Source organism: Akebia trifoliata, chromosome 2, assembly GCF_017979445.1.
Source record: "Akebia trifoliata isolate Shusen 1 chromosome 2, ASM1797944v1, whole genome shotgun sequence".
NCBI lineage: Eukaryota > Viridiplantae > Streptophyta > Magnoliopsida > Ranunculales > Lardizabalaceae > Akebia > Akebia trifoliata.
The window spans coordinates 12,886,182-12,958,270 of NC_141376.1; the positions used below are offsets into that span (position 1 = coordinate 12,886,182).

At 32.4% G+C, this 72,089-nt stretch overlaps 2 protein-coding genes and 1 long non-coding RNA gene across 10 annotated transcripts in view; 2 read left to right on the forward strand and 1 right to left on the reverse strand.

Annotated features, from left to right (window-relative positions):
* The window catches only part of LOC147409634 (dynamin-related protein 3B-like), a 6,036-nt gene extending 3,907 nt beyond the window's left edge, over window positions 1-2,129 (forward strand). The window contains exons 4-7 of one of the 5 annotated variants that reach the window (XM_086430990.1): window positions 55-123; window positions 215-273; window positions 558-675; window positions 1,359-2,129. In XM_086430990.1, the coding sequence (XP_086287116.1) occupies window positions 55-123; window positions 215-273; window positions 558-675; window positions 1,359-1,382 (270 nt within the window). In that variant the 3' untranslated portion in view covers window positions 1,383-2,129. Of the gene's footprint in view, window positions 1-54; window positions 124-214; window positions 274-557; window positions 1,338-1,358 lie in introns of those variants that run through there. The other 4 variants (XM_086431011.1, XM_086430985.1, XM_086430997.1 and 1 more) reach the window with 4 other exon arrangements.
* A 33,806-nt stretch (window positions 2,130-35,935) lies between these two features.
* On the forward strand, window positions 35,936-37,502 carry LOC147409635 (putative serine/threonine-protein kinase At1g54610). Of its 2 annotated transcripts, XM_086431015.1 has the most exons (4): window positions 35,936-36,230; window positions 36,321-36,421; window positions 36,667-36,787; window positions 37,169-37,502. In XM_086431015.1, exons 2-4 carry the CDS (start codon window positions 36,387-36,389, stop codon window positions 37,445-37,447), a joined length of 435 nt encoding a protein of 144 aa, XP_086287141.1. In that variant the 5' UTR covers window positions 35,936-36,230; window positions 36,321-36,386; the 3' UTR covers window positions 37,448-37,502. The 2 variants fall into 2 exon arrangements, with proteins under 2 accessions (XP_086287141.1, XP_086287138.1); XM_086431012.1 differs by having other exon boundaries at window positions 35,936-36,421.
* A 2,462-nt stretch (window positions 37,503-39,964) lies between these two features.
* LOC147409636 (uncharacterized) lies at window positions 39,965-43,597 on the reverse strand. Of its 3 annotated transcripts, none has more exons than XR_015174946.1 (6): window positions 43,459-43,597; window positions 42,659-42,902; window positions 42,471-42,570; window positions 42,308-42,364; window positions 41,017-41,475; window positions 39,965-40,728 (listed from the first exon to the last, which is right to left on the reverse strand). It is a non-coding gene; the product is annotated as an uncharacterized LOC147409636 (long non-coding RNA). The 3 variants fall into 3 exon arrangements; XR_015174947.1 differs by lacking the exon at window positions 43,459-43,597 and having other exon boundaries at window positions 41,017-41,122; window positions 41,327-41,475; window positions 42,659-43,405; XR_015174943.1 differs by lacking the exon at window positions 43,459-43,597 and having other exon boundaries at window positions 42,659-43,405.
* Window positions 43,598-72,089: the final 28,492 nt, after the last annotated feature.

The following is a 72,089-nucleotide window of genomic DNA, read 5'->3' on the forward strand; positions in this document are numbered from 1 at the left end:
ATGAATATAAATTGGACTAATTAAGTTTTGTTTACTGTAAAATTGTTATGATAGGACATTAATCAAAACAGGAGCACTGCAGAAGCACTTGCATATGAGGAGAACTTCTTTCGCACTCGTCCGGTAACTACTGCTCTTCCTATAATGATTCTTATGACCTTAATACTTCATATATTATTTTTTGTACTTTTTGAATGTCATTTATCTATCACAGGTATATCCTAGTCTTTCTGAACGATGTGGCATTCCTCAACTAGCAAAGAAGTTGAATGTGTTTAGTTTACTTGCCCGTTATTTTGATACTTTATAGTTGTGCTTCTTGAAATACTCAAAATTTCTATCTTATTTTATATAATCATTGTCAATTGTCAACAATGTTTTTGTCATTATATACTGATCCAGAGTAAGATATATTTTAGAAGTATCTAAATGAGAAATAAAAAGAAGGAACAAAACAATGCCTCTAGAATATTCAAGTAATATAATTGGATCTGCCTAATTGGATTAGGCTTCCTTGAAGCTTAATGTTCACTATTTTCGCACTTTTTCTAATTGCAGATGCCTGGTACTATTGAGGAATTGGAAGCTACAATTCAAGATAATATTTCTGAAGCAAATTCTATTCTTTTTCTAAACCACAATGTTCTGGAAGAATATGAAAATCGTCAGCGTAAGGTAATTTTATCATTTTTTGGGTGTTTAGTTGTTTGATATCCATCCTCACCATTTTCCTACATATAGAAGCCATTGCCACAAAACTTGAAGGAGATGTCAAGGAAGTAAAACGGTGTTTAAGTGAAATAGACAGCCTGGTGGTGAAAATACAGATATTTAATTTTTTGGTGATTGTAGTATCTGCTATTCCTGCCGTTTCTTTTCTCCATTATGTCTTCTCTTTCCTTATTATTCTGAAAGTTTGTCCATATAGGGTGTTTTTTTTTCTCTTTAAATCAGTGTTCTTACTCTTGTCTTCTTATACATTTTTCTGAGTTGGGTTTTCTTCTTTTCTCCTTTATACATTTTAGTGCTGTTTTCGGTGGTCTCAAAACTATTTTAATTAGTTTGGGTTTTTCCCCTCTATTTTTTGCAGTTTTGTTTTTGTTTTTGGTGTTGTAATCTATATTGTTTTTTGTTTTGTTTTTAAATCAGTGCTTTGTTTGCGTCTCTAATCTATATAGTTGAGTTGTATCTCTCATGTTTCTTAGCATTCTTGTGTTGTTTTTGTGCTCATATGTAATTTTCTTAGATGGATTCTTTTTATTCTTTATTTGCTGTATGCTTGTATTAGTAATAGATTTCATCTTTTCTTCTTGGGGATATGTGTGAGTATTAGTTGAGTTGTGTCTCATGTTTCATAGGTGAATGATGGAGAATCAGAGTAATCCCACACATTTTTCTCAGAGTCTAAAGGATCCCAAAGCTTCAAACCCAAAGTTGAATCTGGTTCGTTGACTTGAATACATAGATGAAGTGAAGATGGCTTCAAGATCCTATTTTTATTAATAGATGTAGATTTCCCATCTTGAAACCTTTTTTCTTTGTTATTGTCTCGAAGAGGAAGAGTAAGAGAGACCCTTTTTTTCTGAACTACTACTTTGTTACTTCTTGTGGTTGGGGACTTCATTTTCCTTGTTGTAGAATAGGATGATGAGCTGATGATGATTTAAGCGTAATTGATGGCCGAGAGTGTTGCGGTTCGTGAGATCACCTTCGTTGTTGTTTCGGTTGTGTTAAAGATCATTGGGGTGGGGGGGGGGGGGTTTCAGATAAAGGGAATCGTAGGAAGCTTGACGTGGAACTGAAGATTTCCTCCTCAACCCAGTCATGACAGACGCACACACTTGTTTCAAACACTCTTTTGAAGGTGCGGAAGCTCATCGTGAGAGTATGCAATGTGGTGGCACGAAAAAATTCTTTTATTGGTAGTTGCAGGCATTGTGGGGATCTTAAAGAAGATAGGGAGGGGTGGCATTGCTTCTTTGTAACCACTTGTGCTTGTGTAATGATTGTGAATGGTTTATCGATGCATTGTAATTTTGAATTTGTAAATTATGGCTCATTGCAACTATTTTTGTATATAAATTAATGTGATAAAGAACCTCGACGTTCTCTATTTAGATATATTTTAACCGTGGGTAATAGGTAAGTAGCAAAAACAAAATTTAATTTTAGATATCAAATTATAACAATTTTAGATATCAGTTTATAATCGATGTCTAAAGTCTCAGACGTAGGACATCAGTTCTATAAAATACGATGTCTTAAATCTTTTTGGGTTACCGTGTGTTGTTATATAAAGACGCAGATTAGGAAGGGTTTTAAGCCGTTCCAAATTCTGTTATCTGGAACGGTTTTTAACCGTTCCAAATAATGAAATATAGAACGGCTTTCAGCCGTTTAACCTCATTAACGACGCCTCGATTAAAGACGGTCATAGTGGCTTAGGAACGGTAATAAACCGTTCCTAATTTCCATATTTGTTGTAGTGTTGGCTAGGCATACTGGATCATGATACTGGAGGATGGCTTGTGACAGTGGAGTTTGATACATTTTATTTAATAAGATGTCCCTAATTCTGGAGATGGATTGAAAAGCTTGGTACTAGCAGCCGTCCCTATTATTCAAAGAAATTATATTTGTCTCATAGTATAACAATTTTCGATAGGAAATTTTCTTAGACTAATAATGGGTTTTCTTTAGGAGCTAGACGTACAGGGTTACACAATGGGATCTGTCTCTGGGCAAGTACATGAAGGTAAGTGCAAATCATCAATTTGAATTTCGCCCTTTCCTATGTTTGTGGTTCATATTTTTCATACTAGATTTTTTTTTTCTTCCTCCATAGTTCCTATAATTTCAATGGGATCTGTTTCTTGGCAACTACATGAAGGTAAGTGCAAGTCATCAATTTGAATTTCGCCTTTTCCTATGTTTGTGGTTCATATTTTTCATAATAGATTTTTTTTTTCTTCCTCCATAGTTGTTTCTAATGACTAATTGTTCCTATAATTTCAACTTGGAAACATTAGATCTGCCATGTAATTGTTCCTATAATTTCAACTTGGAAACATTAGATCTGCCATATTTCAACTTGGAAATATTCCGTTCAAATATGTGACTCTTTGGTTAAAGCAAGAATGAGGGAATGATTTTGCAATGTGTCAACTCAGCAAGTTATTGAAGCTTCTTTTTCATTTTTTGGCTTATGGAAACCCAAATTTCATTGTATTAATATTAAGAGTTGTCTAGATCTGATGCTTCAACAAGTGGTTCTATTCCCAAACCTTTTGCTTTATAAAAATAAAAAGCATAAAATCCTAATGAGGACATACACTCAAGTTTGCACAAAGGTCAAGAACATTATACAGTTAGCATTCATCTAAGAAAAATATGTCGTGTTTCAGTTTATGCTTATACTAGTGCTGACATTCACCTAACCATTATTTGGCTTAAAGCATCAAACAAGAAGATCTCAACCCCTTATTGTTTGTGGATGTAGTTTAAGAGTTTTGACCCAACTAACATGATATAGTTTATCTTGTCTAGGCCATGCTACTAAGTATATTTCAAAGTTTTTATGCAGGGGTTATTAAATTGTGTAATGAAATTGTTAGAATAATTCTATCTGTTGTTGGATTAAATTGTACATGCTTAATGGTAGTGGATTAGAATGCAAAATCCCCTTTTACTGAACACAAGTACTTGAAGAAGATTTCAATTTGTCTGTAAAATTTTTTTGAAGAAGAATGGAGTCTCATAAAATTCTGCTTTATTTCTGCTATTTCATCCTCTTCATCCTTGTATTTGTGTCACTTGTGTTTGCATGTGTCTAGAATGGTGATTGTGGAGTTGTAGAATTGTGGGTTCTTAGTTTTGAATTCTTACAGCTTTCATGTTTTGGTCACTATGTATTAGAGTATATTTTCTATTTTCTTACAGTTTATCTTGAGTGCATTTTTGTTCAATTTGTGCAGCAAGCATATATTGCCTTGCACAGGTCAAATGAGGCATATGGAATTCTCCATTTTAAGAGGTTCTAATTTTTTTCATATATGCATTAATATTTTCTTGCCATTGAACTGTATTCTTTGTTTTAAGTGACGATTCAATCTTTTTCAGTTTTCATATATTTTCTGGATATTAAGGGAACATTAAAGCGCACTATTTTTTAAATTTTCAAATGTTACATCAAGCACAAATAATACTTTGAATCGTGCAGGCTCTACAAGCCTCAATCATGCTAAATAACTTGTATTTAGGTGAAAATAAAAAACCTTAAGATTTTGAGGTAAATGATTTAGGATTCTAGGTTGAGATGGCATTAATAATTAATTTTTTTGTTGGATATTATTTCTTTTATATGCTTTTAATGTGAAAACTAAAAAGTTTGTATGGTTGACATAGTGCGGTTATTTAAAATTAGCTAGTAAATTTGTTTGAACAGAGTGTGATAATGCTTTGTAATGTAAATGTTGTGTTTTATTCTAATTATGGTGTGATAATTAATTGAAGAAATTTAAGTGTAATAAGTAAAATGTGGGGGTGCCAATATCATTTCTTAAGAAATTGAAGTGTAATAAGTGAAATTTGGGGTGCCAATAACATCTCTTTTTCTTTCTACATGTGCAGGTTTTATTTTGAAACAAAAAGTTTAATAAAAAAATTAACAATGGTAAGGGCGGTTTTGAACATCCCCTCCCCCTTTTTTTTTTTTTTTTTTTTCAAATAAATGAGATTCGGGGCAGTTTTAAATCGTCGGGTATCCTTTATCTCTTTAATTTTGAAAATCCAATCTAAGGCAGTTTTAAACCACCTCTTAAAATATAACAATCGTTTTGTAAACAATAGCCACTAAAGGTAGAAAACCGGCCTTAAATCACATACACTAGAGACGTTTTTAAAATAGCTGTTAAATTGCTATTATTAGAGGTGCTTTTGTAACCACTGTTACTTGATTGCTAAAAGTAATTAATGACACCACTATAATGGGCATATGACTAAACCGCCCTTATATCTATTGGAGGTGATTTTCATGATTTTGAAGGTAGTTTAGAATTGCCTAAAAAACCTTCATATGTTGTAGTGACATTAGCAATCCAATACCACAATCCTCTAAATTTCATCTTAAAACTTAGATGAAAAAAAAAAAAAAAAATTTGTGTGGTCTTAATCCAAGGTTTTAAGAATGGACAACTACCGAACTTTAAACTAACTTTTAAAAAATTCAACAGTGAAAAATAACTTTTTTTAATGTTTTTTTTTTTTTTCAAAGTTCATAGAAATTTGTTCTTTACAACCCTAAATCAATGGATCACATTTTTTTTATGTCACAAGGTGAGTCGAAGGACCCTTATTAAGGGTGAAATCCTTACTATTTGTTTGTACTTTTTGAACTTTGAATGGCCTATTTTGATCTTTAAAATGATTAAAGATGAGAAAAAAAATCTAACCTATAAATCTGTGAGTGCAATTCAGTTCTTCTTTGAAGTTGAAACTTGAGAAGGAGAGAAGGGAATATGGACATATGTTTAGAAAATAGAAAGGGTTGAGACTTGAGAATTAAGTTACTTGTTTGAGAAGATTTTGAATACTGAAATATCTCTCAATAATAAGTAATTAATATTAATTAATCATACTACTAAATAATAGATATAAACATCTTCTTAAATAATTAAAAATAAAATAAAAAATACCCTATTTACTCATTTACCTGACGGGTACTCGATGGAGATCCGATTCTTAATGGGATCTTAAAATGAGTACTACCCATAACCAACCCAAAAATTAATCGGGTCTCTGATAGTGGACCCAAAACTGATTAATTGGTTCCAGGTCCATCGGGCCCTATGATACACCTAATCCTAGAGAATTCTTGTAAGGGACAAGTAATACTTTGCCCTTGAAAGGAAATAAATTGGGTAAAAGTTGATCACAATGGCATGTAAATATCACTCAAGAAAAGATCTTAAGAGTCAATTGCTTTGAATTAAGTCTTAACAAACTTTGGGGGTGAAAGGGTAACTATCCAGAAGTTGTAAAGAGTTCTCTTTGAGGGACAAAAGAGTTTTGATCCCTTGAACTTGGTAAATTTGTAAAGATTCCTTGAAGTGTGGCCTTGAATTATGCATAAGAGGGTGGCTTCAATGATCAATTACCTTGAGTTAAGTCTTAACAAACAAATGATAAGAAGTTAATTGTCTTTTAGGACAATGTTAAGAGAATTGCATTATTAAAAAAAACCAAGGATGAGAGGTTAATCATGAATTAATGCAAGGGTGGAGAGGCATACTTACCTTACACTCTCTTGGAAAATGAAGGATTACGAGGGTTTAAGATGTAAAATCCCCTTAAGTAAATTTGTGGCACACAAAATCATATCATAACAGCATAATTGACTGTTCTTTGCCAAAGGCAAGGGTTAGGCTTAAATATGAAGAGTTGTTGGGTTATGTAAGGTCTAAGGAAAATTTGTCCTAGGCCATTGGTAACCCACAACCTAGAGCAAATCAAGTCTAGGCTTTGAGCAACCCACGGCCTACGTTGATTTTGAGCTTTAAAATTTGGGTGGGTCAAACTTGTCAAGTTGAAGGTTTTGGGGTCAAACCTTACTTTGTTAGATTCTTAAGATCTTGGATTCGGTCTAGGCAAATTGGAGTGTTTACAATGATTATTCAAGAATTCATCACTAAAATCATTTTTTATATGGTATCAAAGCCTAAACTCTATCGAGAGTGCGATCTTGGTGAGTCATTCTTTGGCGATGGTGTCATCGCCATCTCCAAACATATGCTTTTATTTTCCTTCTCTTCTATTTTACTACTATAGTTTTCTTCAATAAAAATCATACTTTCCTTCATATTTTTATAAGCCTCCTAATTTACTCATTTTTATGTCATGATCTCTATATTTGTTTTTATTTTAAATCTCTCCAACGAGATTTCTTTTATAGGCTGCACGATCCTACTTTATATTCTCTTGGGAAAATCATGACATATCTGATCTAGTGAGCCATCGGCTCTAATAGACTTAAAAATGAACAGGGATGTGATAGTGAGGGACTTCACAGACAAACAGTAATCATCAACAAGCATGATTAGATTTTTGGGCATCAATGAAAATGTTACCATATGAGATCAATAACAACTATTTAATATAATCAATTGCATATTTTTTTTCAAAAGGACTGCAATTGCAGGAGGGTATTAGAGAATAAGATACATGGTATTAAGGTGCATGAGTTACATTGTATCATTGTCAATGTAAGTGTATCTTTTTTTATATCTCTACAAATCTCCCAAGTTCACATATTCAAATCTCATGATCTCATTTTTACCTATCTAAATCTCTCCAACAAGAATTTTTTCATTTAAATTGTAAGATTTTACTTTGTGTGCTCTTGGGTGAGATCATGAGAAACATAGTCTCGTAAGCCACTAGCTTCGAAAGACTAAGAAAATGAACGGGATGCGACAATGATGGACTTCATAAATTGGTGGTGATCATAGAAAATACAAATATATTTTGGGATATCGAACAACATATCACTTAAAAAGATCAAGAACAATTAATTAAAGAAACCAATTGTATATTCCTTCTTCAAAGGATCATGCAATTTTGGGACTTTGCTAGAGAATAAGATGCATTAATGTGTATGAGATACTTTATCATTGCCAATGTATCTCATCACAAATGGAAGAGTGTGATGGAGATTGATATATTTAGAATATATCAATTAATATTTTCTATATTAGGAATGATTGATAAGTAAGATATATAAATTTAAATATTAGGAGTTATTTATTGTAATTAAGATTTTTAGATTAACTTATCTTTTATATCTTGGTTGATGTAATCTTTATAAATACCCTATTAGATTCCTATAATGGTTATTCAAGAATTTATTGTTAAAATAATTTTTCTACAAAAATATTAAAGCTAAATTTGGGGGAAGAGGCTTGATTGGGAGAGTGGATATATGGTGACGCATAATCCGTTGGGTATGGGATTTGGTAGGGTATTCTTTAAGTGCAGTAAAAACATTTGGTAAAATATTTGTGTTTAAAGTGGGAGGTGAGGACATAATGTGATTTTCGGAGGATTATTGGGGTAGCTCCTCCTCTTTTAAGGACTAATTAAGTCCTTAATTTATTTTTTCTGTCTAAAATGAAAATATTGTTGACTGTGTCTTTTTGAAACTACATGAACTCCAATATGGCTTAGTATTTCGAGTTGAGGAGGGCTTTCTATGATCGAAGGCAGATGACTCAATTCCAAACTTGGTTAGCAATATCTCTTAGGTTGCCTTGTTCTCCAATAAGGAAGATCATTGGGTTTGGACCATCTTTAGTGATGGGCTATTCTCGATTAAGCTTTTTATCATTCTGTCTCAAGTGCCTCTAGCGGGGACTTATTTTTCTTATATTCCAGTGTGGTGCGCCAAAGTTCCTTTAAAAAACATTATTACCACATATAACATTACTCGATAGGTTTCTTGGTACCAAACTTTTATTGCATGTGTAAATGTGATGCTGAGGCCATTCATCAGTCTCATCAATTAGGGTATTTTAGTCAAAACGAACAAAATTGCAAATGCATAACTAGCATAACCACATTAGTTAATTTGTTCAAATTAAATAATATACTTTTATTCTTTAGTATCTGTATTATGAAAAATAAGCGTTTGATGCAAAGTTAATTTTTTGAAATTACAAAAATATCATTTTAATCATCAACATTACAATGCGACTAATTTGCCCTAAGTAATATTTTAAATTACAAAATTGATCTTTCAATATGTAAATTATCTTTAATATTAGAATGAGAGAAGGTGAGTGGGAGATGGTTGTTGATATATGCCAAAATTTTCTTCCAAACGTACTGCTCCCACAATGCATTTAGAGAGCTACTATTGGCACTCCAACTTTTGCTTATTACACCCCAATTAAACTAAAAATAAAAGTTGGGATGCCAATAGAAACCCTCTCTCTCATGCTTAGATTTCTATTTGTTAGATTTAAGAGTTTATATGAGCCTAATCCTAATTGTAAACAATTGTTAAAGTTGTTTGAATGTCTTATAATGCTTTGTAATGTTGAGGTATAATAACTTGAACCAAAATTTTGCATTGTTTGAATGGTGTGTTTTAATCTACTATTAGGGTGTGATAAATAATTTAATAAATCCAAGTATATATATAATAAGTAAAAGTAGGGGTCCCAATAACATCTCTCTACATTTAAAATTACTAACCATAAGGTTCTTTTTGTTAAAAACAAATAAAATTTCAAATGCACGACTGAACATAGGAAAAAACTTTGAAACAGGCAGCCCACTTCAAAGTTTTGAAGAAACTCCATCCATTGAATTATACGTGGCATTTTCTAGGAGATATTTCAAATTTTGCAGGAAATATAAGGATGCGAAATATATTCAAAACGCCACATGTCTTATAACAAAGAGGGTTTCTTCAAATGTTGAAGTGGGCTTCCCGCTTCAAAGTCGGACTCCTGACCATAACCACGATTTAATCTGTTAAAATAAGAAAAGAATAGTGCTGAAGTAACATTAAAATGCATATCCTGGGGGACATCTTTTATGTGGATGTGTGTCCCAACTCTAATTAGGTATTGAAAATAATTAAGTATCCAGAATTAAGGTTTTCAATTAATCATTTATAATATGAAAAAATTAGTAAAATAAATTGGTTTCAAGTGCTGGTGGGATTCCATCGATCAGGTAGAACCTATGAATTCCGGCTCCTATTCGGTTTGGATCCTTTTAGATCCCAACTCTAATTAGGTAAGGTAATTGATTCCATTTAAATGGGTGTCTTAACACCCTAGTTTTGAAGGAAGTATTTGTATCCAAGTTATAAAGGTAAGGTCTAGAGAGAGTTACTTCAATTTTAGGGGAGAATATGCAAAGAGAGCTTCTATTACCACACCAACTTTCGCTAACACCACCCAAGATGTGGTAATTCTTTGGTGATTTACATATGAATTGATGTGGGGTTAGCAAAAGTTGGTGTGGCAATAAAATATGTCTATGTAAATAGTGCTTGAGTTTGGGATCTGCCCTTTCAGTAAAAGGAATATTTTTTTAATCAGAATATATGAAGACGTTATGAGGAGTGAAGCCAGGAGTTTGCCCATGTGGGGGCAACCAAGAGTGGTAAAATTTTTGTGACAACTAAGAGTGAAAAAATGATTGTGGGGGCAATAGTGGTAAAATTTTTTATCCATCGTTAAAATCTATCACAATAACTCACTATTTCATAGACTTCGAAAATTCTTGAGGGGACAAGTGGCCCCATTGTAAATTCGCCCTTGGACGTCATCCTCTATTCATCATCAAAGCCTATATGTTGACCTGCCAGGCATTTGGCTGTAGTATAGAAGTTAGATGTCACTTTTTGGCCCATTAATCCCAATATAAGACAGACAATTTGATTGGAGCTTCTACCTATGATTTAATTTTTTCATGAATGGTAATAATCTAACTTACCCATGTGGCATACTCAATCTACACCTTGATGTCATAGGTTTGGGAATCCTAAATCTGCTCTCATCGGGATACAGAACTACGGTTCCTCATAAAAAGGTGAAGTTTTGTATATCGAGGAGAGTAGATCTATGATTTCCAAGGATGTCATGTCAAGGGTGTTGATTGAGTATGCCACGTGGGTAAGTCAGATTATCATGACTCTTTTTTCCATTGTTAGATTCTTAGTCATTAATTTGAATATTTTTTTGATAATTCAAATCAAACATGTATGTTTTTATTTTTAATTGTATTTTTTTGTCCATGGACCAAATTGAGTGTTCCACAAGACATTTTTCAAGGATTTTGCAAAAATAATTTTATGTTTAGGAAAGTATGGAAATCGTGGGCATCCAATAGTGGTTTTCATTTTGTACTACGTGCAAGGACTTCACATCAAAACATTAATTGAAAAAAATGGGGGTACACTATATTCATGATATCTACTATATTTGAATTAAATGCACCATCATATAACTTCAAAGATATTCTATTTCCACATAAATTTTTACTAATAGCAGAACAATTCATATGACATCAACAAAGAATAAGTACACATCTTGGGTTGCTATTAGTAAATATTGGTGTGATAATAGAAGCTATATATCTTTATTAGGTTCCGGTTAATGTCATGATTATGATTCTTTAAAATATAATATTGTCAAGCGGTCAGGGTTAAGGTGATCCAATAGCTTGATCCCTTCTCTATCGGCTATTCAGCTTTCAATACATATTTTCAAACCAATTAACAATATATAAAAATAATAGTTTTTGTGTTCCTCATAAAATGATACATACTAAGTATTACCCACTCTAAAATACTATTTTTGGAAGAGTGATTGTTTGCTCAAAGGCCAACACCGTTTTGGCATGTGGCTCTGTCACGAGAACTTCTCTCTCCTTCCCATACAGAAAAAATGAAATTCCCTAACTAGATCACTTCGTAACATTCAAAAACAAGATTCAACACCAGCGTGGTAGAGGATGAAATTTTATGATGTTTTTAAAAGAAAAGTTATTTTTCACCTTTCCATTTGAATTTTAAATTTGGGTGCTCGATAGCCGTGCATTTTCAATGTAGACCTTCGATCAAATTCAAAAAACTTTGTTTTTTTTTTTTACCATTGATTTACTATATATGAGTTTTTTCATGAAAATTAGAAGGTTGTGGTGTTCGATTGCCAATATGGTAATCCATGTGAATCCCACAATACTGTTTAAGATATGAAGTCCAAAAATTAAGATTTCTAGGTAATGGATGTGAGGGCAGGAGAGAGAAAATTTCTCTCATATTATTTACATCATCAGTGCTTCATGTCCAATTGGTGTTGGGCTGTGACCAAGCAATCACTCATTTTAGGAGTACCATCTTGACAAAAGCTATTATCTTTCTATTTTGTACTCTCCCTTCACAAAATCGTAGATCCTTTGCTTCGAGATACATAAGGACAAAGATTCATGATGTTGTGATCTGCCATGTTAGAGAGCGTGAAAAATTGAGCGTCAGATTGTCACGATTCTAAATTGAATAATGCTGAATGACCTCAAGATTGTATATCGTATCACACATCCTAGCATGAAAGTGTGTAGGAACCATAGATGATTTTCATCGAGATATGAGTAAAAAATCATCTATGATTCCTACACACTTTCACGTCAAGATGTGTAATATTAGGTACAATCATGAGGTCACTCCAACACTACTCTTCTAAATTTAAAGAGAATCGTTCTAAAATGACTTTCTACAACACTATGCTAATGATAACCATAGATCTCTTTCCTCTGAGATACTAGAAAAAAAAAATCTATGATTATTTGCACATTGCAACGTCAACATAGTGTTGAGCATAGGAAGTCACTTCAACATTTTCCATTTAAATAAACAAAATAACCCTCATTGCATAAATTGTGAAAATACAATCAAATCAATTACTTTATTTTTAAAGATCATTTAGAAGATGCAAACTATTTGATCATTTGGTAAAGTCTACTACTTGACAAAAATGGTAAATTCAACACCAAAGTCCATTGATTTTAATAAAATTTAGCTAAATTCGACAAATCTTGATGTGGAATTTACTCAATTTTTTTTTCCACATAGTATCATGGTTGTTGATATTATAGACTTCGGTTAGAAATCCATTCTCACTAGAGTTATTGATCTCATTAAATATAAACTTACCTAATAGCTTTATGAAAGTTTTGGTTACCTGTCTTGTAAAAGTTTATTAAAGGTACTTGTGGAGGTCATTTTAGTCACGTCATATGATGGTGACTTATGTCATAGAAAGGCAATTAAGTCCCACTTAGAACCGCGCATCAATTATTAACTTCAGACCATAAAAATGACTCACTGAACTCTACATCTCAAATCAAGTATGCCACAAATGAGAGAAAGGAAGTAATAAACACCCTTGCTAGAAAATATAGCATGGTATTAACTAGAGTAGTCCAAAACAATAGTAAGGTAGGATCCTAAATTAACAAATAATGAGCCACAATTGACCTAGGGGTAGGATAGTTAGACCGAGCAGTCATCAAATCAAAATTAATACCTATGAAACCAAAAAAGAATCAACTTATGAGAAACAAGAAGTACTACCACGTCTTGACACGATCATCCTAGAAAGCATTTAACATGCCTCACGAAAACACAAAACCCAAGCTTCTAAAACTCTTCCAGAACATAAGAACACAATCATATAGTCCGTCCACAGGAATAAATGAAAGAAAGATCTGAATCAGATTGATAGGACATTGTGTGTTAGAGATATTTTTCACATTTAAGTAGTCTACAATACTTACACATCAAAGTTTACATCCTTGTTAAGTGATGGGTTCATCTCTCAAAGCACTCAATTGCGCTCCTAACAGAACAGATCATCTGAATCAGTCATGTGGTGGCATTTGTCCCTGAGTATTCTTCTATTTAAATGAAACCACCAAACTAAGGAAAGGGGTGAAGAAGTGAGAAGAGAAAGGAGGACAAAACTTATATACAAGCATACTGTTCATCTTCTTCTCCATTTTTCTATTATATGAGTACTAACAAAATCGTGGAAAGAATGTTGGCAAGCATGACACCAAGGCCCCATCCATCTACCTTCTTGCCTTTCACCACCCTAAAGTCCATAAAGAAATAGAAAGATCCCAGACCACTATGTTGAAGAAGAGAAAGCCAAAAAGATGAAGTAAAACTTGATATTAGATTGGTTCAACTAAGTCAACATTAACAATTGAGGAAGATCAAGCTGATCAGCAAGAGGGGATAGTCAAATCAACAAGGAGAAGAAAGGAATCAACAAACTGAAGGAGGCAAAATACCATAGTTCAAAGCCAAGTCTTTCGATATAAGGAAATTATCTAGCCAATGCCAGCAAAAAATGAGAGTTGGGCTAACTAGCAAAAAGAAAGCCACTAAAACTCCAATAGGAAGTTGGAAGTGAATCAAGACATAACCCAAGAAAAAAGCTAAGGACTAAGAGTGAAAGTCGAAGCCATCGGTTAGGGAGGTTGGTCATAACGCCAAATGCAGGAGGAAAGAAGCCTACCAAGGTATGGATGCCCAAAAGGATTTCTAACATATGCCAGGTCAACAGACGGGAGAACTCAGACTGAGGAAGTTAGATGACCACCACTAAGTGAAACAGACAAAAGTCCAAGGTCGATCATCTCTCCCACCTCTTGGTCCATCACTAATTGAGAAGACATGAAAGGAGTAAAGGAGAGTCGAGGTCATCCACAAAGAGGAAAAAGATGGACACAACAAGACCGAGCTCAACATACAAGAATCTCACTCATCTCGAAGAGTGGAAAAGCTTAAAAAAACCTCTCCATGGTACTAATTACCTTAGTCAATATAATTATGGGTGATGAGGCCATAGTTCATTTCTTTCCATCATTAAGTTACTGACCATTCCATTAAAAATGGACTTATTGGTGAAATGAAAATAAAAAAGTCATTTTTAAATCGAAACAATCTAACAATTCCTTTTGTAAAATTTGCCTTCATCATCTAAATGTTTATTTTCCTATCTTTTTTTTCTAATAGATATATTTGATTTCAATATCTTTCCCACTTTCGAGCTTCGCCTCATATCTTCCCTGTTCCATCGTTGTTCTTTTTTTTTATTTATTACCCCCCCCCCTTCCTCTGTCTTCCCCCATTATTGTCTTCATCACCCCGCATCCCCCACCCCCCACCAAAAAAACAAAAGGAAGAAAAGAAAAGAACAAGGGTTTTGCTGGTCTAGATGGGGACATTACGTACTAATTAAAATATTAGTAGGATGGGTAACATTATTTTTTTCCCTTTATCTTTTACAGTTCAATTGTTTTGTATGTGGAGATGTTGAGTTTAGTTCCACATCAGACACTCATTGTCTTTTCTAGCTCCTTATAAGCTCTTGGGTCTCTCCACTCATTGTCAATTGATTTTAAATTGGACCCCCAAACTTACCATGGTATCAGAACGGGCTTTTCTCTTCTCCACGTCACCCAATTCATATCTCCACGTGTTTTGGCCCAGTCCGACCCACACGTGCAGGGGCATGTTATGTTTAGTCCCACATTGGACACTCATTGCCTTGTCTTTCTCCTTATAAACTCTTAGGCCTCTCCACTCATTGCCAATTCATTTGAGTTGGACCCCCAAATTTATAAGCATCGCCCACATTGGCATAATTTTAAGAAAAAACTAAAAAAGAAAAATAATTTTTCACTTTGGTCTTGTTCACCTAGGAAAAAAAAATCAGCTACTATAAATTAGTTAGTCACCTCTGTATAACTAAAAATAATGAGGGTACCCCATTACAACAACTTCAGGCATAGGTAAAAAAGGTCGCTTTTTGTTTTGGATGAAAATTTTGGTGAGTTCACAAATAAAATAAAATAAAAGAAAACCAATAAAGAGAGGGTAACAACATAAGTCAGAGACAATGATACTTTGTCAAAGAGTAGATCTATAGTTGCAATTTACAGTCGAGTAACCCTAAACAAACACTAAAAACCCTGAAAAATGACCCATCACACAACAATTTTTTTCTATATATACATACATATATTCTCCTCATCAGGTTCTAATTCTCTTGTGTAGATGTCTGCAAGAAACATGGGTTCTCTGTCAGAATTCTTCACTAATCTCTACATGTTAACTATCTTCTTCTCTTATTTTATTCTTGAAGTAATACTGTTAATCCGATCCATCACTAGGATCATGGGGAGCTCTCCTAAGCGTCCGATCTCACGAGTAAACTATCTAGCTTTGGTTGATAAAAAGCACCCAGCAATCTGTTATAAGATCGGATCAAGGCCAGAATATGAATGTGCCGTGTGCTTGTCGAAAATTGAGTTAGGAGAGGAGATCAGGGAGTTGCAATGCAGTCACTTGTTTCATAAAGACTGTGTGGACAGGTGGCTGCAACATGATTGGAACACGTGTCCTTTGTGCCGGAGGTTGGTGGTGCCTGAAGTGATCGTGTCATCGTGATCAAGCATCATCAATTGTAAAGACAACAAGAACACAGTCTATTTGAAGTTTTATGTAGATTTTGTGAATATAATTTTGTAATAATATATATGTTAATTAACAGAAATTCTAATTAATGGTTTGTGGAGGCATCAAGTGAGTCTTACACATATGAGTAAGATGGTTGATGGCGTTTGTTTGGAACTTGAATGAAAAATTATTAGTCAAAATGGCCTAACTAAATTAGCACAATTCATGTTTGTTCATATCTTACTTTATGAGATTTATTAGTCCCATCTATATTACCAAGAAAACACTCTCCAGTGTCCAAGTATTTGATACGGTCACCGAAAATATTAGCTCCAAATGAGATTTGAGGCTGCGTGTCAAATTGCTCATTTGAAGTCATTGTATATGTTAGAAGGGTCAATTGCTCATTTTAAAAAGATTAAGCCTGAATGCTAACTTACGATTTTCAGAAAGTTAAACACTAAAACCCCTTAGAAAAATCTGTTTTCATTCCAAACATTAGGGAGATATGTGCGCAACATGGGAATGGCAAGATTCAATCTTCTTGGAAATATGAAGAGATGACAAAGGGGATTCAGTTAATTGCAAGCTCTTTTCAGATTTGCAGTTTTTTATTGCATTGGAGGGAAACAAATTGAGCGGCTGATTATTTAGCCCGATTAGGTGTTTGTGGTTATGATTTCTTGTGAGTTTTGAATAAAATGGGAGGGGACCCAATAACCCCAGCGTACCGATCAAAAAAAAAAAAAGACTACTTGGAGATCATTAGTTGTCCCTTGCACCCTAATCTTAAAATAAAAATATATATGTTTAGATATTCTTTTAAATTCCTACCAGTTGCAACTCTCTCTCTCTCTCTCTCTCTCTGAAGGGAAGGAGATCAGGTGTGCAATCTTTTTTTCTAGTTTACATATGATGAAGGCACTACAATCAGTCCGGTGATGTGCAAATAACCGCCCCTAATATTATTACTCGGGGAAGTCCCACATTATTTGAGGCTTGCTTAATTCTAATAGAACGTAAAATAGGAAACCCTCGGCCATTGCCAAGGGTCTTTGAATTCAATCTAAGAATATTTACCATCTATTGATCATATAAGATTTTCATGGCACCAAATCTTTTCAATGGATAAGGACAACCGTTACCAATAGACTAGATAAGTGTGATATTCTATTCAAACTGTGCATATATATTCGACGAGACAAAATTATTTCATGATTCTCATCTAATACTCTCATGAAAGAGAAGACAATATTTGAGATGAACGACCCCAAAATCAAATTTTAAATTTGATTGAGATGATAGCCAACATCTTGCTTAGGGAATTCTTCTCCTTGGACTACCCATACAAATTAGATGTTTTAGAACTCAACAACACTCAACTAGTAAACCCAACAGCTTGTGAGTTGAATCAGGCAAAAAAAAAAAAAAATTATCAAGAGGTGGTCTACCCCTTGGACTTCCGTTGACCCTCTCAAACTATTACCAACGTTTGTTTTGTTAACGGTTTACAATCTAAATACCCAAGCTACCCTTGTAGCATTTAAATTACCAAAAATATCATTATTTTAGTTGAAAAAATAAAAAATCAAATCAAATCTCAACTGTTGGATTGAAATATTTCACACCATTGAAACAAAAGAAAACTCAATTTGACATTGAAACCCTACCATTAACATCTTTGAATCCGATTTCGATTTTAAGATAGATTTTAGTTAAACAAGTAAAAGATCTCATGTTTCGTGGAATGAGTAGAGGTTTCATGGAATAGGTAGAGGTTTCAACTCTTATGTGAATTATTTTAACCATTTTGTTCTCAAGGCATTATGAAAAATATCTTTTTTGTGTTCTTGACTACAGGGTAGGGGGGTAGAGCTAACATATATATGAACAGGAGGGGGTATTACTAATTTCATTTTCTTCATTGTTTCATATTTTCTCTTGATTTTTTTTCCCCTAGGTTTTATTTATTTAAGTATTTTCCATGTGGAGATTTTAAGCATTGAGTCAAAGAATGCCTTTGCGATGAGATGAAAGCAATGAAATTGGGAGGAACACATTGATATTAGGTTGAAAAATATGAAATTGAGTTGAAAATTATGAGAAATAGTTGGAAACAATGAGATTAATTTTCAAAATAATTAAGTTTAGGTTTAGATTGATGAGAAATTGGTTAAAATTGATTAGGGTCCTCAAGATTATTATCTTTAGAATGATTAGATTGAAAACATTTGAGTAGCTTAATTTGATCGAAGAACATTTTTGTAATTTCAACACATAATGGTAATTTTGACATTTCACCATCTCTATCAATTGATGATTTTTTTTTTATAATGATTTGACCAGATCAACGAAAGTCAAGGGGTTAAACCACATCTTGCATTTCACACAGGGGTTTTACTAAATTACCCAAAAAATTTAGTGTTTGAAAATTTAAAATTATAGGGGACAATAGGCCGAGTTTCCAAATCAACTCAACTGAGTTGATAATTTCAATCCACAGGTAGGTTCAATCAAAGTTTCAATACCGACTAAACTCAAAAATCAACTCCTCTGAGTTTATGCGTTTTTAAGACACTGTATCTTATTTCGATGTACATAGACAGTACGATGTACACTGTCTGATGTACATGATTCAAGCATCACCAGATAATTTACTTTGTGTGTGTGTGTGTGTGTGTGGATTTTAAGGTTACACGCATCACCACTCAGTATCACCTATTCCATGACTTTATTAACCTAAGAAAGAGACTATCCCATGGTGTGCCGCTGTACAAAAACTGCATACTTTCAAAGAATACGGATCTGAAAATTATATGTTTTTGGCCAAGTCAAATGTATGAGGTTATATTGATGTACATGCCTATCACGTTTTTATGGTACCAGACATGTTTGCATGTCTTGATTGATTTTTTGAAGTATATGATGATGTCACGCCTCATTCATCACCAAATTAATCATAGTAACCAAAAAAAAAGACGTGAAGTCTCGTTTAAGAAGCGTTTTGTACCTGTGAGATAAAAAAATCATTTTATTTTATTTTTATGTTTTAAATACATTTTTTCAAAAGAAATAAAAATTATAGGAATCCCCTTTTTCCAATATCTTGAGATTATGATTTTTAAATTTTAATTCAATAATATGTTATTTTGCTTAAAAGATACATTAATGGTCAGACTTGTTTTCATCATAAAATATAAATTTATGTAGAGAGAGAGAGAGGTGAACAATAATTATAACAAAATTTATGATAATAATTTTTTGTAAATCATTTTTGATGGGGTTAGAAGTTTTAGAATAGACTGATTTTGGTGAGGAGATCATCCTCACCAAAAATCAACTTATTCTGAAACTTCTAACCCGAATTTACAAGTTAAAGAATCATGGACCATAATTTTTTTGTAAATCACTTTTGATGGAAGAAATCATCTTCATCAAAAATTAGCTTATTCCAAAAAATTCAACCCATATAAAACACAAATCATTGTCATAGATTTTTTCACAATTATTGTCCCTTAAACAATCCCCATATATATAAATATAGGAAAGTGTTCGAAAGCCCTAAATAAAGCCAAACATTATGCCAAATATTGTTCAAAATAAGGTTTAGAAATTTCAGAATGAACTGATTTTTTGTGAGGATGATCTTTATGGTGAAGAGATCATCCTCACCAAAAATCAATTCATTTCGAAACTTCTAACCCTAATTTACAAGTTGAAGAATCGTGAACCATCCAATTTTTGTAAACTTTTGATAGGATTAGAAGTTTTGAAATGAGCTGAGTTTTGGTGAGGATGGTCTCTTCATCAGAGAGACCAACCCCACAAAATATAAACCCATTCCAAAACCTCTAGCCCATACCTTGAAAAATCCTCCCCCCTTCCCCATATATATCATAACCAATTCCATTTTATCAGATAGGTACCAAAGAGCATACGATTCCATATAATCTATATAATGAAACACATAGGTTGTCTTCCCCCAATGTTTATCCCCCATAAAAAGTGGTTCAGATTCCATCTTGCATGCATCTCAAGAAATAATTTCAATTGCATTCCTTTTCTCTCATATATTGTCAAGAATAACCCCTGCAATTTTATTGCATTTTCTCTTCTACACTCTTTCTAATAATATCTCTCAAACTTTATTCTCTTTCTTCTGTCCATTTTTTAATAATGTCCTTCAAATTTATTTTTATGTTCTATCCCTTTTTCAGTAATAACTTATAATTTTATTGCATATCTTCTTTTAACATCTTAACTACAAAGAGGATGAATGTGTCATAGGCATGGGCAAACTTTAGTCGTCTCATAAAAGATCAATCCTTACATCTGTTTTGAACAATTCTTTTTACAAAATTCACCTTACAATTTTTTTTCTCTACTTCGATCAACCAATGTAATTAAGACAATAAATGATGGTGGTGGATTAATTAAGCTGCCACTCATGGGGGTGAGGGACACACCAAAAACATCAATATTGTTGTAAGTAGAAATAGGTGCTTGACTTTCCATAACAAGAAAATTAGTGATGTACAAATAGTAAAACGATCGGGTAGAAGTAGGCCTTAAAGTGGATCGGATTCAGCTTGAATTTGAGTATATCTATAATCATTTTTGGATTTCTTTATCAGGATCCGGATAAATCACATTTGAATCATTTTTATGTCACTTAATCTGGATCCATATCCAGCCTAACGAAATTGCTTTATTCAGATCAAGTTGAATAATTCTGGATAGTTTACCATTTTTTTTTGTACTTGTTTGCTAATTGTTATATTATTCTATTCTACCATTATAATCATTTTATTTTCTAAGAATTTATGTTATATTGGACTAGTAGAAAATGATATATTAAAAAGCCTAAAAATATTATTTTCAAAGCAATATATAATTTTGATCTAGATGAATATATGGATGGATCCATATCCGATCCTGATCCGACTCGAATCATAGGACACCAAAACATATTTAACTCATTTTTTATTCGGATCTACTCCAAAGGCTCAAACTTGTCAAATTCAAAATTCAGATAACTCAAATTTTTGAGAAAATCCGACCCACTTTATGGCCAAGTCAAATGGTAAGGAATGATGAGAAGAGAATTATAAATAATATAATAGAGGATATAAGTTACAAAGAAGCACATTGGTGCTTCAGCTTTTGATTCGAAGAATTAATGGATGAAGATTGTGACTAGAAAGAATTGAATCATCCTTGAGTACTAGTGATTCATGTCAGTTAATTCTGGTTCCAAATCCTCTTATATAAGAATTGAAATATGGTTGAAAAAAAAAAAAAATAGAAAACATATGGTAGTTGAAATTCTAGATACACGAATGAATCCATTAATTAATAAACCTTAAATAAACCTCTAGTTGATTACCTTTAGGGCCCATAGCCCTAAAGAAAAGAGAATTTGATTGTAACTTATAATTTATTTGATTTGATATTTTCATCCTTGATTCTTGGTATTTGTTTTGTTTGCTTCTTTGGTAATCAAATATAACACGTATGCTTGATAAATCAATTTAATTGAGTTTTCACTTAATTATATGCGATATATCTTTTTGTGTACAAGGGATTTCCTTTTGAAATTGAACTTCAGATTTAAGGAGTGTAGCAATTGAATCCATTATTTTTATAGCCCTAAATGAAGAAAATGGTAATTCAATTATCTTATTTTTTACTATTTTCCATATTTGTATTTTTGTTTTAATATATTTATATAATGAGATGATCTTGAGTTTGTTTGGGTTTCTAACCATGTGAATAATAGAATATGGATTTATTTTTTATTCATTTCTTCAATCTTTTTTCTTTAATCTTCTTTTGTTTTGTTTGAGAGAAATTTTTAAAAAGCAATTTGTGTAAAGGGTTATTTAAGATATCAATTTTTAATAATTCTTTAACTAGTGTAAAGTTTTGATTTTCAAAACTGATCATATTAATTTATTTGGGTGGACTACCAAAATCAGACTCAATAGGATTATATTTTATTTTTACTTTTTTCTATTTTAGATATGCAGGATAAGAAATATGAGTTGGAATAGTGTTGTATGTTTTATTGGTCATTTGATCAAATGACTTTCTGGAGGATGAATTTGTTAATAGTCTTGATACAATATAGTTCTTCTGACTTATTTTCTATTTGATCATCTTCTTTTGAAACAGGTTCTTACGCTTTTTCTATTTTTCACGAACTATTGAGATCAATACTTTCTATTGAAAATAGGAATATTCAAATTTGAATTAAAAAATAATAACTATGATATCCAAACTCGAATTTGATTATCTTATAGGATAACCAATATTATATATAACATAATATAACATATATAATAAATTATAAATATAATATACATATCTTGTGTATAATGTATTATCTATAGTATGTATTATATGTAATATATATTTCACAAGTAATTTGTCTAATTAATACTAGACAAATAAATCCATTAATTAATAACTAGCTTCCCACCAAGCAAACTGACACATCATCAAGGTTGCTGCACCACAAAAAGTTTGACGTAACCATAAATAAGCCTCTAGTTGATTACTTTTTGGGCCCATAACCAAAAGAAAAGAGACGATTTTATTGTAACTTATAATTTATTTGATTTGATATTTTCATTGTTGATTCTTGGTATTTGTTTTGTTTGTTTCTTGGGTAATCAAATATAACACGTATGCTTTATATGTCGATCTAATTGAATTTTCACTCACAGACATGTCAAGGGTATCCAATATTTAAGAAAATTAGAAAATTGTGGAATTTTTTTATTTTTACAAAACTAAAATCAATATAAACAATAAGATAAATTGTTAAATGGGATATTTATCAGATTTAAAATTCAAATCTGGACACTAGTTATAGACAGTGATTTATGTTGGTATTTCAAGCAATATATAAGCTTTTCTTAGTGTGTCGTTAGTAACACTAAAGTCTGAACAGATGTGGTTCACCTATAAAATTCAGACTTCAGAAACTTTATTTCCATTTGTTTCAATTTAAATTTCAGATTTTATAATCTAGATCTAATCCACACCATATCGAGATTTTTTTTAACCGGCCGACAAGACCTCTTTGAGCACCTAACCAATCCTCGGGTATGTGCAATCCCCTCTTCCCACACATCCCGGGTAATTTATGGGATAAATACCTAAGTGTGGCCCTTAAGGAGCGAATCAAATTCAAGACCTTCACTTCTTGAGAGATTATATATATATATATATATATATATATATATAACAAGCTTTTTTTCATATCAAAGTTTTTACCAATGCCTCATTTCTCACGTATCACATTCTCATTTGATGAAATCCAAAAACTAGGGTTGCTACCCGGGTGGGTTGGAGGATAGACTGACAGACTATCATAATAGATTTATTTAATTTTAGCTAAATGGTTCAAGGATTGTCTAATCCATTGGTGAGCCAAGAGAAAAGTTCACCACCTGTGTACAAGTTCTAGAGAAAATTTTGCACCTTAAATTTCTTTCTTAATTGCTCTAAAGGATAATTCATCCCTACATATATATTTCCCTGGGGTGTCTTCTAGTTCTACCATACTGAAAGCAAAGCAGGAATTTGTTTTTTTTATTGCTATTTCCAATTTTCATGCTTATAATTATTATTATTTTTAAATATTATTAAAAAAAATGTCTGGCCCGAAGCCTGCTTCTGGAAAGGGCCACAGGTCAGGGTGAGGCTCAATTTTGGGGATTTTATCATCGGAGGACGACTCAATGCTGTTTTGGCCCAAACAGACCCTAGGATCTAATAACATTCGTTCCAACTTATGGACTTACTGTTTGCAGGAAAAGATCTAAAATAGGTAGCCATTTTTTTTTAGAACTGCTATTGGCACCCCAACTTTTAGTTATTACACCCCAATTTAAATTAAAAAGCATAAATCAATGGCTGAGAATGAGTAAAGTTGGGTTTACAAATATGACTGTCTTTTATTATTTAGATTTCTATTTGTTGGATTTAGGATCTTATATGAGGTTAATCCTAATTGCAAACAAGTTTGATTGTGTTATAATGCTTTGTATTGTTGAGGTAATAACTTGAAGTAAGCATTTGTAGTGCTTGAATGGTGTGTTTTAATGTTTAAATATTAGGGTGTGATAAATAATTTAAGAAATTGGGGTGTAGTAAGTAAAAGTTGGGTGCCAATAGCAGCCCACATTTTTTATTTTTTTATTTTTTCATATTCTATATACCAATTGATGGTATAGTAGGTAATATCTGGAATATTTTTACATTTTCATTTGGAGAATTGTAATATTCTTTAGAAAACTCTGTGATAATTAAAATATATAAACACATTTGCAACGAAATGTATTGTCGAATGACTTAATTTCAGTATCTATCCTTTCTCAATATGTGAAAATTGAAAATTTTGACAAGAAAATTCGACGGGCCAAAGCTCACAAATTTCTCCCATCCTCAATTAATTTGACTATTTCGGTCCATCGAAAAGAAGGTTTGACAATGAAGAATTCGATACCTTGGTCTGCCTAATTTTTATGAAATTTGATGGCCTTAAACCGTCAAATATAGTTTTTTTTCATGTTTGTCTATAGTCCATAACTCAAATTAATGTTTACGTTACTCCGGAAATACCTCGGTCCATAAGCCCTATGAGTAAGAAATTGAGTAAAAAGGAATATTTTGTTTCTTAATAGGGATCCAATGGAATGTTTGGTGATGATATGTGGCTAGGCAAAGAACAAGAACTTGGATAAAGGGTTGGAGGATTGCTTTACTACTCTTCTTTCCAATGTGAGAGAGTGAGAGAGAGAGAGAGGAAATTATATGCTAATAAATAAAAGATAAGGTGATTTGGACATTCCCCCTATATTTTGCCAAATATTAGAGATATCCTCCTATATTTTGAAATTGATGACATGCATCCTTTGACCTTAGTCTTCTAAATGGACTAAGGGGAAAAGACTTGAATGCCCTCGACTTCAACTTCTAAGCAAAAACTCATATACTTCTTTTTATAGGCAGTCAATTTTAAGTTCTACAACCTCTATGGTATATCTACTCAATTTAATTAATCTTCAATTTATCACTTTCTACTTAGAACTAACCTTGTACATGAAACATTAAATTTTTTACTCAAAATTCCATCATTTTTAATTTTGTCAAAAATCTTATTTGTTTTTCTTCTCAAAACGAATTTGTTGACAATAAATTTTATAGATCTACCCCGAGATTCATAAAACAAGATCATAAATGATTTTATTGATTTTGATAAAAATGAGAGTACAAATTTCAATGTTTTTCTTTGATTAACAATCAAGTACAAAAATAAATATGACATGTGTAGCTTTCTTCTCTCCAAGCTTCAAGCGTGATCGGTTGAAAATGTTGCTTTGATGATGATTTTATTTGTGCTTGATTTTCTTAGAGATTTTTGTAAATTTTGTTCTCTCCGAACTTTGAGTTTTATCGACCAAGAAAGATTTTTTGACTTCCAGAGAATGCCTTTAGGCTTGATCTTCTCTTTAATCAAAATTCGAGTTTCTTGAAGAGTTTTCTTTATCTCTAGAGGAAGGCTTAAGAGCTTTTTCTTCCTTAGAGGGAGAGCTTTTGTCTTCCGAGAGAAAATAATCCAGATCCTCGTCTAATGATGGAAGCTTTTGTATTTATATACCTTGAATAATTTATCTTTCCAACTATACCCCTGACTTGAATAATCTGATTGGTTGGTTTAAAGATTAAGTTTGTCCAAATCTAATTTTAAGGATTCTATAAATTGTTAATGGGTCAAACTCATTTATTTATATGTAAGGCCTAATACTTAATATGTGAATCACTTAAATTTATTCTACCAGTCAGTGACTTTTTCAAAGTATGGATAGAAGACAATACTCTCTCAACAATAATAGTAATAGCTGATAGAATTAGATCAACATATCGAATGGATACAAATTAAGGATTCCTATAAAAGTCACCAATCTTATTCACGTCTAATAACTTATTATTGGAGTGCATTGCAATAATGTAAGTCTCAAGCTGGTTGTCAAGTTCCATTAAGATATATAAATAGAATTCAACAAAATAAATTGGGTAAGGAAGAGTAATTTTCACTTGCAAAAGCAGAGAATAACTCACTTATTATTTTCTTTTTTAAATAGGGTGCCATAAGTAATAGTTGGAGTACCAATAAAAGTTTTACAAAATAGAAGGGCTAATACCCACCTTGATTTAAAAACCCTCACCTTCGATTTGCAGCCAAATCCTCCTGAGTTTTTCTTCCCAAAACCAATCATTTTAATCTCTTTAGTAAGATATTTTTACCTTCATTCTCAACCTTGAAATTCAATCTACTTCTACCTCCAAACCACAAAATAAGATAAGATTTTAGGGAAGTAGAAAATGCTAAAATCTTGGACAGTAAAAATAATAAACATTAAAGGTTGATGATCTTGAAGATAATTGGTTTTGAAAATTAAAATCAAGGGTTTTGTACTATGACATGAAATGAGGGCATTTGAGTCATTTTCATCATTATATTCGAAGAATAAGATGAAGGGGAGCATATCTAATCAATTTGAAGACACAGGGGATACCACAAATATATAGGGACAGGTATGACCCCTAGCTTTGCCGTTACGAAAGGGGAAGAAAAAAGGTCTTATGATCTCTAAGAAAGGGGAGAATCAGTATTTTAATCGATTAGTCATGTCTAATATGCTAAATCAATCATGCAATTACTTTGATTTGAATGATCATTAGGATATATATATATATATATATATATATATAGGGGGGCGGCGTTCAATGACTAACTTTTTGGCACAAAAATCAAGTTATTCTAAAACTTATAACGCATATATATGGTACAATATTTGACTCTCTTCAAGATAAAAAGATGTATAATTAAATCTACTTCCCATTATCTAGTACTCTTTGAACAATTCCCAATGCTGTCACATCCATCTTCTCATTAACACTTGCAATTTCAGTAAAGAATCTCCTACCTAGACGAATCGTGTATAAAACGTGATCATATGTTCATAAATTGACTTTTGACTTTTGGCACTCCAAGTCTCGTGCACGCCTTAAGAACTTATCCTGTTGTGTGCCCCATGTACAAAAATTCCTATATTTCCTCCGATCATTGTAAAGGTTGGGCCATAGTTGAGAAAGTCACGACAAAACTTTGACAATTGGATAGTGAAATTTGTTTAATTTGACTTAGTAATCGATTTTGATTGATTGAACTATATGCTAAGAAACAAATGAATTTAATGTGGTTGGAAATATAAATGTATTTATAAAAGGTATTTTAGAAATATCACTATTAAAATGTTCAAAATTAAGGAGTTCCTCCCTTATAAATGCAGATTAATTATTTCTTCATCCCTGCCCTTGCTAAAATGGTATCCTCATTGGCTTATGAAAAAATGTCTAGATCAGCCTAATTTCTTTTCTTCTTTCTTTCTGTGTTAGACAATCTCCTCATAAGCAAAAATGTCTAGATCAGCCTAATCTCTTTTCTTCTTTCTTTCTGTGTTAGACAATCTCCTCATTGGCTTATGAAAAAAAGTCTAGATCATCCTAATCTCTTTTCTTCTTTTTTTCTTTGTTAGACAATCTCCTCATCCTTTTTTTCTCTATAGTCACTTCATTTACTTTTCTCATGATGCTCATCGTAGCTCAAAATATTTGAAGATCTCTATTTTGTAAATATAGAAGGTGACAACTCTCAATCATCATAATGGTTGGTGAATGTCTGCATTGCTTACCTTCTTTTTCATTTCGTAGTTTTTCATGTAATTTGGAGGATGCACAACTATGAGTTTTGTTGAATTTGAGTTCAATTATTAATGTGGTAAAAGTGAAAAAAAAAAAAAGTTAGAAGGGTATTATTAAAAATAATTGAGATTAAAAGGGGTAAAAAAAAAATGAAAAATAATAAAATGAGTTAAAGAATAAATATAATGAAGTTAGAGAAATGAAGATCTAGCCACTCATTGTAAGGTTCATAGTTGCAGCAATAAGAAAATAAATAAGACAATAGATGGAGAAGAGAATGTAAAACAGAGTTGCACTTTTGATTCCTTCTTTAAATGGTTCTCTAAAAGAGTTACAATAAGAACAAAATAAACAATTGATCCTCTCACTATTACAAAAACTCTCTCTAAAATAAAAACCAGGAAAAATGCAGAGAAATTAGAGAGAAAAAGAGGGTTAAGAGGGATCCCTTATTTGAAATCAACCGTCTAATTTATAACATTTGTAATCGGGTTATTGAGTCGACTTTTCGGATGATTTGATTTGAAAGAATCATTTAGTTACAACCACCGAAATATTTGGAAACTTCTGTACAAATCTCGAGGTAAGATGACTCTAAATCACCGTGGAATACTAGGAGGCCACCGCGGAGCGGTGACGTGACGGCCGAATTCATCGAGATTTTGTTGGATACTTCCTTTTTGCTCGCACATTGTAACTGTCTTTGTTTTGTGATTTGATAACTTTCACGTACGCTTTATTTATCTACAATTTGCAATAATATCTCATTAGCTCTATTAATTTGAATAAATAATTTAATTTTGTAATTATTTAAAGGAATTAACATTTATACGATGATAATCTTAGTGTAATTACGGTCCCAAAATCGAATAATTGGGACCTTATTAGTTTGCATGTGATTGCACAATTTCATTTGAAAGGAAGCTTTGACAGATATTGAGTTTGTCCTATACGACGAAGTAGATTATATAGATGAAGTCGTCCCTAGGAATGTAGATGAACCTAGGCTCTCGAGATATTCACAACGGGAAAGATATAGAGAAATAAAATGTAGAAGAGAAATCATGGTTGAAGTTATAAAAGAAGCTTATGATCGACGTGATATATTAATATAATTTTATGATTTAAAAGTTACTATAACTAAATAATTTATATAATTAGGTGAATTCTGTAGGTTTTTACTATATGAATATGTATGTTTATTGGTATGACGATCACTTGTATATTTTGTTACTGGATGTTTTCTTTTCATTTTACATTTGTTGGTGTGATTATTACAGTTTATTATGATTTTTTGTTGATTTTGTGGACAAGTAATTGGAGTTGTATATTTCCAACATAAAAAGTAACAAAAGGTAGACAATTTTATAGGTGTCCATCATAAAAGATAATGAAAATTTACATTAATTTATATTAGTCATAAATATGAAATTACATATTTTAAATAAAATGTATATATATTTTTTTCATTTATAGGATCATAAAAATGATTTCTTATAGTTTAATAAAGAAGATTGATCATGACGATAATAAGTATGCGAAGAAAAAGGTAAAAATAAAATTTTGAAAACGGAATTAGGTCTTATATGCATCAATAGGATGTAATATATTACAGTTTATGATAGTTGTAATCTTTTTTATTAAGTAATTGTATGTATTATGAAACATATTATTCTTATTAGAATATAATTGATCATGACATATAGTTATTTATGATCAGTTATGAATGCAGGAAATTTTTATATGATTTTATATATGATGATACAGGTTTTATTATATGAAACTATTATGTTTTTATACAAGTTTTATTTTTCATATGTTCAATGTTTAGGGGAGATTTTGTCGATTTATTTTTTTTTCTTTATATTTTAAATAAGTATATTTTAAATTTAAAATAATGGTATAATGTTTTTATGAATAAAAACAGTAACTATTACTTTTTTAAAACATAATTTGTTGAGTTAAAATGTTAAAAACAGTAACTGATACATATAAGGGCATGCTAGTCGTTTTAATAGAATCTAGAATAGTTTTCGAATACAAAACTCGATCAAAAGTATTTTTGACAATACTTCTCAAAATCTGCATCCAAACACATAATACTTATCTAGCTACTTTAATAGTACTTCAAAAAGTATTTTTGACAGTACTTATGTTATAAATACTTTTGCCTCCTATATTCACACGGATCCTAAGTGTTTGCAAAAAATCTGGAAGGCTATGGTGTTAGATTGCGAATGTGGTAATCCATGTGGGCTCAACGATCCTTTTTAAGATTTGAAATCTTAAAATTTAAATATGAGGCGTGATAATCTGACTACCCACATGACCTACTCAATCACCTCTCCTGATGGTTTCCTTAGGATACACATTTTTATGGGGAAGTACAATTGTGTATCTCGAGGAATATAGATCTTCGAACTTGTCACGTTAGGGGAGTCTATTGAGTATGCCACGTGGGTAGTTAGATTATCACGATTCTTGAAATATATGGATAGAGGACGTCGGGGCAGGAGAAAGAAATTCTCTTCCTCTATTAGTTGTGGTGGTGTGAGCAAATTGTTTAATGATGTACTTGTCAGTAACTTAAAGGAATTTTTTTATCATATGTCATTATTTAGATCCAATAACATTTGGATTAGTCTAAATTGGATCCGATCATGATTGATAATTATATGGGGAGAGAGAGGATCATTCAATGATTTTTTAAATAGTTTTGAAGACCAATTTCACAAAATTTCAATCCGCCATTTTGATTTACTTAGTTTTTATTACAAGTTTACTTAAATTTAGAGAACTGATATTGGCACCCCAACATTTAATTATTACACCCCAATTAAAAATAAAGAAAATAAGTAAATGGTTGAGAATGAGTAGAAGTTGGGGTACCAATAAAAGTTCTCTCTTGTTTTATCTTTTCTAGATTCTCTTTAAGATTATATAAGCCTAACCATAATCGTAAACAACTAATGAATTTGTTTGAACAAGTGTTGTAATGTTGAGATAATAATTTAAGCCAAACCCCTTTATTGTTTGAATGGTGTGTGTTAATTTTTTAATTGGGGTGTGTTGAATAAGTTATGAAATTGAGGTGTAATAAGTAAAATTTGGGGTGCCAATAGCAGTCCTATAAACTTTTTTGAATTATAAAATCTGCTTTATCATATAGTAATCAATGCCAAAATAGACTGATGAAGATAAATAATTTCGTCATTATTGTTCGTTCTGTTTAAACTTTGTTGCTTAAAAGGTATCTTTTGAATCTTGGGGCATCTATATCATAAAATCGTCAACTATACATTTCTTGTAAAAGTGGAATTTGTGAAAATCTTCCATGACCATTCAGCAAAAGTTGACTTTATTTGAGGTTAGAAATGAATCAACTTGATGTATTTGCAATATAAAAAAATATATGTCTTAATAATTTCTCCTTCAAAATGTTCATAAATAAGGAAACCCTCCCTCATATATATGTATATATATGGTCCTGGACATCCACTTTTCCATTGTGCTTGTATGCAAGAATTATGGCTTCTTTGTCACAATTCTTCTCTATTATCTACACAACAACCATCGTCTTTTTCTCTCTATTCCTTCACGAAGCATTCGGCTTAATTCAATCCTTCAATAGGATTGCATGGAGGTCTCGTAAGCATCCGATCACAGGTACATATTCAGACTTGGTTGAAGCAAAACACCCAGCAATCCATTACAAGATCAAATCAAATCCAGGATTAATTGAATGCGTTGTTTGTATATCAACAATCGAAGAAGGAGAAGAGATCAGAGAGTTGCAATGTGGTCACTTGTTTCACAAAAATTGTGTGGACAGTTGGATAGAGCGTGATTGGGCCACATGTCCATTGTGTCGGATGTTGGTCTTACCTGAAAAGATCAATCGCGAGCAAACCGAACAACAAAATAATGATGATGGGAATCTGTTTTACTTGTTTTCTGCATTTAATGGTTATTGTTTACATTAATTATTGTATTAGTCTAGTAGAAATTTTAAGAATATCACTGGTCTTTTAAAGTATAATTTTATTTAATATATTTAATTGGGTCCCGTTCAGCAACAAACATTTTTCAAAACATGGGTTAAAGGTTTTGGAATGGGCTGATTTTTGGTGAGGATGATCTCTACAGTGAGGAGATCATCATCACCAAAAATCAGCACATTCCAAAACTTCTAACCCCATCAAAAATGGTTTACAAAACGGTCCACGATTTTTCAACTTGTAAACTGGGGCTAGAAGTTTTGGAATGGGCTGATTTTTGGTGAGGATGATCTCCTCACCGTAGAGATCATCCTCACCAAAAATCAGCCCATTCCAAAACCTCTAACTCATGTTTTGAAAAATGTTTTGCCAAAATGTTTGTTGCTGAACATTTCCCTATTTAATTAGATTGAAATTATAATAATTGAAGAGGAATATCAGTAGACGGGTACGTCACTATTATCTTCCTTTTAATTGTAATATAATTAATATAAGAATCTGTTGTTATCAGAGACCATCCAACCGGATCATTATATATAATTTTCGGTTCTAAACTTCTTTTTTTATTTTTATGACGGGGTGTCTGAACTTATGTCCGACTAAGGGGATCAGAAGAGCCAGGCTTGGAGCCAAGGCACTGGGTACCTCCCCCGGCCATGTGCAGCGCCCACACATCACATGCGTAGTGTAAGTGAGGGTGTGCCCTCGTGGGTGGCCCCAAGGAAAGACTGCCCATACTGAATATCGATGTTCTAAACTTAATTGGGCATTTCATATTAGGTAAATCAATAATTCAAATCTTCGTTAAAAATAAAGCATTTTCATTGACGTTGGAACTTTTGTATAATAACCAAGGGTACATCCAGTTATGGTTAATCCTCTTTGGATGTTAAATCCATCAATATAGAGGGAAAGCACTTAATAACAAAGGCTACGGCTTGACGACACTTGGGCATCAAATTATTATATCTATTCGGCTTTGTAGTTCATTCAAATTAAATGAGATTTCATTGTTAGATGTGTTTTGCTTTTAAAATGGTGGTATATAAATTGGGAAATGTTCAGCACCAAACATTTTGGCAAAACAGGGGTTAGAACTTTTGGAATGGGCTGATTTTTGTGAGGATGATCTCTACGGTGAGGAGATCATCATCACCAAAAATCAGCCCATTCCAAAACATCTAACCCCATCAAAAATGATTTATAAAAAATGGACGGTCCACAATTTTTCAACTTGTAAACATTGGGCTAGAAGTTTTGGAATGGGCTGATTTTTGGTGAGGATGATCTCCACCGTAGAGATCATCCTCACCAAAAATCAGCCCATTCCAAAACTTCTAACCCATGTAGGACAAAAATGGTTGGCTAAAATGTTGGCCAAAATGTTTGGTGCTGAACGGGACCTATATAAATTATTTCCACTTAAGAGTAATAAGGACAAATGCAAAAAATTTCCAATGGGGTGCACATATCCAAATGACCTTCCCTTCTTCAAGTGTGGTTGGTGAGCTGCTCACTTCTAAGAATAATTTTAGGTTATGCCTATGCATTGACTCTTTTTTTTATCCACTCTTGTGAATCGAGTGACCCAACATTGATGACTCCGCGGGCAAATAATTCACTGGAATTGTTGAGTTTTCAGAAATAGTTAAAATGACAGAAAAAAAAATGTTTGAATCCAATGGTTAGAAATCGTGGGAAGGATTTCAACTTTTCTAGCATTTAACCACCAACTTAGGACAACTACAAGGCGAATATCCAGAAAAGGACTATTCAAATGGATAGTCATGTGTTTATGGATACTCATTTGGGATATCCGAGGGGTTTGCATTCCAACCATATAAAAAAAAATGATTATCCATTAATATTCTAATATTTTTTATAAAAAATGGAGATGGATAATGTATTAGAGACCCATAAATTCCAAAATCACTCTCCAAAATAGTAGTTGATGGGAATGGAGAGTCCAAACTTCCTCTCCAAAATGGATAGTCCGTTGGAGACATATTTTGGATTCAAATCAAAATAGTAGTTGAGAGGGGATGGAGAGTGCATTGGTTCCTCTTATAAGTTACACAACAACCCACTAAAAAAAAATTGTGGATAAGGAACGAGGGTAAGAAACGGATTTGAGTTGTTTCTCTGTTGAAAACCGTTTTAAAAGGTGTGATTCGCATTAGTGAACCTATTGACTTTTGTCTTAAATAAGAAATTAGATAACAAAGGCTCACATTCGCACAATGGCTCGCATTAGAGAACGACCATGGAACGAAACTTAAGTCTCGTTTCTGATCTTTGTTCTTCGCAACAACGTCCTTACAAAACCCTAAAGGTCGATTTTCCTATCTTCACAAAACCTCTATTTCGATCATAAAACCTAAATCTCGGATCTGATTTATCTTTTAAACTTAAATCTCCAATCTTAAAAGGTTCTTCATCTCGATTTCTCCTTCACCTTCATTTCGATTTCTCCCATTCTTCATCTCAAGTTTGATTTTACATTAGTTGACAAAGTTCCAGCAGTTGAAGGTAGAAAGAAGTTCGAAGAAGATAAACTTGTAAGACCCTAAACAAAACCCTTTTTTTTTCTTCAATCCATCTATTATAAACCCTTACTTTTCATCTTCTAGCTAGAAATTGCTATTTTTTCTAACATTTGCATGTATTTCAGTTTCATTCTTTGTTTAATAATCTAGATTTGAAGAAAAATCTACTTCCTCATACCTTGTTGTGTTCAATAATCTTGATTTCTCATGAAATCCTCGAGTTTTCTTGATATTTTATAGTTATGGATATGATTTTGTTGTGTTTTTATGGTTTTGTATTCTGATAAGGTCCCAATAATCTCATTTTGGGATCTTAATTTCACCAAGATTATCAAAGTTTTAGCACTAGTTCCCTTAAAATAATAATAAATTATATTAAACTCCAAATTAATGTGGCTAACAATAGTTTGTTACTAATTTCAGGTAAAAATGGTACATTCAGAAACCTACAAAAAGCGTAACAATTATTGTTACAACATGCGAGCAAAGAGGAAACAATCAGCCAAAGCAAAACTGATTTAACTCAATTTATATTTATTTTTAACCTATATTTAATTCAAATAATTATAAATTATTTAAAAATAAGGTGGATTAGAAGATGTTTACTCACAAAACTATATTTTTTAAAGATAATTGTAGATAGTGGGCTTCGAAACCTTTTGAAGGTTTGAGCTCATCTACTTGGATTTTGGAGTTGTCAAAATATGTTTTCCTTTGCTTGTGGTGACTCTCATATCCAAATGGATAGGGGGTTAAGTCCACCTAAAGATTCTAAGTAAGGGAGTTCGGTTAGGGACAAGGAAAGTGTTAGGCATCTTATCTCTCTCATCCAAAGATGATTACACATATGACCATATGTTTAATCCTTTAAAAAGTTTTTCTTGTTTTTTGTTTTTTGACTTTTGAGAGTAGAGGAAGTTATAGAGAATTTTAAAAAAAAATTGCCTATAATTTTTGTTTTGGAAAACGAGTAAATTGAGACAATGAGCAAGTTACTATTAGAATTAGGTGTTTGCTGGATTTTTTTGTGATCTTGAGATTTTGATGAAAATCCATATGGATTTCATCATTTGAGGTTCTAAAGCTTCAAAACTAGCCTATGTACTACCTTAAGAGACTTTATTTATTGGTTTGATCATTTGGTGAGATTCATGACTTGTCCCACACCAAGTAAGAATCAAGACTACATGCATAAGATTTTTTTCCATTTTTAAACTGTTTTGTTGGCTCTAAAAGTTAGATATAAGCTTAGAAAGACTTACATCCTTACTTGTAGTCATTTTAGTGAATGTGTGCATGACTGTATGCATGCGGTGGACTTAGCAGAAGAAGATTATCTCTTAAGAGGGATTACTCTCTAACTCTATTGCCACCAAGGAAAAAAAAAAAGTACACATCTGGTCTAGGATATTAAATTTGCAAGAGAAGTAAATGACATGTAAAGTAATTATCTATGAAATTTAAAGTGCATGATAATAAAGAAAGTAAAAGTAAGTTATTATAATGCTATCAATGAGCTTATTGAGGATTTAATGGGAAAGATCACCTCTAGGAGGGATTACTCTTTACCCCCAAGCCTCTTACTAGGAGTTAAGTGAGATGATTATGAGTAAGAAAAATAGAGAAGAAGAGATGGATATGGTGATGATTATTTCTTACAAGTTTACTATTCTTATAGGAAACATGAAATGAAGAAGTTGGGATCGACTTCTCAAGACTCAATTTTTGTATGTTTTGATTTCTTTCAAGATGAGGTTTGATGGTTCATGAGCACTTTTGCAACTTATTGCTCTGTTTGGTTATCTTTTTCCAATAACATGGCCACTCAATTTCTGTTAAGCTGTTGGTTTGGTTTCATGAGGTCTTTTCGGTGTGAGTCGATAGTCTTTCTACAATTCTCTTTATATTTTCCAATGTATTGTGCAAGATGGTTTCCATGATTGCTTGTTTTCTGTTTTGTAGTTCTTCACAACCAAACCATATGCGTGTGAGCCCTCAAGCCTCCCACAATATCCTCCAAGAAAGGAAATGGACGCTAAGCTACGGGATGAAGAAGTTAGAAGGTCTGTGGGTGACTAAATTTACATTATTTGCCTATATTCCAATACTAGTAGCTTTCTTAATAATTTCTAAAATAGTAAAAATTACATTTTAACTAAAAAAATTTCTAAAGCTTCCATGCAGGGAGGCCTTAAATTCCATGTCAACCATTTGATGAGATATTAGTTGTATTTATATATAGGTCTCTTGCTCATACTTTATTCATGCTGGTAACCCAAATCATAGTTGTGGGCTTGTGGCTGTGTAGGCTGAGAGCAGATGGTGACAAAGCCAATGGTGTTGGTGTGAAGAAAAGTCACTCGCGTGATCAAGCTACAAGGGCATTTCCTACTCCCAAAGTGAATGCAGAGCTTCAACCCAATCTTGATGTATGCCAGATAAGAATCCTTTAATTATCAAATTTTTTTTTTTTTTTTGATGAGTAGGTTTCGATTACAGAAAAATACTACATGACATATTCTGAACAACCAACATTTCATTGATTGGTTATAGTTTTCCTTTTGTTCCAAAGAAACAATAGAGGGGATAAAAATAAGAGCTTTTCAAAATGAATTTTAAATTTTGAACTTAAATAGTAGAAATCAAAGTAACAAACTGTTATTTGAAATCCATTTTGTTATCTTCAAAATAAATGTAAATGTCTGTATAACTGATGGGTTTTTTTTTTTTTTTTTTCTTGATTATGCTATATTTAATGAAGTTATTCTATAAATTTTAAGTTTGTTCAATGTATTTGCTATCTTTCTCAGAGGCGACAACGTCTAATTACACATGGAAATGCAAAGAGCAAAAGTGAGAAGTTTCCTCCACCACACCAGGATGGAACACTTGGCTTCCCCTTGGGTTCCTCACATCACATTGATCCTTCCTTTGATAAGTATCCACCAGATGACTCTTTCAGTTCCGTGACCTTTATGCACCCTAAAGGACCAGTGCAAACATGGTTTGGTCCATTGGTGGAACGTATTGTAGTGGGTGCTTCAATACGGAAGAAGCAGACTACGGGTGATACACGTGTACCTTCCTAACTACATATGAAAGTATCTCTAAAAGATAAAGAGTGGTGTTTGTGTCAAAGGGAAAGCAAACATGCCGTGATCCACTTCTTTTATTTTTTATTAATCTTGTATTTTAGTACCTTTTTTGTACCAAATTATTGAAAGAATATTTGTGATGAATGTAATGATCCGTTTTTTTAAATTATAAATTCAGAAAAATAAATTTCTTTTATTATAAATCCAGAAAAACAATTGATTTTTTTATTACTATTTCGTTTATTGTGATTGGTGAATTAGAGGACTACCCTATTGTTTGTTAAACCTCCATATTCGACGGATTTTTTTTGTTTTTTTTAAGCTTATTTTCTCCAATAATTTGATAGTTCAGGGCCGTGAAAAAAAAATTCTACAAGAAAATATTTGATAGGCATATTTGACAGAATGGTCCGTCAAATTTCTCAAAATTTGACGGGCTGAGACCGTCAAATATGGACTTTTTTCACGTAGTGTTTGGTTGAAAAAAAGCACCCAGCAATCTGTTATAAGATCGGATCAAGGCCAGAATATGAATGTGCCGTGTGCTTGTCGAAAATTGAGTTAGGAGAGGAGATCAGGGAGTTGCAATGCAGTCACTTGTTTCATAAAGACTGTGTGGACAGGTGGCTGCAACATGATTGGAACACGTGTCCTTTGTGCCGGAGGTTGGTGGTGCCTGAAGTGATCGTGTCATCGTGATGGAGCATCATCAATTGTAAAGAAAACAAGAACACAGTCTATTTGAAGTTTTATGTAGATTTTGTGAATATAACTTTGTAATAATATATATGTTAATTAACAGAAATTCTAATTAATGGTTTGTGGAGGCATCAAGTGAGTCTTACACATATGAGTAAGATGGTTGATGGCGTTTGTTTGGAACTTGAATGAAAAATTATTAGTCAAAATGGCCTAACTAAATTAACACAATTCATGTTTGTTCATATCTTACTTTATGAGATTTATTAGTCGCATATATTACCAAGAAAACACTCTCGAGTGTCCAAGTATTTGATACAGTCACCGAAAATATTAGCTCCAAATGAGATTTGAGGCTGCGAGTCAAATTGCTCATTTGAAGTCATTGTATATGTTAGAAGGGTAAATTGCTCATTTTAAAAAGATTAAGCCTGAATGCTAACTTACGATTTTCAGAATGTAAACACTAAAACCCCTTAGAAAAATCTGTTTTCATTCCAAACATTAGCGAGATATGTGCGCAACATGGGAATGGCGAGATTCAATCTTCTTGGAAATATGAAGAGATGACAAAGGGGATTCAGTTAATTGCAAGCTCTTTTCAGATTTGCAGTTTTTTATTGCATTGGAGGGAAACTAATTGAGCGGCTGATTATATATTTAGCCCGATTAGGTGCTTGTGGTTATGATTTCTTGTGAGTTTTGAATAAAATGGGAGGGGACCCAATAACCCCAGCGTACCGATCAAAGAAAAAATAAAAAGACTACTTGGAGATCATAAGTTGTCCCTTGCACCCTAATCTTAAAATAAAAATATATATGTTTAGATATTCTTTTAAATTCCTACCAGTTGCAACTCTCTGTCTCTCTCTCTCTGAAGGGAAGGAGATCAGGTGTGCAATCTTTTTTTCTAGTTTACATATGATCAAGGCACTACAATCAGTCCTGTGATGTGCAAATAATCGCTCCTAATATTATTACTCGGGGAAGTCCCACATTATTTGAGGCTTGCTTAATTCTAATAGAACGTAAAATAGGAAACCCTTGGCCATTGCCAGGGTCTTTGAGTTCAATCTAAGAATATTTACCATCTATTGATCATATAATATTTTCATGGCACCAAAGCTTTTCAATGGATAAGGACAACCATTACCAATAGATAAGTGTGATATTCTATTCAAACTATGCATATATATTCGACGAGACAAAATTATTTCATGATTCTCATCTAATACTCTCATGAAAGAGAAGACAATATTTGAGATGAACGACCCCAAAATCAAATTTTAAATTTGATTGAGATGATAACCAACATCTTGCTTAGGGAATTCTTCTCCTTGGACTACCCATACAAATTAGATGGTTTAGAACTCAACACTCAACAAGTAAACCCAACAGCTTGTGAGTTGAATCAGGCACAACAAAAAAAACAAAAAAATTATCAAGAGGTGGTCTACCCCTTGGACTTCCGTTGACCCTCTCAAACTATTACCAACGTTTGTTTTGTTGACGGTCTACAATCTAAACCAAAAATATCATTATTTTAGTTGAAAAAATAAAAAATCAAATCAAATCTCAACCGTTGGATTGAAAGATTTCACACCATTGAAACAAAAGAAAACTCAATTTGACATTGAAACCCTACCATTCACTACGTCATAATGCGCCAAAAACGACTGCCCCTACAGTCACAAAAAGAGTCGTTTTAAAAGGAGTGGTTTTTTAAAAACGACAGTAAAATAAGGATATAGCGACGGTCAGCGACCGTCGCTATAGGGTATTTTAAAATAAAAAAAAATATTTTACACCTGCCCCCTTTCACATGTTGTTAAATAGTGGAAATACCCCTATGTTTGACATTGATGTCCTAGACCCCAACTAACAATATGAAAAGACCCAAATACCCCTCGTCTTCAACTTTCATAAATGTAACTAAAAATCATTAATGATCTCCCACTCCTGTTTCAAATCAACACCCACATTCAGTTCAAACTAAAAATCACAAAGAATAATTCTGAAATAGACAGATATACAATCCATCAAGCACTTGGACACAGATAAAACAGAAATCATAAAGAAAAAGAAAAAAAAAAACTTAAAATTCCTTTCTTTTTTTTTTATATGTAGAAACAACTCAAAATTGGGATAAAAAGGTTGATGGTGAAAGAATTTGAACCTAATCCCAAGTAAGATCTCGAAGTGATCAGTATAAAACTTTTAAACAAATAATAAAGATAAAAAATGATCTAATAACAAAAAATTTAAAGATAGTATACGTACCTGCAAGGAGTGTCGGATTCACGACGATATAATTTTTTTTGATAAGAGGTTAAAGATGATATAATAACAAAGAGAAATAATTAAAAGAACCACAATATGTTACCAATAGGGAACAATGAACAATCTAATGCTTGTAACGCAAAACATATCCAAATATACAGAACCTTCAGTTGTGTTTCGTGATGTCTCATGCAGTAACGCAAGTGATGTTGATAACGAGGCTTGAAGAGTGGAAAGAGAACGCAATTCTCTTGAACGTTTGACATGAGCCCTTATAGATCTATCGTCGTACAATGCTGCCATAAATGCATCCTTATTATAGCCACAAATTATAAAGGTAATAAAACTACTACTAAAAAATTAAAATAAGCATTCACATACAAGGAACCATCTCCAAATAACAGATGTGTTAATTGTTCAAGAGAATCCAAATAGTTCTTTCATACCAAATCCAACAGTTTGTAGTCCAAAAATTAGAAGAGTGATAAATATAACAAATAGGGAACACTAAAAGAAGAAAAAACAGCATACCCCAAATTCAGAATTGGCAAGAGATTGAATGAAATCCATTAAATAGCACCAACCTGGCAGTGGAAGGCAGGGTTCTCTACAAGCACTGCTGCAGGTTTAACATCCGAGAAGTCCTTCTCTTGCAAAGAATTGGATATGTCATTAGCGGAGAAGGGAATGCTGCACCAAGAGGCACCGATTAGAAGTAGTTCTTACTATAGTAAAAGTTCCACATCATCTTACAATGCTTCCGCCAAGACTGAAACAAAACATCGGCTTTGGGGAATGATTCATATTGTATGGGTCAAGGCAGTCTCGGTTTTTCTCCTGACCAAGAGAATGCCTCATGGCAAGATTTCAAATCTTGGTTCAGACCCATGTTACCTGATTCGTGGGTTCGCTTGGTTTGAATTCGGGTTTGCATTTCGTGGTTTGCCACTCAAGAATGAACCTGGTTTGTAGGGTAGTTAGAGGTGCGGGCAAAGGTCATTGGTGATTTCATCGTAGGAAATTCTTGACTTCTGGTGTATAACCTGTGGAGCAACCAACCAAGGGAAGTGATGATAACATAAGATGGCGAAATTTTAAAGTAACTAAATTCAATGCTCGTAAAACATTATATTTTCAATAAAACCAACACACTTGTTGATGAAATCAACGGGTGCTAAATAAGAAAAAGTTACCAAATATGCTTTCCAAGTAATCTCATGCTGTTACCAAAACATCCTTCTTGAATGTCTTAAGATTGTCATTGTTCCAAATTTGTATGGCTAATCATGTCTTAAATATTCACTGGAATTTTAATTTGGACACCAATGTATTTTGTAGGTAATAATTAATAAAATTTACAACAAACAGTAAAATGATTGATAGTATGAACTTCACAGTTGAACCAAATTGAAGTGGTCTACCAAGGTCACAAATTAAATAGCAGTATGCAACATCCACGCAAGTTCCATATCGATATACATATCAGCTTCAAGTGTTGACACTATACCATACACAAAATACTTAAGACCAGTCTGCCCCAAATTCAACAGTTTTAGTACTATCCATGCAGTCTAACAAGCTCTTAAGCCAAGTGAGAAACTTCAAATAATCAAAGGCATATCATACACCAGAAACTCATTAGTAAAGATAAATTTAACCAGTTGTGACAGTATCTACATTTTTAATTTTCTTTTCCTCTCTTTTCTCTTCTGCTGTATTAGTAGGTAGGTTTCCTTAACCTCCTTTGTTCCTTTTGGTTTAGATTAATGTACCTCATGTTTATGAAAATTATAATAATAATAGTAATAACAATAATTACAATAACAATAATAATAATAAGTTATCGTATTAAGCTTCAATACATGAAAGACGTACCAAGAACCCCACAGCTTGCCTAATGTGCTTAAGTTCATCCCAAGACGAGCCTGCATACTGCAATGAACCAGGAATCTTAAGATATAATTAAAAAATAATAATGATAATAATAATAAAGTAAAGTTAACTAAAGAGGCTAGTGAAAATCATGGAAGGGACTTGCCTCTTCTTTTGCTTGGGCACACCATAACTCTAATTCAGCCAACCCAGATTTCACATATTCTCCATTGCTGAATGTACAGTACTCATGACGTAGCAGAAGACTAAAGCAGCATGTAACAGCATCCTTATATATACAGTAAACTTTTTAAAGATTTATGTCGAAAGACGGCACAACAGAACAGTTATTACCTGTTAAAAAGTTGGACGTTGATATAGGAGAAAATCTGAGTAAAGATCTTCTGAATAAGAACCGGAGGGACTTGAAACAAGGGAAATTATAAGCCTAACTGGGCAATATAATGCACTTGCTAATGGTGCTCAAATCCTTAGTAGCTTAATATAATGCACTTGCTAATGGCGCCAATGATAAAATGCACAAGTTATTGCTAACTTACGCAATAGGTGGAGAAGCGGTAGGGATCACTCCTATTTTCTTTGATGAACCATCAAAACATTCCAGAAGTAAGATTGTTAGCTACTACATGAAATAAATGGAGTAAAGTACATGGTAAAATTATGCACCAAAAACCATGCATGTGGACCAGAGACATTGATAAAGTATCTAGGTATCATAGGTGGCGAGCTAAAACTATGAGCATGAGAAGCATAACTAAGCATAGAGTCTTAAAAAAGGAATTCCATGGCTGCTGACAACTTGTATTTGTGCTCCTAACATGCCTTACGGCAATATGACGTAGTGGCTAAACCTCGTATATCATATAGATAGACAACACACCAACCAGTCATTTGGAAATACACAAAAAACAAAAACAAAAAAAATCAAATAGTTAAAATAGCCTACCGAGCACAACTCTAGAATACAACCAACACTCCATATATCACATGGGTAATTCCATCCAAGTCCAGTACGGACAAAATCACAATGGTTAATAGTAGTACAAAGCTGCCAATTATTCTTAAGAGACAACCAAAAAAAATAAAAATAAAGGTAGGCAACAAGGGAGATGCGGATATCAATAACATCATACCAAGAATAACCTCAGGTGCACAGTAATGCCGTGTTGATACGATGTACCTATGATCCTGATGCTCATAGGTTGTGCTACCAAAATCAATCACCTTGATAGCACTTAACTTCGGAAGTCTCTTGAAGTAAGACCCATCCTTGGGCGAGATGAAACCTTTACATCTACAATATTTTAATGGTGTTATTAAACCAATGAAATAATAATAAAAGAAGGTAGGCAAAGAAAAAAGAAAGAGAGGGTTTTCAATTTCTGGTAGGAAGAAGATGAGATCCATCTCTTAAAACGTAACTAACCTTGAAATCTGGAATTTTTACATACTCTGGCGAAACAAGAAGTATGTTCTCTGGCTTCAAATCAGTATGGATGAGACGCAAATCATGCATAACTGCAAATTTTATAAATACAATACCAAAACATAAGCACTTGTAGCAGTGGACACATAATTCAACATAACAACCATCTACTGATTAAACAATTTAACCGATAATAGCAAGCAAAGGCAGAGAGGACTGCCAATGATAGTCAAACCAGTTCAGTATTTTTACGTCCAGTCCAGATATATGATATGAGATAAAATCTTGAGGTCACTCCAACACAACTCTTTGAAATAATATCATTCAAATAACATTTCATTCCAAAATGACACTCATATTATAAACTTTTTAATATCACACTTACTATTTATAATAGCGTTTGGACCACAACATTACCTTGAAATTAGATTTCTTGTGACAAACAATATATTGTATTCAAAATTGCTGATACAATTATTTTATCTGGGGATGTATTATACAAGAGTCGTGATAATCGGACTACCCCACATGGCACACTCAATCGACTCTCCTCTCTTGATGCGACAAGTTCGAGAACTGTAGATTTGTATGTTTTGTATCTCGAAACGTACAGATCTATGGTTCCCAAACTTTTCACATCAACAAGTTCGATTGAGTGTGCCATGTGGTGTAGGCAGATTATGATAAATCATTATACAACTCAAAAAAACAAAAGGTGCCATTTAGCCAAGTAGGCTTTGAGGAGAGTTGATCCCATGACCTACGTTCAAATCCCATTGAAGCCATCTTCACCCCATTAATCCCTTGATGGCTTAGCAGGAAAAATAAAATGTTTAAAAGAAAAAAAATGTATTTGTTTAAGAAAGACTTTGAAAATGGACTGTGAACAAACTCTCAAAAGTCTAAAATCCAATGGTGAAAACATGTCTTTTTAAGAGTTGTTAAAATTTTGTATTCTACATCCATGTGGCATCCGATCATGTTTTTGGATGCCACATGGACATGCAATCCATATAGGTAGTTGATCAATGACTTGAACACTTTTTTCGTTGTCTGTGGATCAAGAACTATGCTGAATGGTTCGTTATACGGATTTGAGTGGGAAACGTCCAATCACAAGAAGGAAAAGAATTTAATAGAGGAACTCCCAAGCATTTGGTGATCTCAAATATGCCCGTCAATGGAATGTAGACTCTTTTATCTTGCTCATTTATGCCTCTGAAATGTGGTTGGGGCCTAATATTTGAGCCTATTGGAGGATAGTAATTAGGCCTTACGCAAATGGGTGGGGGTTTGGAGCACAATTCTTGAACAAGTAAATGGAAGTGAATCAGTAGACATTGATAATTAATCAAATCCAGAAAAGATAACAACAATTACTTGGTAAAACCCTCCAACTTGGGGCATCTCCACTAAAATTAACCAATCCAGACAGAGAGAGAGAGTATTCACTTGTTATTGGTCCCAAAGAGTTCCATGTGCTACTATTTGGGTACTAAACACAGTAGCTTTTTTTATATTGGTCCACTGTTTCTGATAAGCTCATGTGGACCAATACAAAGCCAAACTATCTATCATCTGACATCACCAATGAGTGTAACATAAAATTTTCCCAACATCATAATAAAGTTATAGACAAGTCATCATATGTAAACAATCCTGAATGCTCAAAAAAAGTACATGATTTAGATGCAAGCCAATGAAAGAAAATATTTATCGAATGCAATCCATTCGATTGGCCTAGGTAAAAAAAAATTGTTTAGCGTTGCAAATGCGTAAGCCTGTTTATAGTGAGATCAGTAACTCAAAAGGTGCAGACAGATCACAAACCCAAGATCTGTTGCTCAACAACTAGGCCCTCACCTACCCAAACAAGTAGGTTTATTCTTAAATGTCTAGTATTGCCATCTCAAGTCAATGTAGGATACCAGGACATGAATCCAAGTAAAAGTTACATGAATGAAAACTAATGGTCCCTTGAACTATATCCAACCTTTCCACAAGGAAAAGCCTAGGTAGAGAAGACCATGTTTCCTTAGGTAGTCGTAATCATATAGAGCGAGAAATATTGCATAAAATCAAACCCGGCCGAAATGAACCTGAACCAATCACAATAACTAACTCTATATCACATAAAACTAGGTAAATCCTCATACGCTAGCAATTCAAATCATTCAAAAAAAATTATAAGAATAAACTATATCACATAAAAAAAAATTCTCCAATATTTTCGTTTTTTGTTTAGGAGCTAAATCTGTGGACATAAACAAGAAACAATAGAAGGTGACAGTAGTTGGGTATGTTGAGGCAAACAACGTCTTGAAGAAGGTTAAATCAACAGGACACAACAGTATTTGCTTTAACAAGGAAGAAAACATTTAAAATCCTAAATTAATTAAGGAAAATCTGAGATTCAATCAAAAACTTTAACATACCTGAAAATTCGATCACAAACCAAGCAAAGGGAGAGAGATCCATCAAAGCCCTAAAAATTTGGATCAAACGCCGATCGATTTCTTTCCAAAAGCGAGATAGATTCGAGAAAAGCGACGGATTCAAGAGAAAGCGCGAAGACAAACAGAGTTGAGAGAGAAGAGCAGTAGAGTGAGAGTGAGAGGAGAGACAAAGACGAGTAGAGAGAGAGAAGAGCAGTAGAGTGAGCGTGAGAGTAGTCGAGCGGGAGAGAGAGAGAGGAGAGAGTCGAGTGAGAGAAGAGAAGAAGTTCGACGGAGATCGAGCTTCAATAAACGAAGGTCTGGAAATAAATTTTTATTAAGAGTGACTATTGGCACCCCAATTTTTACTTATTAACGTCAGTTTCGTTGAAACGACGGTTAAAAACTGTCTCAAAAAACGACAGCCTTTAGCAGTCGTTTTTAGCGCAATTTTGGCGTCGCAAAAAACCCAATATGACGTAGTGATTAACATCTTTGAATCCGATTTCGATTTTGAGATAGATTTTAGTTAAACAAGTAAAAGATCTCATGTTTCATGGAATGGGTAGAGGTTTCATGGAATAGGTAGAGGTTTCAACTCTCATGTGAACTATTTTAACCATTTTGTTCTCAAGGCACTATGAAAAATATCTTTTTTGTGTTCTTGACTTGACTACGGGGTAGGGGGGTAGAACTAACATATATATGAACAGGAGGAGGTATTACTAATTTCATTTTCTTCATTGTTTCATATTTTCTCTTGATTTTTTTCCCCTAGGTTTTATTTATTTATTTATTTAAGCATTTTCCATGTGAAGATTCTAAGTATTGAGTCAAAGAATGCCTTTGGGATGAGATGAAAGCAATGAAATTAGGAGGAACACATTGATATTAGGTTGAAAAATATGAAATTGAGTTGAAAATTATGAGAAATAGTTGGAAACAATGAGATTAATTTTCAAAATAATTAACTTTAGGTTTAGATTGATGAGAAATTGGTTAAAATTGATTAGGGTCCTCAAGATTATTATCTTTAGAATGATTAGATTGAAAACATTTGAGTAGCTTTGATCGAAGAACATTTTTGTAATTTCAACACATAAGAGTATTTTTGACATTTCACCATCTCTATCAATTGATGATTTTTTTTTTTTTAATGATTTGACCAGATCAACGAAAGTCAAGGGGTTAAACCACATCTTGCATTTCGCACGGGGGTTTTACTAAATTACCCAAACAATTTAGTGTTTGAAAATTTAAAATTATAGGGGACAATAGGCCGAGTTTCCAAATCAACTCAACTGAGTTGATAATTTCAATCCACCGGTTGGTTCAATCAAAGTTTCAATACCGACTAAACTCAAAAATCAACTCCTCTGAGTTTATGACTGTCTGATGTACATGATTCAAACATCACCAAATAATTTACTTTTTGTGTGTGTGTGTGTGTGTGTGTGTGTGGATTTTAAGGTTACACGCATCACCACTCAGTATCACCTATTCCATGACTTTATTAACCTAAGAAAGAGACTATCCCATGGTGTGCCGCTGTACAAAAACTGCATACTTTCAAAGAGTACGGATCTGAAAATTATATGTTTTTGGCCAAGTCAAATGTATGAGGTTATATTGATGTACATGCCTATCACGTTTTTATAGTACCAGACATGTTTGCATGTCTTGATTGATTTTTTGAAGTATATGATGATGTCACGCCTCATTCATCACCAAATTAATCATAGTAACCAAAAAAAAAGACGTGAAGTCTCGTTTAAGAAGCGTTTTGTACCTGTGAGATAAAAAAATCGTTTTATTTTATTTTTATGTTTTAAATACATTTTTTCAAAAGAAATAAAAATTATAGGAATCCCCTTTTTCCAATATCTTGAGATTATGATTTTTAAATTTTAATTCAATAATATGTTATTTTGATTAAAAGATACATTAATGATTAGACTTGTTTGCATCATAAAATATAAATTTATGTAGAGAGAGAGAGAGAGAGAGGTGTACAATAATTATAACAAAATCTATGATAATAATTTTTTGTAAATCATTTTTGATGGGATTAGAAATTTTAGAATAGACTGATTTTTGGTGAGGATGAGATTTTGGTGAGGAGATCATCCTCACCAAAAATCAACTCATTTTGAAACTTCTAACCCGAATTTACAAGTTAAAGAATTGTGGATCGTAATATTTTTGTAAATCACTTTTGATGGAAGAAATCATCTTCATCAAAAATTAGCTTATTCAAAAAGTTTTAACCCATATAAAACACAAATCATTGTCATAGATTTTGTCACAATTATTGTCCCTTGAACAATCCCCATATATATAAATATAGGAAAGTGTTCGAAAGCCTTAAAGAAAGTCAAACATTGTGTCAAATATTATTCAAAATAAGAGTTAGAAGTTTCAGAATGGATTGATTTTTTGTGAGGATGATCTTTATAGTGAAGAGATCATCCTCACCAAAAATCAATTCATTTCGAAACTTCTAACCCTAGTTTACAAGTTGAAGAATCATGAACCATCCAGTTTTTGTAAACTTTTGATAGGATTAGAAGTTTTGAAATGAGCTGAGTTTTGGTGAGGATGGTCTCTTCATCATAGAGACCAACCTCACAAAATATAAACCCATTCCAAAACCTCTAGCCCATACATTGAAAAATCCCATATCATAACCAATTCCATTTTATCAGATAAGTACCAAAGAGTATACGATTTCATATAATCTATATAATGAAACACATAGGTTGTCTTCCCCCAATGTTTAGCCCCCATAAAAAGTGGTTCAGATTCCATCTTGTATGCATCTCAAGAAATAATTTCAATTGCATTCCCTTTCTCTCATATATTGTCAAGAATAACCCCTATAACTTTATTGTTTCTCTTCTACACTCTTTCTAATAATACCCCTCAAACTTTATTATCTTTCTTCTGTCCTTTTTTAATAATATCCTTCAAATTTATTTTTATGTGCTATCCATTTTTCAGTAATATCTTATAATTTTATTGCATATCTTCTTTTACCATCTTAACTACAAAGAGGATGAATGTGTCATAGGCATGGGCAAACTTTAGTCGTCTCATAAAAGATCAATTCTTACATCCGTTTAGAACAAATCTTTCTACAAAATTCACCTTACAATTTTTTTTCTCTACTTCGATCAACCAATGTAATTAAGACAATGAATGAAAAATGAATGATGGTGGTGGATTAATTAAGCTGCCACTCATGGGGGTGAGGGACACACCAAAAACATCCATATTGTTGTAAGTAGAAATATGTGCTTGACTTTCCATAACAAGAAAATTAGTGATGTACAAATAGTAAAATGATCGGGTAGAAGTAGGCCTTAAAGTGGATCGGATTCAGTTTGAATTTGAGTATATCTATAATCATTTTTGGATTTCTTTATCTGGATCCGGATAAATCACATTTGAATCATTTTTATGTCACTTAATCTGGATCCATATCCAGCCTAACGAAATTGCTTTATTTAGATCAAATTGAATAATTCTGGATAGTTTACCATTTTTTTTTCTGTACTAGTTTGCTAATTGTTATATTATTCTATTCTACCACTATAATCATTTTATTTTCTAAGAATTTATGTTATATTGGACTAGTAGAAAATGATATATTAAAAAGCCTAAAAATATTATTTTCAAAGCAATATATAATTTTGATCTAGATGAATATATGGATGGATTCATATCCGATCCTGATCCGACTCGAATCATAGGACACCAAAACATATTTAACTCATTTTTTATTCGGATCTACTCCAAAGGCTCAAACTTGTCAAATTCGAAATTCAGATAACTCGAATTTTAGAGAAAATCCGACCCACTTTATGTCCAAGTCAAATGGTAAGGAATGATGAGAAGAGAATTATAAATAATATAATAGAGGATATAAGTTACAAAGAAGCACATTGGTGCTTCAGCTTTTGATTCGAAGAATTAATGGATGAAGATTGTGACTAGAAAGAATTGAATCATCCTTGAGTACTAGTGATTCATGTCAGTTAATTCTGGTTCCAAATCCTCTTATATAAGAATTGAAATATGGTTGAAAAAAAAAAAAAAAAAAATTAGAAAACATATGGTAGTTGAAATTCTAGATACACGAATGAATCCATTAATTAATAACTAGCCTTCCACCAAGCAAACTGACACATCATCAACGTTGCTGCACCACAAAAAAGTTTGACGTAACCTTAAAAAAGCCTCTAGTTGATTACCTTTTGGGCCCATAGCCCTAAAGAAAAGAGAATTTGATTGTAACTTATAATTTATTTGATTTGATATTTTCATCGTTGATTCTTGGTATTTGTTTTGTTTGCTTCTTTGGTAATCAAATATAACACGTATGCCTGATAAATCAATCTAATTGAGTTTTCACTTAATTATATGCGATATATCTTTTTGTGTACAAGGGATTTCTTTTTGAAATTGAACTTCAGATTTAAGGGGTGTAGCAATTGAATCCATTGTTTTTATAGCCCTAAATGAAGAAAATGGTAATTCAATTATCTTATTTTTTACTATTTTCCATATTTGTATTTTTGTTTTAACATATTTATATAATGAGATGATCTTGAGTTTGTTTGGATTTCTAACCATGTGAATAATGGAATATGGATTTATTTTTTATTCATTTCTTCAAACCTTTTTTCTTTAATCTTCTTTTATTTTGTTTGAGAGAAATTTTTAAAAAGTAATTTATGTAAAGGGTTATTTAAGATATCAACTTTCAATAACTCTTTATCTAGTGTAAAGTTTTGATTTTCAAAGCTGATCATATTAATTTATTTGGGTGGATTACCAAAATCAGACTCAATAGGATTATATTTTATTTCTATTTTTTTCTGTTTTAGGTAAACAGGATAAGAAATATGAGTTGGAATAGTATTGTATGTTTTATTGGTCATTTGATCAAATGACTTTCTGGAGGATGAACTTGTTAATAGTCTTGATACAATATAGTTCTTCTGACTTTATTTTCTATTTGATCATTTTCTTTTGAAACAGGTTCTTACGCTTTTTCTATTTTTCTCGAACTATTGAGATCAATACTTTCTATTGAAAATAAGAATATCCAAATTTAAATTAAAAAATAATAACTATGATATCCAAACTCGAAATTGATTATCTTATCGGATAACCAATATTATGTATAACATAATATAACATATATAATAAATTATAAATATAATATACATATCTTCTATATAATGTATTATCTATAATATGTAGTATATGTAATATATATTTCACAAGTAATTTGTCTAATTAATACTAGACAAATAAATCGATTAATTAATAACTAGCTTCCCACCAAGCAAACTGACACATCATCAAGGTTGCTGCACCACAAAAAGTTTGACGTAACCATAAATAAAAGAGACGATTTGATTGTAACTTATAATTTATTTGATTTGATATTTTCATTGTTGATTCTTGGTATTTGTTTTGTTTGTTTCTTGGGTAATCAAATATAACACGTATGCTTGATATGTCGATCTAATTGAATTTTCACTCACAGACATGTCAAGGGTATCCTATATTTAAGAAAATTAGAAAATTGTGGAATTTTTTTATTTTTACAAAACTAAAATCAATATAAGCAATAAGATAAACTGTTAAATGGGATATTTATCAGATTTAAAATTCAAATCTGGACACTTAGTTATAAACAGTGATTTATGTTGGTATTTCAAGCAATATATAAGCTTTTCTTAGTGTCGTTAGTAACATTGAAATCTGAACAGATGTGGTTCACCTTTAAAATTCAGACTTCAGAAACTTTATTTTCATTTGTTTCAATTTAAATTTCAGATTTTATAATCCAGATCCAATCCACACCATATCAAGATATTTTTTTAACCAACCTACAAGACCTCTTTGAGCACCCGACCAATCCTCGGGTATGTGCAATCCCCTCTTCCCACACATCTCGGGTAATTTATGGGATAAATACCTAAGTGTGGCCCTTAAGGAGCGAATCAAATTCAAGACCTTCACTTCCTGAGAGACTATATATATATATATAACAAGCTTTTTTTCATATCAAAGTTTGTACCAATGCCTCATTTCTCACGTATCACATTCTCATTTGATGAAATCCAAAAACTAGGGTTGCTACCCGAGTGGGTTGGAGGATAGACTGATGCTCCACTCAAGTGACAAAACCCTCAACCTGAGCTCAACTCAACCCGATTATTGAGTCTAAGCTCATAATCCAAGCTCAACGACAGCTCGTGCTTAGTTTTGAGCAAGTTGGGCGGGTTCGGCTTGTTGAACAAGAAATTTGCACACACATATACACATACACACAACAAGAAACTCAAATTGAAAGAATTGTTTTTTCTTTACTATAAATATATGTAGCAAGAGTACTTAAAAATTAAAAAAAATATAAAATTATTGTTATTATTATTAGCCTTGGGTTTCGATTGAGCTGGGTTGCCTGAGCATTCAATTTAAGCTCAACTTGAATTAAGGCCGGGCTGAGTTGTTCTAACCTGGGCTCAACTAGGCCCAAGCTCACCCATCAATCGGGTTGAGCCTACGCCCGCCCGCCCAAGTTGCAGTACTACCAAGAGCTAAATATTTTCAACTATGAGATCCAAAAAGTTGAATGGATGATTAAAGGTATCAATTAAACAGGTTACGGGATTATCATAACTTGTAAACCACTTTTGATAGATTTACATGTTTCAAATTGGGCTGGTATTTTGTGAGGATGATCTTATCATCATAGAGATTATCCTCACAAAAAATCAGCTCAATCCGAAACTCCTTAACTCATATTTTGAAAAATAATTGTTTTTACATATTAATAAGCTGTGCTTGGGAATGTATTTGCTTTTAACTATGATTTGCATCTATCTTTTATGTAAAAAAGTTGTAAGAGATACCTCAGGAGGTTGATTGGGCTTTGATGTATCTTGAGAAATTGTTAACATAATTCATATTAGATAGCAAATAACATTTAAAGGAAAAGCCTTACGTCTATATCGAGTTCTTGTCTGCTTCTCTGCTCGGCCGCGTAGTTTATCTCCTTCCGGCCACCGAAACCTAAGAGTTCAACAACTTTATGACCAATAAAAAATTATAATTAATTCTACCTTTTTTTTTTTTTTTCTTTGTTTTTATGTGGTTGGAAAGTTGAGATTTGTAGTCAAGAACACTTAAATTTTGCTAGACAGACTATCATAATAGATTTATTTAATTTTAGCTAAATGGTTCAAGGATTGTCTAATCCATTGGTGAGCAAAGAGAAAAGTTCACCACCTGTGTACAAGTTCTAGAGAAAATTTTGCACCTTAAATTTCTTTCTTAATTGCTCTAAAGGATAATTCATCCCTAGATATATATGTCCCTGGGGTGTCTTCTAGTTCTACCATACTGAAAGCAAAGCAGGAATTTGTTTTTTTATTGCTATTTCCAATTTTCATGCTTATTATAATTATTATTAAATTTAAATATTATTAAAAAAAATGTCTGGCCCGAAGCCTGCTTCTGGAAAGGGCCACAGGTCAGGGTGAGGCTCAATTTTGGGGATTTTATCATCGGAGGACGACTCAATGCTGTTTTGGCCCAAACAGACCCTAGGATCTAATAACATTCGTTCCAACTTATGGACTTACTGTTTGCAGGAAAAGATCTAAAATAGGTAGCCATTTTTTTTAGAACTGCTATTGGCACCCCAACTTTTAGTTATTACACCCCAATTTAAATTAAAAAGCAGAAATCAATGGCTGAGAATGAGTAAAGTTGGGTTCACAAATATGACTCTCTCTATTATTATTTAGATTTCTATTTGTTGGATTTAGGATCTTATATGAGGTTAATCCTAATTGTAAACAAGTTTGATCGTGGTATAATGCTTTGTATTGTTGAGGTAATAACTTGAAGTAAGCATTTGTTGTGCTTGAATGGTGTGTTTTAATGTTTAAATATTAGGGTGTGATAAATAATTTAAGAAATTGGGGTGTAGTAAGTAAAAGTTGGGTGCCAATAGCAGCTGACATTTTTTATTTTTTTTATTTTTTCATATTCTATATACCAATTGAAGGTATAGTAGGTAATATCTGGAATATTTTTACATTTTCATTTGGAGAATTGTAATATTCTTTAGAAAATTCTGTGATAATTAAAATATATAAACACATTTACAAGGAAATGTATTGTCGAATGACTTAATTTCAGTATCTATCCTTTCTCAATATGTGAAAATTGAAAATTTTGACAAGAAAATTCGACGGGCCAAAACTCACAAATTTCTCCCATCCTCAATTAATTTGACTATTTCGGTCCATCGAAAAGAAGGTTTGACAATGAAGAATTCGATACCTTGGTCTACCTAATTTTTATGAAATTTGATGGCCTTAAACCGTCAAATATAGGTTTTTTTCATGTTTGTCTATAGTTCATAACTCAAATTAATGTTTACATTACTCCGGAAATACCTCGGTCCATAAGCCCTATTAGTAAGAAATTGAGTAAAAAGGAATATTTTGTTTCTTAATAGGGATCCAATGGAATGTTTGGTGATGATATGTGGCTAGGCAAAGAACAAGAACTTGGATAAAAGGGTTGGAGGACTGCTTTACTACTCTTCTTTCCCATGAGAGAGAGAGAGAGAGAGAGAGAGAGAGAGAGGAAATTATATGCTAATAAATAAAAGATAGGGTGATTTGGACATTCCCCCTATATTTTGCCAAATATTAGAGATATCCTCCTATATTTTGAAATTGATGACATGTATCCTTTGACCTTAGTCTTCTAAATGGACTAAAGGGAAAAGACTCGAATGCCCTCGACTTCAACTTCTAGGCAAAAACTCATATACTTCTTTTTATAGCCAGTCAACTTTAAGTTCTACAACCTCGATGGTATATCTACTCAATTTAATTAATCTTCAATTTATCACTTTTTACTTAGAACTAACCTTGTACATGAAACCTTAAATTTTTCTACTAAAAATTCCATCATTTTTAATTTTTTCAAAAATCTTATATATTTTTCTTCTCAAAACGAATTTGTTGACAATAAATTTTATAGATCTATCCCGAGATTCATAAAACAAGATCATAAATGATTTTATTGATTTTGATAAAATTGAGAGTACAAATTTCAATGTTTTTATCTGATTAACAATCAAGTACAAAAATAAATATGACATGTGTAGCTTTCTTCTCTCCAGGCTTCAAGCGTGATCGGTTGAAAATGTTGCTTTGACGATGACTTTGTTTGTGCTTGATTTTCTTAAAGATTTTTGTAAATTTTTGTTCTCTCCGAACTTTGAGTTTTATCGACTAAGAAAGATTTCTTGACTTCCAAAAAATGGCTTTAGGCTTGATCTTCTCTTTAATCAAAGTTCGAGTCTCTTGAAGAGTTTTACTTTGTCTTTAGAGGAAGGCATGAGAGTTTTTTCTTCCCTAGAGGGAGAGCTTTTGTCTTTTGAGAGAAAATAATCCAGATCCTCTTCCAATGATGGAGGCTCTTGTATTTATAGACCTTGAATAATTTACCTTTCCAACTATACCCCTGACTTAAATGATCTGATTGGTTGGTTTAAAGGTTAAGTTCGTCCAAATCTAATTTTAAGCATTCTATAAATTGTTAATGGGCCAAACTCATTTATTTATATGTAAGGCCTAATACTTAATATGTGAATCACTTAAATTTATTAGATCATGGACTTTATGAGTAAAGTCCAAAACCTAAATTATAAAAGGTTATTTCCAATCAATCAATGGGCTCAATTTAGATGTATGACCCATTTATAATTTTTAGGGTCTTTCTTGTGATTTGCTAAAGATATAGGGACTTTGTCAACATTTTGACGCGTAGAAAATCATATATTTTCAAGTTTTTCAATATCTAAAGTAACTTTAATGTATTCATCAACTTTATTTTAATCCATCATTTCTACCTTACCTTCCTTGTAGAAAACTTTAGATTTTCCAACCCATAATTTCGTTATTTTATACCTCATCAAAATTTATCTTGTCTTGAGATTTGAAGATTGACGATTGAAGATTTGAAGTAAATAAAATATTAAGATAGTTAATGAAGGTTAAAATATTTATCCAAAGATAATTGGTTTTTACAAGAAAAATCTGGATTTTTGACAAAAGGTTGAAGATGAGGGTGTTCAAGCCTTTCCCCTTAATCTATGTAGAAGACTAAGGTCAAGGGATGCATTTCATCATTTGCAAAACATAGGGGGGCTATTCCTAATATTTAGCTAAGCATAGGGGGCATGTTTAAATCACCCTAAAAGATATATGAAAGGATTTTCTCCAAAATTATTTCTTAGTAATTAATCACTTCTAATAAATAATTACCTTACAAGTTTACTCGATGAGCTTTCATCTTCTAAATCGTTAGATGATTATCTCATTGTTAATATTGTTAACAATATGTTTCTTGTTGTTTGTAAGCAAATAATCATTTGTTCACTCATGATCACCTATTCTACCAGTCAGTGACTTTTTCAAAGTATGGATAGAAGACAATACTCTCTCAACAATAATAGTTATAGCTGATAGAATTAGATCAACATATCGAATGGATACAAATTAAGAATTCCTATTAAAGTCACTAATCTTATTCACGTCTAATAACTTATTATTGGAGTGCATTGTAATAATGTAAGTCTCAAGCTGGTTGTCAAGTTCCATTAAGATATATAAATAGAATTCAACAAAATAAATTGGGTAAGGAAGAGTAATTTTCACTTGCAAAAGCAGAGAATAACTCACTTATTATTTTCTTTTTTAAATAGCGTGCCATAAGGAATAGTTGGAGTACCAATAAAAGTTTTACAAAATAGAAGGGCTAATATTGAAATACCCACCTTGATTTAAAAACCCTCACCTTCAATTTGCAGCCAAAACCTCCTGAGTTTTTCTTCCCAAAACCAATCTTTTTAATCTCTTTAGTAAAATATTTTTACCTTCATTCTCAACCTTGAAATGCAATCTACTTCTACCTCCAAACCTCAAAATAAGATAAGATTTTAGGGAAGTAGAAAATGCTAAAATCTTGGACAGTAAAAATAATAAACATTAAAGGTTGATGATCTTGAAGATAATTGGTTTTGAAAATTAAAATCAAGGGTTTTGTACTATGACCTGAAGATGAGGGCATTTAAGTCATTTTCATCATTATATTCAAAGAATAAGACGAAGGGGAGCATATCTAATCAATTTGAAGACACGGGATACCTCAAATATACAGAGACAGGTATGACCCCTAGCTTTGCCGTTAATATGACTAGATGCGACTACACATATTGTGTCATAGAGATGGGTTTCAGAGTGGGAAGAAAAAAGGTCTTATGATCTCTAAGAAAGGGGAGAATCAGCATTTTAATCGATTAGTCATGTCTAATATGCTTAATCAATCATGCAATTACTTTGATTTGAATGAATAGTAGGATATATATATATATATATAAGAGCCAAATATTGTGCCAACCATTTTTCAATGAGCCAAGATAATCTAACTACCCCATGTGGCATATTCAATCGGCTACCTGACGTGATAAGTTCTAGAACCATAGATTTGTGCTCCTCGGGAAACACGATTCCCTCGAGATACACTTATTTATGGAGAAGTGCAGTCATATATCTCGACGAGTGCAGATCTACAGTTTTTGGACTTATCATGTCAGGATAGTCGTTTGAATTTGTCACGTGGGGTAGTTAGAGTATCACGACTCTTTTTCAATATACGGATTAGAAATTTTGGAAAGTACTGATTTTTTGTGAAGATGATTTCTATGACGAGAAAATCATTCTCACAAACATTTGTCCATTTTAAAGTTCTAAATTTATCAAAATTAGTTTACAAATAATTAATGGTCCATGATTATTCAATTTGTAAAATAGGGTTAAAATTTTTAGAATTAATTGATTGTTTGTGAGATAATGTTCTCATCATAGAGATCATCCTTACAAAAATCAAGTTATTCTAAAACTTGTAACCCATATATTGAACAATATTTGACTCTCTTTAAGATAAAAAGATGTATAATTAAATCTACTTCCCTTTATCTAGTACTCTTTGAACAATTCCCAACGCTGTCACATCCATCTTCTCATCAGTAAAGAATCTCCTACCTAGACGAATCGTGTATGAAACGTGGTCATATGTTCATAAATTGACTTCTGACCTTTGGCACACCAAGTCTCGTGCACGCCTTAAAAACTTATCCTGTTGTGTGCCCCATGTACAAAAATTTCTATATTTTCCTCCAATCACTGTAAAGTTGGGACCATAGTTGAGAAAGTCACAACAAAACTTTGACAATTGGATAGTGAAATTTGTTTAATTTGACTTAGTACTCGATTTTGATTGATTGAACTATATGCTAAGATAGAAATGAATTTAATGTGGTTGGAGATATATATGTATTTATAAAAGGTATTTTAGAAATATCACCATTAAAATGTTCAAAATTAAGGAGTTCCTCCCTTATAAATGCAGATTAATTATATCTTCATCCCTGCCCTTGCTAAAATGGCATCCTCATTGGCTTATGAAAAAAAGTCTAGATCAGCCTAATCTCTTTTTTTCTTTCTTTCTTTGTTAGACAATCTCCTCATCTTTTTTTGCCCTATGGTCACTTCCTTTACTTTTCTCATGATGCTCATCTTAGCTCAAAATATTAGAATATCTCTATTTTGTAAAAATAGAAGGCGACAACTCTCAATCATCATAATGGTTGGTGAATGTCTGCATTGCTTACCTTCTTTTTCATTTCGTAGTTTTTCAAATAATTTGGAGGATACACAACTATGAGTTTTGTTGAATTTGAGTTCAATTATTAAGGTGGTAAAAGTGAAAAAAAATAAAGTTAGAAGGGTATTATTAAAAAAAATTGAGGTTAAAAAGGATTTTTAAAAAAATGAAAAATAATAAAATGAGTTAAAGAATAAATATAATGAAGTTAGAGAAATGAAGAAAAAAGACAATAAAGTGGATCTCACAAAATTATTTCTTGATGGAATGTTCATTCACCCACAAAGGGTTCTCTGTCATATGGATGGAGGAAACTATTGTTGTTAGAATCTTTTAAGGTTATGATATTTTACCAATCATAATGAGATAATTACAATTTTTTAAAACAAAAAAAAAAAAGAATCTTCTTGTTTTGTGTTGCCAATTTTTCAGTTTTTAATCTTGTCAAATGTCTCTTTGTGATTAACCATGACAGTCTGTTAGAAATTTTACTCTAGTAAAGCTAAAAATTAGCCACTTCAACCATTACTAATGGGAAGAAATACTTGGTCATTCAGCAATCAAGTTTAAAGTCTCACTCCAAATCTTCCTCGTTACTTATTTTTTTTGAATTGGAGTTCTACTGGGACAAGGAAATGGTCATCATCATCTACAACCTACCTTAAATTTTGCGGGATCAACAACATGAATCACATTCCACCATTCAATCATGTCTTGAGCCATATCTTCTTTGAAAGCATGTGTTTTTGTGCGTTTGGAATCCGGTGGACGGCTCTGATAGACTCTGTCGCACTAATCCGAAGTCATTTCTAGCACATCCCTCATCGCGGTAGTGTAGTACCTGCCAAAATCACTCTGACGCTCAAGTTAAAGAAGTCGAGGTCTAAGAAAACTTGTTAGACTCAGATCCTTCCCAAAAAGATCATCTCTAATAATGTTTATTGTGCTATTTATACTTCCTAGCCGTGAGTCAGGGTTTCCTGTTTTATAAGCTGTAATCATGGGATATCTACTGACTCTGCGGAGTTGTTCACTTAACGAAGATCTTTTGGATTGATCATAATAAACTACAGAGATCTCCTTCGGGATCTTTGGGATTGACGTGTACGTATCAGACTTACAGTTATTCTACGACCTAGTTTGCCCGGCTTGGCTAACTTGGATTTGCTTAATATTGTGCTGCCCTTCCAGCCAGGCTAGGGAGGTCTCTGCTCTGACCTGCCTTACTTGGAGGGCAGCGCCCGTATGCTGATCTGCGCCTGGTACCACTTAACCAGTTTGGACACGTGTATAACCTAGATTAATGCGCAATTATTTCCTTCTACAATTTTTATATCTTTTCTTTACTTCCTCGATCCCCATAATTTTTTACCTCCTTTTACACTTTTAGAGTTTTTGACTAACATCTAAGTTCTCATTTTCAATAATGCCATGTTATTATTGTTGTCTTTTTGCCAATGTCCAAATGATGAATTCTTTGGAGGGATTGAATTACAATAAAATCATATTGATTGACCTAGTGGAGTTTAGGAGTCACCACCATTCAATGAGTATGGGTGCGAATGAGCACTACAGAAGAGTTTTAAATTTTGTTTTCTTGGCTTATGATGACTCACATATTCAAAGGATAAGAGGGAAGTCTACCTAAAGAATCTAAGTAAGGAGATTCGGTTGAAGGACAAATAAGGTGTTAAGTACCTTGTCACTACCATCTAAAGATGGTTACCATAGATTGACCGAAGGTGAGATTAGAAACTATTTTTGTTTTGTTTTGAAAGTAGATGAGATTATAGAGAGAGTTTAGAAAAAATCGACCATAGTTTAGTTTTGTAAATGGAGAAAATAAGTTAGTAAGCAAGTTAAAAAACGAAGTGGGTACTTGCTGAAAATTTTTGTGAGCTTGGGACTTTGGTGGGAATCCACTTAGATTCCAATAAGTTGATCTCCCAAGATCTTTTAAGGACTTATATGCTTGTTTGGGAGCATCTTTTTGTTGGTTTAACCTTTAAGAGGAGTTTATGAATTGAGCACCATCGTGGAAAGACTAAAGACCTTTATCTATAATTTGTGTCCTCTTTGGGGTTATTTGTGTTGGCCAAGGGAGTTTAGATATGGATCCACACCTTAACTCACAACCCTTTTAGATTATGGTGTGTCCATGAAAGTGTATGCATGAATAAGCTTACAAAGAGAAAATCACCTCAAAGAGGGTTTACTCTCTAACTCTTAAGCCATTGAAAAAAAAAAAAAGGAATTACTACTAGGAATGTAAAATAACATTAAAAAAAAAAGTTAAACTAACACTTACTAGAAGTTAAAATGCTTTCAAAGAGCTTATTGAAGAAATTACCTCATAAGGAGGGATTACTCTATACCCTCAAACATTAAGTTAGGAAAATAAAAGTGCATGAAAGTAGAGGTACTTGAAAAGTAAAAAAAAAAAGATTAGATATGAGTCGAGGAGTGAAAGGGAGGTTTATTATATAAAAAATTAAAAAAATATGAATTCCTCCCTACTTTGGTCTCTTCATCTTCATATTTCTTTATCTTTTTCTTGATTTAGGTATTTTGGGGGGTTGAGGAGAACATTGGACAGAGCTTTGGTAGACTAGAGAGCTTTAAGAAGAGAGTTTAACAGAGTTTTGGGATCACTTGAACTTCTCCCCTATTTTCCTTGGATAAGGGTTTTATTTATAAGTTTTTTAGAAACCCTTGAAGATAAATTTATCCAAAATCCCAGAGTTCCCAATATTCTCATTAAAATCACAAAGAAAGACTCTAATTGCCCTCTACCATGTAGTCCTTGATTATCATTTATACTCCCATGAGTCTTAGCAATCATAATGATCAAAGGATGAGATTGTAAAAGACAACAAATTCCTAGACCCTAGACTTTGAGTCAAACTCTAGAGACTTAGGCTATATGATATGTAATTAGGTGATTGATTTTTGGACATTCTACATAGTTATATTTTTAACAACCTAAGGCCAAGAGGGTTTCTGCACAGAAATTCTAAAGCTTTCTCTAGGTAGGGTAAAAGAGTCATGATCCTTAAAAAATGGTCAAATTACCTTGACTTCTCTTGAATTGAGGATAAGATTGATGGGAACAAGAGTAAATCTCCTCATTATAATTCTAACAAAATGGCCTTAAGGTGGTAATTGAACTCAAGTGTGGACCAAGGAAGACTTGGAGTCAAAGTTGAAGGAATTGGTGAATTATTAGAAGACCTTGGTAAGAGATTTATTAAAAGGTTAATAGGAGAATAAAAAAGTAAAAATAAGTGATTTTCTTGAGAAAAAAGCCACTTAATTGTGGTTTAGAGTGTCATTTCCATAAACAAATCTTGTGCACAAATGGGCTTGTAATTACCCAATAGATTGGTCCTTGGGTGAGTAGGGGACTGTGCAACATTATGCTTGGCCATGGGTCACCCCCCATACTGTGTAAAAATGTACCATAACCATTGGTCACCCCCATACTAGGCAAAAATAATATCAGTCCAAAGGTGAGGCAAAGACAAGGTCAAAAATATAAATAAGTTGGGACAAATTATTCAGTGCTACCACAACTATCGGATCTCATCTTCTATCTTCTACAATGACAATTATGATGAATGAGTCATTATTAATGATGTCGATGTTGATACCCCTGAATACATTTCAACGACACAGGAAAATATACTCTCAATTTAAGACCACCATGGAGAAGGTCATCAATAAGTGAGGACTCTAAATCAAAATACAGAAAAGGAAGAAAATCTAGGTTCTCCGAGATTGAACTCAGTTATTTAGTGGATCTTTTTGAATCAGAGATTCATTAGGATGAAATTCTAAACGAACAAAAATAACTTACTCCTGATGAATGCATGATGCTTCTTAATAAATTAGTCGATGAGATTCTTATAGGTAGTCATCGATATTGTTCTACGATATACAAATTCGTAGAGAGTGGATTTTAGGAATGTCTTCTTTAATATGTTGACAAATGATGCTCGTCTATCGTACCTTGATTTTGAATACAATTATTATCATGGTGATCAATAAATGGTGGTGTAGTTTTTTTTTCTAGGGGTTTTTCTTTTATGAACATTTTTTTGTGGACTATGTGGTTAGTAAAAAAGTGTTTATTTCATGGATTATGGTTTGAATTTATTCTATATGAATTATGCCTATGTATTTACTTGTGATTTATGGATTGTTGATTATGTCTTATAGATTATTGTTTGGTTGTTAAAAATATTTATTTTGATATTTTATGTGATTGTTTATAAATTGATTATATTTATGTGATTATTTATATGAAATATTAAATGATATTCTTTATTAATGTAAACAGAAACAAGATAGATTATTCAGATTTAGATAATAAGATTATATGTATGACTGTACTTGCTGCAGCAAATCATTATCATATGACTTATAAAAATAAATTAGTTTGACAACCCAAGACTAATTGTAACTTTACTAGACAAAATTATATGAACTATGTTATGTTTGAGAATAACGCAATATGCCATGAACAATTTCGGATGGAGTAACATGTATTTAAGAAATTTGCAAAACTTTACATGAGGTAGATTTTGAAAGAACAATGAATATTTCTTTGAAAGTATCTTTAGGAATTTTCTTAAAGATATTGGGATAAAATAAAGGCATGAAAAGTGTTGGTGATCGATTTCAATATTCCAAAGAAACCGTGAGAAGACACTTTCATAGAATCTTGAAAGTTGTCATTGAATTGTGCAAAACTTTCATTGTACGTTTCTTGTTCTTTGGATGAGATATCTCCTTAAATTTGCACAAATCGAATATTCTGATATTTCTTTAAGGTAATTTTAAAGTTAGATTCATAAAAACTTATAATGATTAATCTTTAATATAAAATTTCACACAATATGGAGGATTATATAGGAGTGATTGACATAACTCACATTAAGGCACAAATTCTAACAACGAATCAACTTCGATATTTAAGTCGAAAAAGTATAATATAAAATGTAATGTTATATGTTCTTTCAACATATTCTTCACATATGTAGCTGCCGGTTGTAAGGAACAAACAAATGACACGAACGTGTTCTTGAAAATCATAAATAATCGCAATTCAAGATTTTCTCACCTTTTGTCAGATTGTTATTCAAAATTTTACTTATAAATACATTTAATGTATTTAAAGTAATGAAAATATTATTCATTTATAAACAAATATTACTTGGTTGACTTTAGCAACCCATTGATAGATGAGTACATAAAACCATGGTGTCTATTACCATTTACAATACTTTTAGAAAAGTGTATGACAAAAGGAGAAGAAAGAGTTATTAACCATCTTTATTCTTAATTGTATAATGTCATAAAAATGTATTTTGAAGTATTAAAGGCAAGATGGGCAATTCTTAGGGACATACATATATACTTCATTAATATACAGAAGGACATCGTCATTTCTTTGCATGTGATTGCACAATTTCATTTGAAATGAAGCTTTGACAGATATTTAGTTTGCCCTATACGACGAAGTAAATTATATAGATGAAGTCGTCCCTAAGAGTGTAAATAAACTTGGACTCTTGAGATATTCACAACGGGAAAGATATAGAGAAATAGAATGTAGAAGAGAAGTCATGGTTGAAGTTATAAAAGAAGCTTATGATCGACGTGATATATTAATATAATTTTATAATTTAAAAGTTACTATAACTAAATAATTTATATAATTAGGTGAATTCTGTAGGTTTTTACTATATGAATATGTATGTTTATTAGTATGACGATCACATGTATATTTTGTTGCTGGATATTTTCTTTTCATTTTACATTTCTTGGTGTGATTATTACAGTTTATTATGATTTTTTATTGATTTTGTGGACAAGTGATTAGAATTGTATATTTCCAACAAAAAAAGTAACAAAAGGTAGACAATTTTATAGGTGTCCATCATAGAAGATAATGAAAATTTTACATTAATTTGTATTAGTTATAAATATGAAATTACATATTTTAAATAAAATGTATATATTTTTTTCATTTATAGGATCATAAAAATGATTTCTTATAGTTTGATAAAGAAGATTGATCATGACGATAACAAGTATGCGAAGAAAAAGACAAAAATGAATTTTTGAAAACGGAATTAGGTCCTATATGAATCAATAGAATATAATATATTACAGTTTATTATAGTTGTAATCCTTTTTATTACGTAATTGTATGTATTATGAAACATATTATTTTTGTTAGAATATAATTGATCATGACATAAAATTATTTATGATTAGTTATGGATGCAGGAAATTTTTATATAGTTTTATATATGATGATACAGGTTTTATTATATAAAGCTATTATATTTTTATACAAGTTTTATTTTTCATATGTTCAATGTTTAAGGGAGGTTTTGTCGATTTGTTTTTTTCTTTATATTTTAAATAAGTATATTTTAAATTTAAAATGATAGTATAATGTTTTTATGAATAAAAATAGTAACTATTACTTTTTTAAAACATAATTTGTTGAGTTAAAATGTTAAAAAAAGTAATTTATACATATAAGGGCATGCTAGTCGTTTTAACAGAATGTAGAATAGTTCTCGAATACAAAACTCTATCAGAAGTATTTTTGACAATACTTCTCAAAACTTGCATCCAAACACACAATACTTATCGAGCTACTTTTAATAGTATTTCAAAAAATACTTTTGACAGTACTTATGTTCTAAATACTTATGTTCAAAAAGTACTTATGTTCTAAATACTTTTGGCTCCTACATCCACACGGATCCTAAGTTTTTGCAAAAACTCTGGAAGGTTATGGTGTTAGATTGCGAATGTGGTAATCCAAGTGGGCTCAACGATCCTTTTTAAGATTTGAAATCTTAAAATTTAAATATGAGGCGTGATAATCTGACTACCCACATGACATACTCAATCGCCTCTCCTAATGGTTTCCTTGGGATACACATTTTTATGGGGAAGTACAATTGTGTATATCAAGGAATATAGATCTTTGAACTTGTCACGTTAGGCTAATTGAGTATGCCACGTGGGTAGTCAGATTATCACGATTCTTGAAATATATGGATAGAGGACGTCAGGGCAGGAGAAAGAAATTCTCTTCCTCTATTAGTTGTGGTGGTGTGAGCAAATTGTTTAATGATCTACTTATCAGTAACTTAATGGATTTTTTTTATCATATGTCATTATTTAGATCCAATAACATTTGGATTAGTCTAAATTGGATCCGATCATGATAGATAATTATACGGGGAGAGAGAGAATCATTCAATGATTTTTTAATAGTTTTGAAGACCAATTTCACAAAATTTCAATCCGCCATTTTGATTTACTTAGTTTTTATTACAAGTTTACTTAAATTTAGAGACCTGATATTGGCACCCCAACATTTAATTATTACACCCCAATTAAAAATAAAGAAAATAAGTAAATTTTTGAGAATGAGTAGAAGTTGAGGTGCCAAAAAAAGTTCTCTCTTATTTTATCTTTTCTAGATTCTTTTTAAGATTAAACAACTAGTGAATTTGTTTGAACAAGTGTTGTAATGTTGAGATAATAATTTAAGCCAAACCCCTTTATTGTTTGAATGGTGTGTGTTAATTTTTTAATTGGGGTGTGTTGAGTAAGTTATGAAATTGAGGTGTAATAAGTAAAAGTTGGGGTGCCAATAGCAGTCCTATAAACTTATTTGAATTATAAAATCTGCTTTATCATATAGTAATCAATGCCAAAATAGACTGATCAAGAAAAATAATTTCGTCATTATTGTTCGTTCTGTTCAAACGTTGCTGCTTAAAAAGTATCTTTTGAATCTTGGGGCATCTATATCATAAAAAATTCCACTATACATTTATTGTAAAAGTGGAATTTGTGAAAATCTTCCATGACCATTCAGCAAAAGTTGACTTAATTTGAGGTTAGAAATGAATCAACTTGATGTATTTGCAATATAAAAAATATATGTATCTTAATAATTTCTCCTTCAAAATGTTCATAAATAAGGAAACCCTCCCTCATATATATGTATATATATGGTCCTGGACATCCACTTTTCCATTGTGCTTGTATGCAAGAATTATGGCTTCTTTGTCACAATTCTTCTCTATTATCTACACAACAACCATCGTCTTTTTCTCTCTATTCCTTCACGAAGCATTCGGCTTAATTCAATCCTTCAATAGGATTGCATGGAGGTCTCGTAAGCATCCGATCACAGGTACATATTCAGACTTGGTTGAAGCAAAACACCCAGCAATCCATTACAAGATCAAATCAAATCCAGGATTAATTGAATGCGTTGTTTGTATATCAACAATCGAAGAAGGAGAAGAGATCAGAGAGTTGCACTGTGGTCACTTGTTTCACAAAAATTGTGTCGACAGTTGGATAGAGCATGATTGGGCCACATGTCCATTGTGTCGGATGTTGGTCTTACCTGAAAAGATCAATCGCGAGCAAACTGAACAACAAAATAATGATGATGGGAATCTGTTTTACTTGTTTTCTGCATTTAATGGTTATTGTTTACATTAATTATTGTATTAGTCTAGTAGAAATTTTAAGAATTTCACTGGTCTTTTAAAGTATAATTTTATTTAATATATTTAATTAGATTGAAATTATAATAATTGAAGAGGAATATCAGTAGACGGGTACGTCACTATTATCTTCCTTTTAATTATAATATAATTAATATAAGAATCTGTTGTTAACAGAGACCATCCAACCAGATCATTATATATAATTTTCGGTTCTATACTTCTTTTTTTATTTTTATGACGGGGTGTCTGAACTTATGTCCGACTAAGGGGATCAGAAGAGCCAGGCTTGGAGCCAAGGCACTGGGTACCTCCCCCGGCCATGTGCAGCGCCCACACATCACATGCGCAGTGTAAGTGAGGGTGTGCCCTCACGGGTGGCCCCAAGGAAAGACTGCCCATACTGAATATCAATGTTCTAAACTTAATTGGGCATTTCATATTAGGTAAATCAATAATTCAAATCTTCGTAAAAAATAAAGCATTTTCATTGACGTTGGAACTTTTGTATACTAACCAAGGGTACATCCAGTTATGGTTAATCCTCTTTGGATGTTAAATCCATCAATATAGAGGGAAAGCACTTAATAACAAAGGCTACGGCTTGACGACACTTGGACATCAAATTATTATATCTATTCGGCTTTGTAGTTCATTCAAATTAAATGAGATTTCATTGTTAGATGTGTTTTGCTTTTATAATGGTGGTATATAAATTGGGAAATGTTCAGCACCAAACATTTTGGCAAAACATTTTTCAAAACTTGGGTTAGAAGTTTTGGAATGGGCTGATTTTTGGTGAGGATGATCTCTACAGTGAGGAAATCATCATCACCAAAAATCAGCCCATTCCAAAACTTCTAACCCCATAAAAAATGGTTTACAAAAAATGGACGGTCCACGATTTTTCAACTTGTAAACATGGGGTTTGAAGTTTTGGAATGGCCTGATTTTTGGTGAGGATGATCTCCTCACCGTAGAGATCATCCTCACCAAAAATCAGCCCATTCCAAAACTTCTAACCCATGTGGGACCAAAATGGTTGGCTAAAATGTTTGGTGCTCAACGGGACCCATATAAATTATTTCCACTTAAGGACAAATGCAAAAAATTTCCAATGGGGTGCACATATCCAAATGACCTTCCCTTCTTCAAGCGTGGTTGGTGAGCTGCTCACTTCTAAGAATAATTTTAGGTTATGCCTACTACCTCTATCAATATGTCTAAAAGTAAGGAAATCATCTTTCATAAATGTAGATACGGGCCGGTCCACTTGTCTACAGGGATACCCGATTATCAGAAAAAAAAAAACAATTGAAGGTGAAGGGTAAAAATGTTACCATTTTTCACGTATAATTGAAGAATCGTTGATTAATTCATCAACTCCTTGATTTAATCATCGTCTAATCCCTAAGTAAGAGAATTTTATTAATTCAAAGAATGTTGTGACTATGCACATTGGAGGAAGAATGTTGTAACTATGCCCCAATTAAACGGGTCATGCGGATCCTTAACGGATCATCAAAAAGATCCGGGTTCAATTCACGACAACTCTTCATATACAAGAATAGAAGACATAACCCAATAAAGTTTGTGTGCCAATAGAATCTCTCTTTAGACTCAACCCAAAAATGTGATATAAGTAGGTGGAGTGAGTACAAATGGTTGGTGCAAATAGCCTGACTTAATGAGTAATGACCAACCCAACTTTCAAACTATCCAATCACTTTTCCACCTCTTGAAATAGGCATTGTTGTGAAGTCAAACACAAAATAATAAATAAATAAATAAATAAAAATAAAAAATAAAAATGAAAATAAAACAAAAAAAAAAGTCTCTATCTTATACTGAACTCTAAGGCGTGATTTTTTGATAGGTTGAAATGTAGGATAGAGATTAATTTTATGTGGCTGACAAATTAAAATGGGAGTGACTGCTTGCAGCGCAACTACAACCCATTATATCTATATATATATATATAATTCTAACCAAGCCAAATTGTATTAAAAAAGAGCAAAAATGGTTCCCAATTGAACTCCCTTAAAATGGTCCTTATCTTGAAAAAGAGATATTCAAGATTCCATGGTATCATCCTTCATTTTAAAGAATGAATATCGAATATGCTTCAATTTAATTGCTTCGGCCTTGCTAGATAATCTTCAGACCTTCGAATAAAGCCCAAAGTTCATTAGCACAGGGACCAATAAATACACTGCAAGCTTTGATAAAGTTGCCATGATGATGCACCCTGCCCCAGCGCCAACTAAATTTGATAAACAATATCCGTCCAGATTTAATTTAATTTTGCCACTTGATTTGAAGAATTTTGTGCCACTTTCCAACCAAAATGGGATTCACGTGAGTTACATCCTCGAAGAGATAAAAGATAGTTTTGATCACTTTTTCTGTAAATCATTTAGCAACTTCAAAGATAGCATGATTTCTTGTAAGCAAAAGAAACCACGCTAAGATTGGATGAATGATTCTCCAAGGGTATTCATAAATTACTTAGCAAATACCCCTATCGACAATAGATTTCCCAAATCTACGTCAAGATACACGAAACAAGATCGCAAATGATTTTATTGATTTCTAAAAAATAGAGATATAGATCTCAATATTATCCTTTAATTAACAGTCAAGTATAACAAAAATAATGTGTGTAACTTTCTCCACCCCGGACTTCACACTTGATCCGTTGAGAAGGATCTTTGGATTTGTAGATGATTGCTTAGATTTATTGATCTTCCATAGTGGCTTTGTGTGGATTTCTTCTCTCCGAACTTCACGCTTTATCAGCTAAGAATGTGGTTCTTGATTTGTAGATATTGACTTAGTGCTTAATCTCCTTTAAAGGTTTTCTGTAGATTTTTTTTCTCTCCGAGCTTCACGTTTGATCAACTTAGAAGAATTCTTTGACTTTTAGAGAAGGGCTTTTAGGATTGATCTTCTTTAAAGGCTTGTTGTAGATTTTCTTTTCTCTGGACTTTACGGTTAATCAACAGAGAAGGATTTCTTGGTTTTCAGAAACTGACTTAAATGCTTGATCTTTTCTTATATCGAAATCCAAGTCTTGCTTGAAAAATCTTACTTAGTTTCTGAAGGAGGGCTTGCGAGCTTCTTCTTTAAAAGGAGAACTTTTATCTTTTAAAAAAAAATGACCTAAGGATGTTCCCAAATAAGGGGGGCTTTGGTATTTATAGATTTAAATATATTTAACTTTCCAACTATGCCCTTGACTTGATAGGTTTTGATTAGTTGGTTTAAAGGTTAAGTTCGTCAAATTCTAATTTTTAGGACACTATGAGGTGGTCGATGATAGAAATCAAACCAATAGTGATGGTGATGTGTCATGAAAATGGTTTGTTCACGATATTTCTCATTTAACTCCATCAAAACAAGTTCAGAACCATAGATTTGCATGCCTTGGTATACACAAATGCACTTCCCCATAAAAAAGTGTCTCCCGAGGGAGTAATGTACCTCGAGGTGGAAATATGTACGGTTTCCAAACTTGTCCACGCCACTGAGTTGATTGAGTATGCCACCTGGCGAGTCATTTTATTAGGACTCTTTTAACTCTACCCAAAATCAAGGTCACGCGAAAGTTCCACATCTCAAGCAGTATGTTACGGCCTTCAACATACAACCTTGTGTGAAAAATCACCACTTGAGATTCTACACTTCAATAATGTATATTAACGAAGTAAGGGTGATGACAATGAGTAGTGAAATCAATTAAAGGTTTCCTTCAAGAAATTACGATCAAAGTTGATAGAGTGTTTGAAGATTATGGAATTTTGGGTAGTGAAATCAAGGTTTTCTTCAAGAAATGGCAACCCAACTTGAAGAATTGATTGAAGATGATAGATTTTTGGGCAGAAAAACTTATCAAAAAACTTGGCTGAATTTTTGAGTTGAATCATTTGAATTTTTGAGTTGACTCACCTTGTTGCCTCTAAAAAGTTTCGTGACTAAGGCAGTATTTGTTTGCGCTATTTTTCAGCACTTATTGCTGAAAAAAATAACTTCAGCACTTTTTGTCAAAATAGCGCATTTGTTTACTCTATATTTTCAACGCCTATTGCTGAAAATAAGTGAAAAAAATTCAACACTATTTTGATGTTGAGAAAAAGAGCTGAAGCGGTAAGCACTTCGCTTTTTTCGACATGGACAAGTATGCCCTTCGTTTTTTTGAGCACAGACAAGTATATCCTTATTCTTAAAAGGATATTACCTTTTATATCCCATGGATAAGTATATAAGCACCCCACAAATTAATAAACCCACACCATGGCTGAATTATTTTGTCTTATATGAGTTAAAAGTTTTGGAATGAGTTGATTTTTGGTGAGGATGATCTCCTTATTAGTATATAAGCACCCCCACAAATTAATAAACCCACACCATGGCTAAATTATTGTCTTATATGGGTTAAAAGTTTTGGAATAAGTTGATTTTTGATGATGATGATCTCTACAATGAGGAGATCATCCTCACCAAAAAATCAGCACATCCTGAAACTTCTAACCCTATCAAAACAAGTTCAAGAACCGCAAATCATCCCCCTTTTTAAA

Coding starts and splice junctions, on each gene's coding strand:
- LOC147409635 (XM_086431012.1), top strand. CDS start 36,387: ATGGACGCTAAGCTACGGGATGAAGAAGTTAGAAG. Junction 36,422..36,666: donor CGGGATGAAGAAGTTAGAAG/GTCTGTGGGTGA, acceptor GTGGCTGTGTAG/GCTGAGAGCAGATGGTGACA. Junction 36,788..37,168: donor AGCTTCAACCCAATCTTGAT/GTATGCCAGATA, acceptor TATCTTTCTCAG/AGGCGACAACGTCTAATTAC.